Source organism: Spermophilus citellus (genome assembly GCF_964194105.1).
Source record: "Spermophilus citellus genome assembly, contig: SCAFFOLD_310, whole genome shotgun sequence".
NCBI classification, from domain to species: Eukaryota; Metazoa; Chordata; class Mammalia; order Rodentia; family Sciuridae; genus Spermophilus; species Spermophilus citellus.
Genome location: NW_027672889.1, coordinates 196560 through 265417, shown reverse-complemented (window position 1 = coordinate 265417; position 68858 = coordinate 196560). Strand labels below are relative to the sequence as shown.

The following is a 68858-nucleotide window of genomic DNA, read 5'->3' as shown; positions in this document are numbered from 1 at the left end:
AATCACTAAGCCATACCCCCAGCCCTATTTTGTGTTTTGTTTAGAGACAGGGTCTCACTGAGTTGCTGAGCATCTCAGTTTTGCTGAGGCTGGCTTTGAACTTGTGATCCTCTTGCCTCAGCCTCCTGAGCTGCTGGGATTGCAGGTGTGCCCCACTGCACCAGCTGAGGACACTGGTTTTGGGTGTTCTGTGCTTTGCCTTGAACAGGGCTTCTGAGGACAGCCCCGGTGGCTCTGCCTTCCCCCGGTGGCCCAGCCCTGGATCCAGCAGCCCTGCTTCTTCATCTCCCTGCAGCTGTGGGTGGCTCCCCCATTCTGGCTTCCCTCAGCACCTGCCATCGCCCCCCTCCCTCCTTTTATCATCCATGGAATTGATTCTTGCTATTTGTTTTTCAGATGAGAATGGTTTCTATTTTCCTGCCCAGACCCTGATTTGCATAAAAGATACGAACCCTCTTATTTTAATTTGAAGGCTATTGCCAAGTTGTCTGTCAAACGCCCGCGCCCACGGAATCCGGCCAGCAGGAGCGGCTCCCGCCCGCCCCCCTCTCCGGACCTCGCCCTGCCAACCTGATTCGTGAATCCCACAGCCGTTTTCATTTGTCTGATTAAAAAATCAAATTCTCCTCTTTTCACGTGTTTATTGGTTACTTGTTTTTCTCTTCTGCAGACTCTCTATTCCTTTATCCATTTTCTATCAAATTATTTATGTATTTTCATTGTCTTATTTCCCATGAAGTCAGCCCTTTGTTAGGTGTGGGCGCACAGCGGGTCCTGGTCTTCTGGGCTGTTCTTGGTTAGGCAGCAGTTCTCAGTTTTGACACAGGCAATGTTGAGAGGAACCCGACTCTGACGGGATCAGCCACAGAAGCTGCACAACTCCTGTGACGGCACAGCCCTGGCGGCAGGCCCTGGGGTGGCTGGATTTAGGGGCCCACACGGGGACACAGTTTTCGCTCTGCTCTTCTTTATGACGGGGCCATTCCAGGGCTCAGTGGAGAGCACAGGACTCCCAGCGGCTCTATTTCATGAGATTGAATAGAAGTAATAGAATCTTGTCGAGAAGTCGCTTAATTATAAAGCTCTTTTTCTTTCCCACCCAAGGAGCCTGGAGGAAGGAGCTCTGAGAGGAGTCAGTAACTCTCCATGTCAGAGGTCTGAGTTCTTCCTTTCTTCTTTTCTTGCTTAGGAAAAATGACTGCCACACGAGGCACCAACAGTCCCCTAAAGGCAGGAGAGGGGCCTGTCAGGAACGCTGTCACTCACACCAGACGGGTGGACCTTCCAGACCCCCGCCCCTCCCACTCAGGCTCCCCAACAGGTTCTGGAGCCACTCGGTACCACTGGCTGGGACTGGCCCGAGGCTGCGCCATGCCCTGGCTGCCCAGGAGGCTGGGAAAGCAAGGCCTGGCGCTCCCCGCCGCTGCCCCAGGGACTACGGGTGGGGAGCCGTTGGTGGACAGCCCGTAGCACCTGCCCCCCGAGGGGGGGCTCGCTCCTCACTCCTGCTCTAGGGATGGCCTCGCCCTGCCTGGACCAGCTTCTGTCCCCTGCTGTCCTGAACCACCTCTGAGCTTGGGGGACTCCCCAGCTGAGTGACTGGACCAAGTCACATGCTCCACCCTGAGGCCTGAGCCCCACAAAAAGACGGGGAGAGTGAGGGCTTATTCACCCGTGTTCGGTTCCCAGAGGGTGCAGAGATGGTGTCGGGAATCCCTGTCAGGAAGTTAGCGCCAGGGAAGCCACGTGAACATGTCACGATCATTGATGGTGTCACATCGATTTCTGAGGGTGAATTTCTGGCTAGTGCTGGACACACGCTAGCTTTTCTGCCATTCTCTTATTCCTCTTGTCAATGAAGCGTGAAAGGGACTTGTAAATGAGCCATTTGCTTCCTCTCTGCATGGCCCAGGCCTCCCCACCCCCAGCCATGCCTGGAGCCCTGTCTGACCATGTCCCACGCCAGGCTGAGGGCTTGGTGTAGCGCAGGCGTCTTACAGAGCCTGCTTCCTACTCAGAGGTCATTGGCAAGGTCAGTGGTGACCCCTCTGCTTCTGCCCACACTTCCTCCGCTGCTGTCCTCACCGGGAGCCATCTCCTCGTGGTTTCTGCTCCCCACATATCCATTCCCACTTTACCAAGAGTCAGAGAGGCATGAAGCCTCAAGCCTGCTGTGTGCTGGAAGAGACTCGGCTCAGAGGCAGTCCACACGTTCACGGCTTTAAAACGACTTGGCAGTTTGTCTATAGCGTGTCCTGTGGCCTGAAAGGCAGTGAAAACCTGCCCACATCTGTTAGTGATTCATTGATCAGCTGTTGGAGCTTGATGAAACTTTGTGACCCAGGGAGAGACCAGCACAGACCTGACAGTCAAATCAGCGGCTCAGCATCCTGGTCCACTGGCCAGGGATTCCCAGGGTTCCCTATCCTGGGGGAAAGGCAGGGGCTCCAGGGATTGGGGAGGGACTGGGGGGGCTGCAGCCTGAGCATTTCTCTGGTTGTCAGTGACCTTGCCTGGCCCCTTCCTGGGCTAAGTCTAGGGAAGAAAATGAAAACTGACATGGGGGTTCTGGGACAAGGGGACAGCTGCTGGGTGACTATTCTGCCGTTTCCCACAGCTGAAGATCTAGGTGCAAACAAGTGTATGTGCTCATTGTCAGGACGGGCAGAGGACTCCGAATTTCTCTCTTCACAGCAGGATGAATCCTGTGGGTCTTTCAAGACAAGAAGCATGAGACTCACCACCCCAAGGCCAGCCTCAAACTGTGACCGTGCCTAGTTCAACAAGAATATAGGATGGGATGACAATGCTGGCAATTACCTGGAGCTTCTTATTAAATGGGAGTGTGGATTAGATTAGCATTTAAGCTCAGGCATTTCAGAGGTTTCAAATGCAACTTTATTTAGCAGAAAGTTTATTCTTACTCTTCAAAGAGAAAATACAGTTTTGTGGGATACACCTTTGGTTGGAAAAAAAAATTAATCTTGAGCCACACCCACCCTGTCTAGGAGACAAGGAGAGGGACGTTCCTTGCAGCACTGTTTACGTTACAGAAACAGCGGGTAAGATGCGGCTGGAAGACCGGACGACACCGCATCCTGAGGCTTTGCCAGCGAAGGTGGGCTCTGGTGCACGTCGTCCATCTCAGTGGGGACAGCGGGGAGCAGAGCCTCAGCCCTGCTCTGGGACACAGGTCCAGGGCAGCTCTTGCCTCCAGCTCCTATGAGAGCCCGGGCAGGACAAAGGGGCCTGTCATTCAGCAACTGGCTCCTAAGCTTCTGCCCAGAGGTGACATGTGGGAGGTGGGAGAGCCATGGTCCCCATCCACAGGGCATTTGAGAGGCCTCCAGGAGCCACTTCCAGGAGCTTGTGGGTATCCAGTGAGCAGAGCTGGCAGGACAGGCCTTGGGCCTGCGTCCAGAGGCTTCCTCTTGATGCTGCTCACTTTCCACACAGGGAAGGTCAGGAGGAGCCTTGTCCAGGGCCGCCCAGCTGGGGACAGGGCTGAGTAGCAGGCCGAGCTTGTTAGAACCCTGCTCCATTTATTTTTCGGCATCTGCTCCATAGACGGTTGGATGTTCGTGTTAATTGTCCTCATTGCTGTTAATGTCGCCTTCCAATTATGCAGAGTGTTCCGGCAGAGTGGCTCCTCGTCCCCGACCCGGCTGTGGCTGACATCCGTCGCCGGTGTCTCAGCCTCCACTGACAAGGATGGCGACTCCTCACGTCACCTCATTTTCTCCAAAGTGCAAATGACTCCAGACCAGAGGGCACGGGGGCCAGGAGCACCAGGGGCTGCTGAGTGGGCAAAGAGACACCTGTCATGACGCTAATGCTGGGCAGCGTGTAGCTGGTTTCTCCAAAAACCTTCACGATTGGGGGTGCTAAAATTTAAAATAAATCAATAGATAAATAAAAAGCTTCTGTGGGACTGTGGTTTGGGCTTTTTTCAAAATGTGGATACTCTGAGGTCCCAGTCTGCATTTCACTGGGCATTTGGGATGCCAAGGAGTGCTCTGGTGCTAGGTTTCCAAACCGAACCTCATTCATTCATTCAAGGAGTTATTATGTATTCTGTGCCAGGAAGGCTCTGGAGATCAAGCAGAGGATCAAAACTGAAGTATCTGACAGACACATGGAGCTCCTGTTCTGGCCAGGGACAATCAATGCAAGAGACAATGTATCTAGTGTGTACCAGGAGGTGCTAAAATGGAAAGAAATGCCAGGAATGGGGGGCTTGGGGGGCGAGTGGGGTCCTCAGAGGACAGTGGCATGGAGCTGAGACAGTGGGAGACAAGCTGATATCTGGGGGGAAATGCTCTCAGGTGGAGGTGGGGAGCAAGTGCAAAGGCCCTGGGGGCAGGACCTTGTTTGAACTGAGGCAAGAGATCATAGAAGAAAGAAAGAAGAAGACAAGTGTATGGGGGAGGCCAGAGAAGTGGGGAAGTCAGGCCATGTGGGGCCTCGAGGGCCACTGTGAGGACCTGTGTTTTTTCTGAGTGACAGGGGAGGACTGAGGAGGGTTTGAGGCACAGGAGTCACTTGATCTGCTTATACTTAAAAGGACCACTCTGTTTTGTTAAGAACAAACTGGGGAAGGGGTCCAGGAGATGATGACCCCCGGAGACAGAGAGGACAGAGTCTTGACAGCAGCTGGAGTGGAAGAAGCAGGTGAAGCTGGATAGGTTTTTAAGGTATGATGGGTCGGGCGTGGTGTGCATGGGCAACAAGACCACCTGGGCCTCACCACGGTGCCAAGGCTGCTGGTCTGAGCAACTTGAACTTTGAGCTGGGAGCGTCCGGCATGCGTTTATCCAGAAATATACACAAAGAATGAGTTTTGTGTGTGAGGAAGTAAAGGCAGATACTGGCAAGTGCACTGTGCTTAAAAAAAATTAGTATGTGATTTATGTCGTCTCATAAGGCTCCAAATTGACATCTTTCTCTGAGAACATGACAAAGGACATGACATCTCCCTGAACATCATCAGAAGCTTTTCAGCTGCTGGTTCCTGAAAACGAAAAACAAAGAACAACGGCAATATAAAGAATTGGCTGCGATGATTTGTGGAAGAGCACAGAGAGGGGCCAGGAACTGCCTTGCCTAATAGACTTCAGCTTGAATTAGTTATCAGACAGATGAGCGGAATCAGCCCAAAGCGCGGCGGAAAGAACTGCAGGGTCTAGCTGAGCAACGAGGGGCGGGGCAACACCGGGGCGGGGCGATCCAGGGGCGGGGCAACACAGGGGCGGGGCGATCCAGGGGCGGAGCGATCCGGGGGCGGGGCGATCCGGGGGCGGGGCGATCCGGGGGCGGGGCGATCCGGGAGCAGAGCCATGGGGGCGGGGTTAAGTTCTGCCTCTCTGGGCTGTGGGTGTGAACCTCTCTGTTATTGATGCTCTGGGTATGACATCCCGTGTAACTCCAGGAAGGGAAAGGAGGCCTCTACCTGTCAGAGCGCGAGGTATGCCACACTTCCTGGAGTCGCCTTGGTAGCTCAGGAAGGCAAGAGAAATTGTACCTCCCCTCTCCTCCTGCAGCAAGTCCCAGGAAGCCCTGCAGTGTGCTGGCCCAGTGCACGTGCCATGAGTAAGAGCAGGCCACAGCGCTGGGTCCTGGTCTCCGCCAAACCCAGACGCCTGATAGAACCAGTAAAGTCGTGCTGAACTCCAGGGCCCCTCCCACAGCCAGATGGCCTGGCAGGACGGGTCCCTCATGTAGCTTTTTGTCCTTTCAGGTGTGGTTCCCAGGTGGCAGAATCCAGCAGAGCTGATGCCATTCCCTCCTTCTCCCCAGGTGTGACCGGTGATGCCAGATGGGTACCTAATTTGTGGGTCCCTTGATGCCACTTTAACATATGGCTTTCCTGATCACATGTTATATTGGTAGAGAAAGTTCCAAAGTTTGACCATTTCCATGTTGATGAGGTTGTGAGGAAACAGGTGTTCCTGATCATTACCAGCAGGTGACACCCTGCTTCCCCGTTGGAGGACATTTTGGCCATCCCTACAAAATGACAAATGCTTTTGTCTCTGAGTCAGCATCCCCACTCCTGTGAGTTCATCTGCAGATGTTCAGATATGAATACTTGTGACCCAGGTGACCCATCACAACCCTGAGAGAACCAAGGGACAAATGTGCCAGACACCCTTCATAGGAGACTGATTACAAATAAAATCAAATAAAACCCAAGGCTGGGATTGAGGCTCAGTGGTAGAGCGCTCGCCTAGCACGGACGGGACCCGAGTTCGATTCTCAGCACCACATACAAATAAAGGCATTGTATTGTGCTCATTTACAAAAAAGATTCTCTCCTAAAAAAAAAAAAATTGGAATGAGTACGTATTGGAAAACATTGATACAGACGGTGGTTAAGGGATAGTTTATTGTTACGTGTGCAGGATCTAGTTCTACTTTGGAGCAAGTGCATGGCATTACATGCAGGAGGTGGCTCTGGGGTGTGAATGGAGGTGATGTAAGGTAATGTGCATTATATTGCCTTTGCTTGTTACACTGAGAACTAATAAAGTGGTTACCCACACTGGGAGTGGCATGCTGATTGGGGTGAGCCCATTGAATGCATTATTTTATATTTCTTTGATACTAAGCCATCTGAAAGTGTTCGCCAGCAAAAATTTAGGCAGATGGCTCATAAACTCCCCACTCTCTTCAGAGCCCACAGTACTTTTAGGAACACGCATTATTAGGGGTCAGTGGACAGAAGAACTGGAGAAACCCTTGCACTTTCATAAGTCAGGATACAAAGGATATGGTGACCCTGCTAAGCCCCCGCTGATGCCCGTTGCTGACCCCTGGAGCAGCCCTGCAGCGTGGGCCAGACACCCTGGAATCGTGTGGAATAGACCGCTCAGAAAACAATTCCCATCAAACTCCTGTGGATCCCCACAGGGAGGAAAGTTCCTAGCATGAGTCAGTTTGGGAAGTAAAGGTGCCAAACTGGAGCCAGGGCCACTTCCCTGGCACTGGGAGCTCCTTTAAGCTGCATTGGATACGGCAGGAAGGAGGAGATGGGGGCCAGGCCTCTCTGTGTTCCGTCCCCATGTCTTCTGGACCAGAGACGAGGGTTTCCATCTCTAACTCTCTGGGGCTGAGGCTCTAACAGGATAGGGACAGAGAGCAGCAGGACGTGGAACCGCAGTGCTGGGCTGGAGCTCCCAGTCAGTGCGGGGCAGCCAGGAGGGCGAGCCAGCCGCTCCGTCTGGAAACTCACCGTCATTGAGTTTTGCAGAGCAAAGGCAGACTCTGAGAACGTGACCACAATTCAAAGGGACAGAGAGCAGGTGCCCCACCTGTGGCCCCCTGGGTGTCTTGTGCTCTGACTGTGGGCTTAGGTGTTTGTGCCTTTTACAAAAACAACAGGCTTCCTGGTGTTATAGTTAAAGCTTCGTCCCAGGGTTTCATAAACTGACTTCCCAATCACTCACGTATCATCGAATCAAGCCTTTATTGAAGCACACCAGTGGCGGCTGACCAGAACATAAAGCTGTTCCCCTGATCAGCCCCAAACAATTGCAAGGGCCCTCCTTATAAGCCTGAAAACCACAAAAGGGATGTTCGGGGGTCTAGCCAACGCAAGCCAGCCAGGTTACAGAAGCGGGACAGTGCAGTCAAGCGGAGGGAAGCCTAACCAATCACAGTTATCCCAGTCACCCCAGTTACAGAAACAGAGCCCCGTTACCCTAGTTACAGAAACAATACCCCATTAGGTAGTTCCATGTTCTTAAAGGTTTCTATAGCAAAAGGAACAGAACATCTTGCCCCAGTCAGGACTCTTCTACTTGGCATGGTGGTTTTACAGGATGAAGTCATAAAACAAAATGGAGTCACATTTGCTCCTACTGTCACACTGGGAACTGGCCCCAGCACAGCACAGGACCTGCTACCTGGGACACCCTCCGTGTACAGGTGAGCGCAGGTCCTGGTCTGAGTGATGGAACCCAACCCAGAGCCTCAAGCATGCTGGGCAAACACCGCACCCCTGAGCTACCCCCAGCCCCTGCCTTCCGAATTAGGAATAGTGGTCCCTTCTAATCTCCAACTCAGACTTGGATTTACTTTGTGCACCTCCCAGTATGTCACAGACTGCTTTGTGACTAATGGAAGCAGAAGAAATGCCTGGCCAGGATCCCTCGTCCTTTATCTTTTAGTGGCTTTTATTGAAAAAAGGATCTCTTGTCTCACGGGACGCAGAGAGAAGTCAAGACTCAGGACAATCCTGATTTAGCCTGTTAATTAGTCATTGTGACAATTAGAAATAGTGCTCCCATTTGTGTCTGGGGTTCTTTTAGGCTGGTGTCAGGTCCAGCTGGACGCGGTGCTCAAATACGGCTTGGGCAAGTGCTGGTACCAGCACCTCAGGTCCACGGGGATTCTCCCTGGGGCAGCGGCTGGCTCTCCAATCCCACGGAAGACTGGGGATTGATTCTGACCGCATCACCTTCTGTTAGACCCAGGGCTGGTCCAAACTGAGTAGTTGGAAAGAATTGAACCTCCATGACATTTAGATCAGAAGGATTTGGGATGGGGAGCAGGAGGCCCCCCTCTGAACACAGGAACACACAGAGTTTTCCTAGGACAGAAAGAGGCTCTGATGTGACTTGTCATCTGCCGACTCCTGTACACTTCCACCCTCCTACCGAAGCAAATCTCAATTCTCAGGCATCTCAGAGTCCTCCCACCTCTGGACGTCGCGGTCCTTTGAAGCCCTCCAGGGAGGCACATATTTGAAGGTTATCTGAGGGCTGACGTGTATCAATCTCAGGGAGATAATGAAACCTTCAGGGTGCAGCACAGCTGCTGATAGATGTCCCAGTGGGGGGTAGCAAATAAAAACATATTTATTCAAAATTTTGATGATCAGGAAATTACTTCTGGGATGAGCTCTCTAGTTGCCGACTGCAGGGGCGGATGTTAGTGTGGTGGGGGGGAAGGACGCTTTATAGTTGGACATTTTCCATGCAAATATCTGTCATCTCAGTTCTAAAAGGAGCCCACCTGGGAAGTGCCGAGAGAGACACGTTGTCACATTGGGATGTGGCTGGTTATGGCTGGTGGGAAACAGGCAGAAGGTGGCTCGAGGCTTGTGCCTGGGATCTCAGAGCTTGGATGAGAAGGACCTGGGGCCAGGCCCTGGCAGGCCAGCTCTGCGGGCGTCCTGCTCAGCTTGGTGCCTGGTTCTGAAGACGCATGGCACACAGTCGCAGGCCTGGCTCCGCCGTCTGACTGAAGTCTGATCAGTGGTGTCCACAGGAGGACAAGAGCTCTGCGTTTCGGTGACCATGAATGTCTGAACGTAACAGAAGCTCACTCCACTTTGTGAACCTTTGGCTCAGTTGCCCCCTTACATGGGGTGGCCTTGACCTCAGGGGAAGTTTTCTGGCGTCATGGCTCCCACCGGAGGCCAGCGCCCAGTGAGCACCACTGTGGGAGGAAGGCAAGGTGGCAGGGGTCCGACCCACCTCTGCCGCCGTGGGCCCTGATCTTTCACCCATGTTCTGCTTCACCGGGAGGGTTTCTGGGTTCTTCTCCAAGAGGAATGGACCCCTCTTTCCAGCGGGGCCAAGAGCTATGGGGCCACCAGACGTCTCGCCCAGCACCCCCGTGTCACAGGCGAGTGATGTCACAGGAAGGCACTAACCCAGGGACTGAGGGGTTCAGCGCCACGGGGTGCAGCAGAGCTGTCCCTTCTCTGTGCTCTCCGAGGTGGAACCCTGGAGGGAGACAGAGTAGCATCCTTATCTCAGGGCTCCGGATTTGGCTGTGGGACCTCCTTGAGCCCATGGGAAGAGGGGACATGCTTGGTGGCTGCCTGGGCAGAGCATGAGGAGGACGAGCTCCTGGTGCCCCACGAGCCCCAGCTGGAGACCTGTGCAGCCGAACTTGCCAAAGACGTGCAGGTGCCTCAGACCCCGGGGGTCGGGGGACGAGGAGAGTGGACATTTGCTTGTTTTAAGCCACCAGGATTCTGGAGATGTTTGTTGGCTTCATGTCCCTCTCGGAACCAATCCTGGAAACTGGGAGGATGAAAAGGTTTCTGACCTGAGCCCAAAGACCATGTGGGGGCTTGGGTGGTGACAATCCTTTCCAGTGTGGGCCGGGCTGGAGCCCAGGACCGTGGAGAGCGGGATGTAATTTCATTCAAAGTCGCAGGAACGAATACTGAGTGAAGAAACCAGCACCTGCCCACCACGCTGAGCGTGCGCCTTCGTTTTACCACATAAGGACAGTTTAATGCTTGATCTCTATGACTTCATCCCTCTCGCCTCTCTTTAAGGCTTACTGGCTGGGGGAACAGAAGCAGTTGCAGATCTTATGATGTCCGAGGCTGTGGTCAGAGATCAGTTGTCCAGTCTCTGGTGCAGAACATATTTTCTCTTACCTTCTTCCTATTTCTTAAAACACTGAAAATAAAATGTACATCCCACCCCGTGTGACACCAATTATTTAGCTCAAGTAACTCCTAAGTGGCACCCGGCACCTGAGTCCCACAGATTTCTCCTCCTGTCGTTATTTGAAATACAGACCTCGAACCGTGTGCGATGGCCCGTTTTCAGCTTGAAACCTCCGTCGACAGAACCATTAAAGTGCCTGTCCCCGTCAGAGCTCTTAAGTGCTCCTTTCTCTTTCATTCCAGGTGGCTTTGGGGGCTCGGTTCCTGCTGAAGTCAGTCTTGTCGATAGCAAGGCTGTTTTTGTTAGGAGGGTCTGTGACCCAGTCTTCTTTGGAGGGTGAGTTTAAAGGAAGTCATGAGCTTTTCATGTGTCTACAGACAGCACCGCGACAGTGGGCTCACTCGCCAGGACGTGCAAGGTTATGTCACAGCAGCGAATCACCTTGGCCTCACCCAGCGCGGCACTCTGCACGTCCCACGGGGGTCGGGTCGTTAGCAGGCCTCGCTCGCGGACTCCTGCTCTCTGGGGGTCTGGGCCGACAGAGGCTCCGCCGTCTCCCACATCACTCCCATCACAACCATAGTGCAGTCAGGGGATCTTATCCCAGCTCCTAAATGACTCTCCTGGAAGCGAGACTTGGTGCTTCCTCTCAGATCTCCTTGGCCAACCAAGGTCACGTGTCCATACACAATCTCAAGGGTGGGAAAGTGTGACCTGCCATGGGGCTGGCAGGGGAGGGGCACCCAGAGCATGGGAGGGCGCTGCTGATGTCCACCCTACCAAAGGAGCACAGGGACAACAGCTGCAGGGTGCTCCTGCCCTCTCTGACACTTGGGATCGCAACAAATGACTGGGCTTCTCAGGGGGTGGACTGGAGAGCGTTGTTGGAGGCCGGGCACTTTCTGCGCTCAGTGTCTCCATGATCTTATCTCCATCTGCAGGAGGCCTCCGCAGACGCCTTCTGGGCTCCCAGCCAGATGAGTCATGCTCCTCTCCTGCTGCCCCGTCTCCATGGTGCCCTGGTCTGTGCCTCAACCAAACAGTGGGCCCAGCCAGGACCTGAGCCAGGGGTCCGGACTCCCCCAGGGAGAGCCGAGCTCACCCCTGAGCTCTGGATGCAGCCGCCTCAGCAAGAGCCACCCACAGGACCAGGCGGCGGGCACAGTGCCACTTGGAGTCTGATAAGCAGCTTGTGGTGCGGTGCCCAGATCAGCCTGTCATCAGCCTAGAAGAGCCGCCCGGGGACTCTTCATCTCCATGCCCCGGGGCCGGCCTTGGCTGTGGCTGTGTGGGATTATTGCAGCCCCTGCTGGCAGGAGCCCGCCCTGCCCAGGCTCTGCAGAGACCAGAGAGGGAGAGAAAGCAGCCCGAGAGCACCTGCTTCCTCCTGAGGATCTTGAGGTAGCAACCCCAGCCTCGTTTGTTGTCCATCATGAAGGGGAGGAAAAGAAAACGTAAACCAACCTCACTCCCCTCATCTTCTCAACATTCCCTAAAATCACCAATTAGAAAAAAAAAGAAAGAAAAGACACAATTCAGTTAAAAAGTGAGACAAGCTTTGCCTGAAACGTCACATTTTCCTAGGAGTCTGAGGCCAGCAAAGCAAAAGAATTTCTGTTCACAACTATGGTGTGAACAGGGCTATTTTCAGCAGAGAGATGCCTCCTGAAATAGGGAGATGGGGAACACGCAGTCTGTCAATTACTCACAATTCAGTCTAACAGCTCTCCCAAATTAGGCAGGAGCGGGCTGGTGGGCAGCTTCTGAAAGCCCTCCCATTGGTCCCCGCTCCAGGTACCATGTCCTCAGGTGATCCCCTCCCCTTGAGTGAGGGCCACCTGGGGACTTAATTTCTAACAAAGAGAAGTGATGGATGTCACTTCCCAAGTCCAGGCGGAACTCACGGTCTTGCCCCAACCTGCTTGCCAACAGCCCTCAGATCCAGTCTGCAAGGAGCCCCGTCCCGCAGTCGGCCCTCGAGGAAGCTTGAACACAGATCCTCCAGCCCTGGGCGGGCTTTCAGATGAGGCCACCACCCCAGCTGGCACTCTGCAAACCCTGAGAGGCTCAGAGCTGAGGACCCAGCGAAACCCCCTCCTGGTTTCTGACCATGAAACTGTGAGACAACCAATGTGTGTGGCTTTGAGCTCCTGAGACATGAGGAAGCTGGCTGGGCACAAGAGGTCACCCCCACACAGGGTCAGTTCTGCAGTGCAGGGCCCCGACTCAAGACAATGCAATTTGACTGAATTTTCCTGCTGATGAGTTTTTAACAGATTTAAAATCAAAGAAGCCCAGCTTAGGCTGAAAGGCCACTCTCAAAATGTCTGGGAGTAAAGACTTTCTTCAAGGAACTTCATAGAAAACCTGTGTGTTCAACAGCCCCCAACAGAGCTGCACTGGCTGCAGGGGTGAGGGTCCCTCCACCCCCCCCCCCATCCCTCTGCCCCCCAGGGGAAGCTGCTGTCTACCTGGGAGACTCCACGACAACACGGACCTCGCCATTAGAGCAGGCCTGTCTCCTAAGAAGCTGGCCCCCCAGTGAGGGGGTGGCGCTGCCTATGACTCTTGGTAAAGAGGTTCTTCCTGTCCAGCACAGACTCCCGGGGGCCCAGGCAGAGCAGGAGGGTGGCACCTGGTGCTTCCCTGCAGGGCCTTCTCCGTCCTCCCAGCCCCTGTTCTGTCCCCTCCCAGAGCTCTGTTCTACTCCTAGGGGACAGACCTGGTGTCCAGAACCCCCAGCTACCGTGTGGACAGATATGGCTCCATCAGCTGTCCACCTGTGATGCGCTGGGTCACGAGAAGGAACCGGGTGGGGGTGCTGCTGAAAGTCAAGGTCTTTGTCCATCTCTGATGCTGGACTCCAGGCCCGTGCAGGTCAGAGACAGGTGGCCTCATGCCTCAGTGGCTATGTGAGGGAAGACCCAGGGTTCTGTCACCTGAAGTGTGGGTCAGGGACTGGGCAGAGGCGCTGTGACCCAGCTGTGCCTCTGTGGACTCCATGAACCTCTGCGTCCAGTTCAGGCTGTGGTTCCTCTCAGGTCGCAGCAGGAATCGCACTTGACAATCACTCTCCTGGCTCCAGGCAGCTGGAGGACGTCCAGGGCCGTGGGGAGGCGGCCAAGCCGGCAGCTCCTTCCTGAGTCCTGAGCGATGATCAATAGACACATCACAGCGTGGGACTCTCAGGGAGGGCCGTGGCTCCCCGAGCCTACCCGGGCACCGGGTCCCAGAGCGGGGCAGGCATGGGCTGCCACCAGTGGGCTGAGCAAGAGGCCTCACATCTCTGAGGTTTTCTAAGGAAGACACACAGACCTGCTCAGGACAGCATCCTTGCAGGGCAGAGACGGTGGTGCCCTGGGTGAACGGGTCCCTGTGGCTTGGTTGTAAGTATTTTAGGCAGGTAGAAAAGTGTCATGCCACAAACCATCCTCCAGAGTCAGCAAAATCTACAAGTACCGTCAAAGCTTCTTGTGAGACCCTCCATCACCCCATCATCTGCCAGTCTCTGCGGTTGGAACCGCACCCGGGGCTGGGGGAACGTGGCTGTGGGGCTGGCTCCCGGGGTGAGGGCCGGACCCTGCCGTGCGAGGCGGTGCCTGTGAGGACTGCATGGCAGTGTCTGGAGCACCGGTGGCCGACAGGAATTGCTCATGGCTGCCTGGGTGGTCGCGGTGGGGCTGGTGGGGCAGTTTTCAGGAGCTGCGGCTGCTCCGCTCTGTCCCCGAGCAGGCCTGAAGCTGGGTATGGAGCGCGACGCCTACGTCATGATCGCGGAGAAGGGGGAGAAGCTGTACCACCTCATGATGAGCAAGAAGGTGAACCTCATCAAGGACCGGCGCCGGAAGCTGAGCACCGTGCCCAAGTGCTTCCTGGGCAAGTGAGTGCGCCCCGGCCGACTCCCACACCCCTCCCCGCGCCCTCCTGGGCAGAGCCACCCAGGACCCCTGTTCCTGTGGAGCCACCTCAGAGTCACGAGGCTGGGGTCCCAGGCGGGTTTTCAACCCACTGTGAGGTCCTTGTCACGCCATGGCTGGCAGCGCATGCATGCTGTGGAGTGGCTGCCCGCTGCTGGCGCCTGGGGTGGCCGAGCAGAAGGGGAGGAGGGTGGGAGGCGGGTGGAGCTCAGCCCACTCTTCACTTTTTGAAGCTTCTGGTAGAAGTGGGTGTCGACCTGGGCTGGACAGGAACCTGGACATGAGGAGGGAAGTCTCATAGGAACCCTGCATGTGGGAGGAAGGGGCAAGGCGGTGGGTACCGCAGCCGGGGGAAGAGGAGATGGGAAGTGGGAGAAAGTCGGGCCGAGCGAGCCTGGTTTTAGCTGTGCTAAGGTTAAAATGCCTGCAGACAGTCGGTGTCCACTTGAGCCCAGCCTGGAGGGGTGGGGCCCAGGGCCGAGCTTGGGGTCCAGGTCAGCAGCTGGGGTTCTGCTCTCCCTGGGGTGTCTGTGGAGAGGAGAGTTGGGGCCTGGGAGGCAGCGGAGGGGCCTGGCTGCTCTCCACCAGCTCATCTCTAATCCTGGCTGAAAGGACGCCGGCCCCTTTCTGGGAGGGGCTGCTTCCGGCCTCTGGTCAGAGAACCTTCCTACCTCCTGCCCAGCCCAGAGTGTCAGAGGAGCTCCTCCTGCCCCTTGGAACCAGGGCCAGGTTCACAGCCTGCTTTTTAGCCATGGGGCCCAGGAGGCCACAAGCCCCGAGGGAGACCTTCTAAGAAACCTGCCTCCCGCGCAGCGCCCTCTGCACCTGCCCGGCTGAGGCCTCTTTCCCACGGGGCCAGCTCCCGAGCTCTGCATGAGCTGGTCCCCTCCTGTGGACGGAGTCAGTGGCCACAGAGACGGTTTGTCCAGCCCTGCCTCTGCTGCCCGGCACTGACAGAGGCGGGTCACTGCTGCTGTCCCCACTTTAAGGGCGAGGAGAAGGCCCAGCACGTGGGCTGGTGACTTGGCGTGCTCTGCCCATCTCCTGCTCTGCGTGTTTGCTCATTTTTATCTGTGAATCCAAAACGTGTCTGGTTTGGCTTTTCGGTCTTCAAGGGCTGGGCTCAGGTCTCGTTTCCCTCACTCTCTCGCTGCGTGACATTGGACAAGCCTCTTAACCTTGCTGAATTTCAATCTGTGATCCAAGAGAATAAAATGGCCCTCAGGGTTGCTGGAGGAGGCAGGTGACACTTGTGAGGTGGCTATACATAAAAGTGACCTAGGTGCAAAACCTGTGTGTCACTGCGGAGGCCCCCAGGGGGCCCACGCCTTCCGCCACCCTCAGGTTAGTTGAAACCATCAGATTCAACCATCCTTTGCTCCTATTGACCCAACCCCTCCCCTGGGCCAGCTGGGGACAGAACCCTGGGAGTGCCTGCCCTCAGGGAGACACCTGTCTAGAGAGTAGCCAGACGCAGGACGCAGGACGGATGAAGTGAAGGGGTCTTTCTGGACTCTGCCAGGAGTTGCAAGGCAGGGAGGGAGTGGGGCTGGTTCAGGGGGTGCACGGGCCTCTCGGGGTGCTGTTTCAACAAGGTCCAAGTGACCAACACCCGCCAGAAGACCCGGAGCAGCCGAGGGAACAGCAGGTGGGAGTCCTGAGGGTGGAGGGAGGCCAGCAGGGAGGCAGGAGGCCGCAGGTGGCCCCAGGGTGGGAGACCAGGGTTGCCACGGGAACCAGAGGGGCTGGGTCAGCAGCACCTGGGTCAGGGCTCTAATTTTATTCTGGGTGCTGAGAAGGCACTTCGGAGGCGCAGCAGGGCCTGGGGTGAGGATGCACCTCATCACAGAGGCCAGAGGAGGGCGCTCTTGGGGGCTGCCAGAGCTCAGGGGACCACATGGGACAAGGTGTGGTCAGCAGGGCGGTCAGCGAAGGCTTCCTGGAAGGAGAGAGCCTTGGTTCCACAGTCCGTGGTGGTTAGAGGCAGTTGAGTTACTGACATCTGCTGGAGGTGGACCTCCTTACTGACCTGGAGGGGGCGGCCTCCCTGCCCAGGCCTCCCTGCCTGGGCCTCCTGTGTGCCCAGGTGTGGGGATGAGTTGTGAGGAGGAGGAGGATCCATTTGTCAGGCGTGCTGTGGACACCTCCACCATGGTGAGAGCCCAGGCCTAGCAGGCAGCAGGCAAGACAAAGGGCCCCCTGAGGGGACTTGGCTTGGTGGCCTGGCTCCGCTGGGCCTTGGCCTGGTGTGGGCTAAGTGAGTGTTTAGTGGGTCAGGAGGAGGCCGGGGGCTGACTTGCCCTGATCAGCGGACCCCAGCCCTGATCTGCAGCAGCTCTGGCCACTCCAGGGGGGCTTTTCCCGTCCAGGGACAGCAGCCTGCTCTAGGTCACATCTTTCTGGAACCTGGACCTTGCTGCCCTTCGCGCTACACTGTCTGCCCTCCCAACTGGCTTCTCACACACTGAGTCCTGCCCTGTGCTGGCTCACGATGTCCCACGGAGTCCCATGCCTTCCCTGGGGCCACGCTCCTGGGCACTGGCTGCTGGCTGGAGGCGGTGGGCGGGAGAGCGCAGGCCCCACAGGGAGAGCTCGGCTGGTTGTGCAGCTGGGTCCAGGCCGAGGTTCCTTATGACCACAAGGTACCCCCACCAAACCCAGAAGGTTCCTGAGTGAACCCCTTGCCAGGTGGACCCTGCGAGGCCCAGACAGGGATAGAAAGTCGCCCAAATTTGTCCAGAACGCCGTGAACCTTCCTGATCCCCAGAAGGTGGCAAGGTCCAGCTTGGGAGCTCATGGGTCCATGTTGTTGTCCTGTGACTGTCTTCTCCCACCCCCGCAGCCACTTCCTGTCCCTCCTTCCTGGCTCAGGGCTGCTGGCCAGTGCTAGAGGTGGCCCCCAGCCGGACAGCTGGTGGGCAGCTGGACGCTGGGTCCCGGCTTCCAAGAGTGGGCACGCAGACATCTGCTCCCTCCTGCAGCTGCTGGCAGCGGGTCTGGGTGCTGGGCTGTGGGACTCTGAGAGTGAGCGCTCTCCTTCCCCGCGCTGGTCTCCTTCCCGCCTCCAGCAGGGCTTTCTGACTGCCTGGCACACCACTGCCTACACACCGAAGGGCTTCCCCTGCCAAACCCCGGGAGGCTAAAAATAGTTTCCCCGCGGGACAGCAGGCTTCAGTGAGCAGGAGAGCGTGGGGCCCTGGCTGGCTGCCACCTGCTGTCATTGAGCACAAAACAGGTCCCCCTTCCTGCTCTCTCATGAGGGCTAAATTCTGTGCTGAGCCCAGGAAGATCTCCCGGGAGCGGGGCTCTGGCCTGGCTGGCCTCTCCCCACCGGGTGTGCTGGGCTCGAGAGCCGCCCGTCTCCTCTGCCCCCCGACATACTGTCTCCCCGGCCTTCCTGCTGACCCAGAACAGTCTTCCTTGCTTGATGGTTGCTTCCTTTATTTGTTTAGTGGATGATTATTGCATCCTGTTGTGTGTGAGGCCTCTCCCAGGCTGGGACACAGTAGGTAGCACTCGGTTCACAGGGAGATTACGTTCTGGCTGTAGGAGGTGGCTGAGAAAGGGATAAATCTGCAAATGAGATAAATTCAGACAGTGATAAGCGCTACGGAGGAAGAACAGGGCCACTGAGTGGGTTGTGTTGCCAGACAATGCGCCTCCTTCAAGGAGGTGATGTTTGTGCTGAGACCTGAAGGATGAAAAGAAGGCCACGTGAAGAGCTGGGGAAGGGCATTTCCAGGCAGAGGGAACAGGCAGTGCAAAGGCCCTGGGGCAGGAAGAGTCTGGCACCTTTCAGGAAGGGAAGATCCTCTCACCTTCCTTTCCTTTACCGGCCCATCTACTTGCCTGCCAGTCACCTGTCCATCACTTGTCTGTCTGTCCATTCATTGGTCCACCCATCCGTCCACTGCTCCATCCTTTGAGCCTGAGGCAGACCCAGGGCCTGGCCATGTGTCCCTCTGCCATGGGTAATGGGAGATGCGCAGGCCTCCACTGGTGGCCAGGCTGGGCTCCCCAGCCTCGCTTTCCGTGGGAGGTTCTGACTGGCTTCAGGGTCCCATGGCCAGGCCTGGCCCTGCAGCCCCCAGCCCCAGCCCCAGCCCTGTAGCCCCGGCCCCGCAGCTCTGGCCCTCCAGCCCTGGCCCCCAGCCCTGGCCCCCCATCCCGGCCTGCTAGCCCCAGCCCTCCAGCCCCTCAGCACCCCAGGCCCCCAGCCCTCCAGCCCCCCAGCCCTGGCCCTCCAGCTCTCCAGCCCCCCAGCCCCGGCCCCCAGCCCTGTCTCCTGTTCCCACAGTGAGTTTGTGGCCTGGCTCCTGGAGATCGGCGAGATCAGCAAGACGGAGGAAGGGGTCAACCTGGGCCAGGCTCTGCTGGAGAACGGCATCATCCACCACGGTGCGTGGCCGGCCGCGGTGGGCGGGCGTCAGACCAGGCAGACTGCGCGGCCGCGAGCCGGGCCCTCCTGGGCAGCTGACCGCTTCCCCGCCCGCCCTGCTCCCGGATGTCCTCACACGGCTGCTTCCCGGCCTTCCCCCGGGACAGGAGCAGACAGGGACACCTGGGAGAGGTGGTGGCAGGGATGTCCCCCCCACCTTTCAGAGGGGAGGGTCACGGCCCAAGCTTCAGTGTTCCACGAGCGGTTACCAAGCGCCAGGCTGGGCGTGCTGGCCACACGGGGTGGGCAGGCAGTGCAGCCGCCTGTCCCCGGGGAGCTGGCCTTGCCACTTGGGGAGGATAAAACCCAGAAGTAAAGGTCTGTGTCCAGGAGGTGTGGGTGCCCAAGGAGCGAGAGCAGGGCGGGAGGTGACCTGTCGCGGTGGCTCATCTCCAAGTGGGGTCTGGGGGTCTCTGGGAAGGGGGCCCAGGCCAGTACCCAAAGGTGAGGGGTGTTGCGGTTCCCGTTGGGGGCAGCCTGAGCCAGGGTGGCTTGTTCAGCGCAGGCAGGGAGGCAGCAAGGCTGCCTCTGAGCGGGCTGTCGGGGGATGAGGCCCAGGACGTCCTGGCCCACAGGGCGGTGGCTCTCGCATGCGTGAGGGCGAGGCCCTTGCTGAGTCCTGCAGAGAACCTGTGGCTCAGGGCCGCACCTCACGCTTCCTCTGCTGCTGGGCAGAGGTGCTGGGTCCCAGGTGGGAGCAGGAGCCCAGTGGGGGCAGCTGTGGGGCTGGGGGGCTTGGCCTGAGAGCTTGGGGTTCGGAGGTTGGGCCTAGCAGGATTTGCAGGGATCACAGCATCCAGGGTGACTTGGAGGCTGTGTGGCTGAGACCCCTGGGCCCCCCACAGGCTGAGCCAGACAGGTGGTCTGGGCCCCTCCTCCGCAGGTGCCTGTCCTGCCGGAGGTCTCCAGTGGCCCTGCACTGCAGGGGACCTGCGTTCCTCGTCTGCGCACTGGGGAAGTGGGGCCAGCCAGCCCACTGGGCACGGGTGGGGAGCAGGGGGGGGGTGCCCAGCCTCACTGGCCGTCCCTGGTTCCCTCCAGTTTCTGACAAGCACCAGTTCAAGAACGAGCAGGTGATGTACCGTTTCCGCTATGACGATGGCACATACAAGGCCCGGAGCGAGCTGGAGGATATCATGTCCAAGGCAGGTGCTCGCCACCCTCCACCCTGAGCTGACACCTGACCCATGACCCTGACCCAGCAGAGGTCATGCACAGCGGGCCTCTCTCTGTCCAGCGGCCTGTCTTCCCCTCCACTTCCCCTGCCAACCCCACCCCGACCCTGATGTCTTGTTGTGTTGTGTTTCTGGCACTGGGTGTTGAACCCCGGGGCCATAACCATTGACCTCCGAGCCACATCCCAACCCCCTGTGTCTTGAGACAGGGCCTCTCTAAGTTGCTGAGGCCGGCTTTGAACCCAAGCTCTTCGTGCCTCAGCCTCCCAGTCCCCTAGGATCACAGGCGTGCGCCACGGGACAGCCCCTGCTCTGTTCTGAGGGCCATCTCTGCACTCTCCAGCAGCCTCGGGGCCCCGAACCGTGTGGCCTGATCCCATCTCCCCTCTCTCTTCTTTCAGGGTGTGAGGCTGTACTGCCGTCTCCACAGCCTCCACACCCCGGTGATCAAGTAAGTCCCCACTTCACTTCTGCCTCTTCTCAGATGTGTGGCCTGGGGCTGGCACCTTCGCCTCTCTGAGCCTCACTTTCCTTCTCTATCAAGTGGGCTAATAGCGGTACCTACCCTGGAGGTTTGTCACAGGATGGAGTGGGCGGTTGTTGGGAAGCACTGCGGTGAGGGCAGAGGGTGTCAACCCTAGAACCAGGGACTGGCTGAGTTTGAATGTGCCTGCTAGTTGCCAGCTCTGTGACCTCGGGCAGTCACTCGACACCCCCTGTACCTTGACTTTTTTCTCTGGAGTGGGAATGACAGGATGTGCCCCGGGGCCTTTGCACTTGCTCTTCCCGCTGCATGGGATGCTCTTCACCCTTCAGACGTGGTGTCTCCGCCGTGCTCTGTGCTTGTCACTTCATTTGGGGCCCTGCTGTCCAGTAGAGCTGCCTACACTGGTGGAAGTGCCCTGTGTTCGTTGTCCCATATGGGAGCACTAGTCACATGGCATTTTCAAACATGGAGATTGAGGAACGTGATCTTTAATTTGACTTAATGTTATTTTATAAGTTTTATTTTTTTTTTTGGATTGAATTGAAATTAAAAGGGCTGACGCTGGGCAGCGTAGGCCTGCAGCCGGGGCCATCCTGAGTGAGTGGTGGATCCAGCGCTCGCCTCTGCCTCTGCCTCTGTAAAAGGGGCACAGAGTCACTCACAGCTCTGGGGTGCCGTGGGGCTAAATTCATAGGAGGTGCCTTGAGTGGTGCTGGCTCTGTGGGCGCCATTGCCATCGAGCGATCATTCCCTATGTGAAGCTTCAGTGGTGGATGCAGGGTCCCAGGGCCACCAGACTCTTACCCCGGCTGCACGTTCCTCTGCCCCATCCTTAGCTCTTGCCGGCTCTCCTGGGTCCCTGGTACCCGACCCTGGTCCCCAGTCCTGCCTCCCGGCTCCTCTGCTCTGCTGCTGCCCTGGGCCAGCCTGGGGAAGTGGCCCCGGGGCCTTCACTAGTGCACTGCGGCTGCTGGGCTCCCGGTTCTGAAGCTGGAGCAGTTCTTCAGCCAGACCCTTCCTTGGCCTCTCAGGCTGGCCTCGGAAACCGGGGGCTACCTGGAAGGCTGCGGGATGGTCCAGGCTGCCGCTGCCACAGGGCTCACAGGAGAGACCCGGGGACCTCGCTGGCCACCCTGGCCCCAGAGAGGGGCTTCTGTGTCACCATAGCCGGGATCTTTGAACCTAGGACCGCCACACAGAACAGAGGGAAGGACAGGGAAAGGCTGAGTTTTCTCATGTGAGGGTCCCGGGCTCCTGGGCCTGTGCACTGAGGCATCTCAGCCAAATGAGTCCTCTTTGAGGATGTTCCGCGGCCCCCGGCTTCCACCACAAGATGCCAGCAGCACCCACCCTGGCTCCTGATAGCCCACGGGTCCCTCGGAGGGCACAGTGCCCCGGCTGAGGTCCTCGGGCGAGAGTGAGAGAGCCCTAGAGCCTAGTGCCTGTGCCCTGGGGGAGGGGAGGCCTGGGGGGACGTCACACTGTGGCTCAGGTGTGGGGTCGGGGCTGGGCCTCTGCCTGGCCCCTGCCCTGCGCCTCGAGATCTCGGCAAGCCCAGGAGGCCCCACTGCGTCCCCTGCTCATCTGTCACCCCCCCCTCCTCGCAGAGACCGTGACTACCACCTGAAGACCTACAAGTCCGTGCTGCCCGGGAGCAAGCTGGTCGACTGGCTGCTGGCCCAGGTGAGGACCCCTGACCTGGGCGGCCAGCATCTGGCTTTGCCCGAGGAGGGGGGCTTCCTGGAATGTGGAGCCTTGTGTTGTTTTATTTTTTTAAATATGTGCGTGTGTCTGTGTGTGTCTGTGTGTGTGTGTATATATACACACACATTTAGTTGTAGTTGGACATTTATTTTTATGTGGTGCTGAGGACTGAACCCAGGGCTTCGCAAATGCTAGACGACTGCTGTACCGCTGAGCCACAACCCCAGCCCCAATTTGTGTTTTTAATGGTGGCCAGGGCACATAGTGCAAGTTTACCTGCTTAACACCTTTTAAGTGTGCAGCTCCAGTGGCATTAAGTACAGGCCTGATGTCCTGCAGACATCCCCCACCCACAGAGCTGAAGCTCTACCTGTGAAGGGGCAGCCAGCCCTTTGCTGCAGCCCCGCCCCCTCCTGCAGCCCCGCCCCTCCCTTCAACTCCGCCCCACCCTCCAGCCCCGCCCCACCCTCCAGCCCCACCCCACCCTCCAGCCACGTCCTGGGCTCTGTCTCTGGAGTTGACTACTCTAGGGACCACCTGAGAATGAAATCCTAGCATACCAACCTTTTGTGACCACCTCATGTCACTTAGCGCATGTCCTCAAGTTGTAGAATTTCCTGGGTTTTTAGGTCCCATAAATAATATATATACACATCTTATACCACTTGTGCTGTGTATCCAGATACCCAAGACCAGGTAATTGTAAAGAACAGAAAGTGGTTCTCACACTCTGGCACCAAACTGGAGCCTCTTGCCAGGGTCTTCCTTTCAAGAAAGCCCGAGGCCAGCAGAGGCTTAGACATCCCTCCATCAATCTTGCTGACCCTGCAGAGTTGTTTGCTCCATTGAGGTCCAGCGGTCAAGCCCGCCTGCCTGTCCTTCCTTCTTTATGGCTCCTATTAATGGTCACTTAACAGGGTTTCCTCTGGCCAGGCCCTGGCTGGGCTTTGTCCGCTATCCTACCGTGGCCTTCAACCCATTTACAGAGGGGAGGGATGGGGCCCAGAAAGGCCAGGGCCTGGTTCCAGGAGGCACAGCCTCACCACGGCAAAGACAGGATAGGGCTGGGCCCATCTCACCCCGTCCAGAACTCTGCCTGATTCTGGGAATTTTTCAGGGAGCTCACAGAATGTTCATTCATGGTCTGAGAAAAGATGGGACCCTGCAACATGATAATGGATGAAGGTCCAGTTAAACTGCCAGAGCTGGGCCTGGTGGTGCAGACCCATCACACCTGTGACTGAGGAGGCTGAGGCACGGGGATCACAGATTGAGGCCAGTCTTAACAATTCAGTGAAACCATCAGCAACTTAGTCAGACCCTGTCTCAAAATAAAAAAATAAAAAAGGACTGGGCGTGGGGCTCAGTGGAGAGCCCCTGGGTTCAATCCTCAGTACTAAAACCAAGCCAAACCAAACCATGAAACCAGCTGCAGAGCAGAGCTGTAAGCCAGCCTGAGTAATTGTTAAATTTAGTGTTCATAAAAAGTTCCTTCCATTCAAAAACCACAGTTTTGCTGGCTGGATTTTCTCACACTGAGCAAATGACTGATGACTGCTGTGGAGACTCAATTTATATGTTTCTCGGCACCAAGTAACTTCAAAAGTGGGTTTAGAAAAGTGCTTCACAAAAAATCAGGCTAACAGAATGTCCTTAGTGTGAGCTGTGGGTGTGTTTCAGTGTTTGCTGTAACAGTGGGACCGAGAAATCGGGGGGGTTGCAAGACCGTGGCCTTGGGCTCAGACTTGCTGTCTAGAAGCGCAGGGCCTCTAACCCCCCACTGCACTGCCCCCTGGGGACTCTGTGCAGTCAGCCCAGAGGCATGCCAGGCAGACCCGGTTCACATCCTGGCTCTGCTACTTCCTGGCTGCGTCACCTCGGGCGGGCCGCTGGTTACCGTATCTGTGCCTCAGGTTGCCCACCTGTAAAAAACGCAGCCTGGTGGGAGTCACTGCTTGGCGAGTGTAGCTCTTAGTGCAGTCCTCGCCTCCTGCGGAGGACCCGAGGCGGGCCCAAGTTCTGTCAGCGAAGAAGGCTAAAGAAACCACAGGGGGATTTGCGGGCATGGGACAGTGAGACCAAGAGACAGCAGTGGGGACGTCTGCAGAGTTGGCCTCACAGCTGTGTGGCAGGCAGGTGAGCCTCAGGCAGGTGTGCGGCTGCCAGGTGAGCCCACGGGCAGGTGAGCCACAGGCAGGTGAGCCACAGGCAGGTATGCAACAGGCGGGTGAGCCTCAGGCAGGTGTGCAGCAGGCAGGTGTGCGGCAGGCAGGTAAGCCTTGGGCAGGCGAGCCACGGGCAGGTGTGCAGCAGGCGGGTGAGCCTTGGGCAGGTGAGCCACGGACAGGTGTGCAGCAGGCAGTTGAGCCTCGGGCAGCTGTGCCTCGGGCAGGTGATCCTCGGGCAGGTGAGCTGCCACGTGGGTGCCTGCTTTGTAGTTCAGGTGCTTTGGCTGCAGCCCAGACAGCCCTGGCTTTGGGGCTCTGAGCTTCCCGGGCCTCGCTGCTATGGACTCTGTGGCCTCATGTTTCCCAGACTCCACTTGTGCCAGGGGACAGCCTGCTGGTGTCACAGGGAAAAGTAGATGTTTCCCCAAAGGCTGGGGGTGGGGCAGGTCTGAGGAGTGTTTGGAACCAACAAGACAGGATATGACATCAAAGGCCCATCCCCACCTGGAACCTCAGCAGGAGCAACAGAGAACATGTAATAGAGTGGCTCAAGGGGGCTTCCCCTCCCTCTGGACATCTCCTTATTTCTAACTTGTAGGTTATTCTGCTCCTTAGGACAAAATGTCAGTTGAATGCCTACTGAATCAGTTAGAAATGCTTTTGTCTTCTCATAGTAGGAACTGGACTTAATACAGTAAAGACATTTTCTCTTATATAACTAAATGTTCAGAGTTCACGGTCCTAGAACCCAGCAATGCTATTTGCACCCAGAAATGCACCTTTCTGTTTGGTTCTCTTAGCTTCTTGCTAGTTGCCTCACAATCACAAATGGCTGCCACACCTCCAGGTATCTCATTTATAATGAACTATGGCCCAAAGCCAGCAGCAGTTCAGTTTGAAAGTGCTTTTTCAATTTTCACATTAGGGAGAAAACTTCTCACAGTTGTCCCTTGACCCACCGTCTTCTGCTTAGTTCTCATTGGCCAGACGGTCCCCTAAACCGGTTTGTGGGTAAATGGACAGGAATTTCTGAGAGAAGCTGGGATTGCTCAGGATTCCTCCCTTGATGCTCACGAGGGGCTCTGGACTCACTACCCAGGCAGGGAGTCTTTTAGTTCTGAGGGTAAGGGTCAGTTCTGACCTGCTCTCCTCCTAGTTCATTTAACCCTCAGAATGGCCTGGGGAAGGTACAGCCCTGATCCGTTTTACTGATGAGGAACTGAGGCTGGGGTTCCCCAACTTGCCTCTGGGCACCAGTCGTAGGACACTGTAGAGGCTGGGGCTGTGGTGCCTTGCGGTCAGCTGTAAAGATGCCCTGTATTGATGGTGGCCCTGGTCATGTGTGCGTGGACCACTCCAGCGTGCAGACCTTGGCGAGGATGGGCAGAAACACGGGTGAGGCACTGCAGCTCAGAGAGGTCAGCTGACCGCCGCGGTCACAGTGGGCAGCACAGAGCTCACGCTCTCCCCTCTCCCTGCTGCCCAGGCTCCTAGATGCCCAGGGGACAGGGTTGGTGGGCTGGGGCTGGGGCTGGAGTGAGTGGGACCAGGCCACAGAGCCAGGCTCAGAGGGCATGAGTGTGCCGACGTCCATGTGGCTTGGCAGGACCTTGCCTGCCTGCTCTGCCAACTCCCTTCCCAGGCAGATGGCAGGCGCCGACTGCAGCTGGGCTCAGCATGGGCAGCGAGGGCTAGTGCAGGAGAGGCAGAGGCCAGGAGTGAGGGTGACAGCTGAACAGGGACAGAGTCCTGGGCCGCCGACCACCCTGAACCTCAGTTTCCCCAGCCATGACCTGGTGGTGGGGAGAGCCAGCCTGCCATGCCTCAGTTTCCCCTGTCAGGCAGCTCAGGTGTGGTGGTTGCTTCTGGCTTGACCGCCCAGACTGGCACATGCTCGGCACGAGAGGCCTGCGCGGGCCTTCAGACTCATGCAGAGGGCCTTTCCCACTGCCCCACGGCCTTGCATCACCTCTGCTGCCTCCAACCCAGCGGGACCCCTGGAACCCATTTCATCCCCCAGAGCTCTGGGGTGTGGCGGGATGATCCCCCTGTTTCAGGGGCACAGAACCCTGCAGAGCGGCCTCAAGGTCAGCTTCCCGGCCCTCCACTCCCCTCCCCGCTTCCTTCCATGTTTTATGTCCCATCAGGGCTAGGCTTGGGCTTCCATGTGAGGCCATGTGAGTGCACAGGCCAGTGCCAGGGCCCTGCCCACACGGTGCGAATTCTACTGGGAGACAGACCTTAAACAGAACAGGCCTCAGCACCGGTCACCTGCTCTGAGTCCTTCCCCTAACCACCCTACAGTAGCCCCCAGTGTGCTGGGCAGTGAGAGGGACGGATGGTGTTTCTGGGGAGGACTTGTGGGGGAGGGCTTGGGGACTACTTTTGGGATAGTTAGGGGAGGACTCAGAGCAGGTGACCGAGTGCTGAGGCCTGAAAAGCCCAGGGCGGCACCCTAGGTGGAGGAAAGAGCAGGTGCAAAGGCCCCAGAGGAGTGGCGTGCGCAGCAGGGCAGGAGCCCGAGGGTGAGCCGTGAGTGGGCAGGATGGGGCTGAGGAACCCAGTGAGATACATGGCCTCTGAGCCTGGTTAGCTTGTGCCTCTCCCCACAGGGGACAAAATGCCCCCAGTGGTGATTGCCAACCCAGGATGACAGGTTTGCTCTCAGGTGATGAATCCAGGACCTGTCACTCTAACCTGTGTCTGCCCTGCTGTGGTGAGGGACCTCGCTGGTCACCTTCCCCAGGTCCCTCAGAGTGGGGAGCCCAGGCTGCCCAGAAGTCAGGTGGATGCCAAATGCTGCCCCGCCTGCCTGGCTGTTGAGCTGGGCCTGCGCCACCTGGACCCTGGATGTCCCTCCTGCCATCCTGGCAGCTGGGGGTGGCTGCCTGGGCTGCAGCCCCTTGGGGCCCTCCCTCAGCTGGGCCTGAGCTCACTGGCTCTCTAGCACTGTCTGGCTGGGTCAGTAAACCCAAGGCCAGAGCTGCCCCCACCTGCTCAGGGCCTGGCCTGTGCTCAGCAGCAGCCACCTCTGATAGAGCAGCGGTGTCCCTTGAACCTGGGAAAATGCCCTCCTCACCCCAGGCTGCTGGCAGGGAGGGCCGCAGAACCCTCTGCCGCTCCTTGGCCAGTTGTTGGGGAGGGAGGCGGCTGGAGGGCCTCTTGCCAGTGACCCCCTCCCCAGCTCCTTTCTCAGTCCACAGACTTCAGGACTGCAGCCTTGTCCCCAGGGGGACACAGCAAGGCTCCAGGCCCCTGCCCCCGCCTGGCTGCTCCCCTGGCTGCCCTGCTCCTCCTGGTTTCTCCTTCCCACCTCTGGGCCTTTGTCCTGCTGTCCTCTGCCCAAGTCCCTCGCTGCCCTTCCACTCTCTCTCCGCCACTGTATTGAGATTATCTGGGTTGCAGGCAACAGAAATGATGTTGGATAATTTAGCGGGGGTGGTGGTGGCAGGGGACAGGGCTCCCTGGGAGGAGGTGGGGCAGACCTGGGAGCCAGGCGCCAGGGAAGTCTGAGGAGGGGGAGCCCCGGGGACCACCTCAGGGGCCGCTGCTGGGAAGAAGCACACACCTGCCTCCTGTCCTGCCCCCACCCCTCAGGTGTCCCGCACCTGGGCAGGGAGGTTCCTGTGGCCCCGCAGGATGGTGACTCCTTGTCTGGCCCTGGGGTGGGGGTGTGTCCTGAGCACGGTCCTGCTCAGGACGTCTGCCAGGGAGGGTCGGCTGGGACAGAACCCTACAGTGCCCTGCGCACTGGCCTGTCCTCTCCAGGCTTCCGGGGGGAGACGGGTCGCCCAGGTGGCCCTGAGAGGAACCACATCCCCTGGTTCTGATGGTGTCAGTTGGCAAGTTTTTAGTTGCAGGGACAAAGCCTCAAGTGGAAGGGGACTTAGAGGAGCAGCGTGGATGAGGAGGTGTGGGCGGTGGCTCTGGCGGGATGTGGCTCAGAGTTGCCAGCTCACCTAAGGCCACTGTGCCCCTCTGTTCCATGCCAGGGAGACTGCCAGACGCGAGAGGAGGCCGTGGCGCTCGGCGTGGGCCTGTGCAACAACGGCTTCATGCACCACGGTAACCCTTCCCCGGCCTCTGCCCAGCCCTCCCTGCCCGCCTCGCCCATCACTCAGAGCGCGACTCCTGCTGCCCGCCAGCCCCTTGCGCCGTTCCGGGGGCCCATGTCAAGGCGGCCTTCCTGCCTGTGGCTGAGCCCACGTGGCCTTCCAGACTCATGGTTCTGCTCTTCTCCAGCCGGTGCCTGTTGTGTCCCAGGCTCGGTGCTAGATCCTGGGGACAGCAACGAGCAGAACAGGTCCCAGTCGTTTCTGTGTGTGTCCCAATCAGAAAGATCACATCTTCTGGATCGTTCCAGGTGGTGCAAGTGAGGAGGCCTTGGACTCTCACTCTGAGCAAGGCAGGAGTCCCCAGAGGTTCTGAGCAGGAGGGACGTGGTGACTTGGGTTTCTTCTAGACCCTTCTGGCTTCAGTCTGTGGGGCGGGGCAGGGGCCTGGTGGAGGTCCAGGGCAGGGCCACGTGGCTAGGGCCAGGCGGTGGCACAGAGGTGGGAGAGTGTTGGGTCAGGAGACCCTAGGCCTCGGGCCCTCGGCCGGGTCCTCCCCAGCTGCTGCTCTTCTGATGAACTCAGCTTGGAACTTTCTCTTGAAGGGCCAGGTGGCAAGTGCTCTCAGCTCTGCGGGCCACAGGGTCCCTGTCACAGCCACTCTCTGCCCTTGTAACACAGAAGCAGCTACACACAGCACTGAACCAGCTGGGCATGGCCATGTGCCATCAGACTTTATTTAGGGAACCAGGGGCGGCCACCGTGTTCCAGCCCCAAGGCCTGCCTTCTGGCTGGTGGGCGGGGCGGGACCTGCCTCTGGGGGGCTCCCCGCTGGGCCTCAGTTCCCCAGCTTTCCCGGGAGGCCTTGCCATCTGCCATGGTTTATGGGGTCGGGCTGCTTCCTGCTGTTCGTTTCCCCGTGAGGCTAGGTCACCCATCTGCCCTGGCTCAGTGTGCCCAGAAGCTGCCCTTGTGCCCCTGGGGCCTCCCAACAGCTCTGCTCGCCCACCAGCCAGCTGGGCCGGACCACTTGTTTGTGGGTGAGGGTAATTAGGGGTCCACCCCCGCTGCTATTCCAGGAAGGCTGCTGGGAGAGGACATTCCTCAGGGGGGTCCCAGCAGTTTGGACGCTCTGGAGGGTGGGAAATTGCAGGGTGCGGCCCTTTTCTCCTGTCCCTGCCACGACCTCAAAAATAGGCTAAAATAGGAAAAAGAGCCCAAGCCCAGGATTGCGGCCTTGGCCAAGTGCAGGGCAGGCACAGAGTGGGGCTGGCGGGACCTCCTGCAGTGGAGCTGAGCTGTCCCAGAGAAGTACCCCCAGGCTGGACCCCTCTCATGCCAATACAGGCTGTCTGCTCTTTTCCCTGTGGATGAGCTGGACGTGCATGTGGTCAGGGTCAGCAAGGGTCCAAGCAGGGGACCTGACTCCAGGTCTGTGTGGCTCATAGAGCCTGGCCAGCGGCCTCCACAGAGAGGTGTAAGTTGGGCCTCACCTGGGGATTCCCTGCCTTTTCGGGACACGCCAGCAGGACACAGCACTGCGTTCTCCTCCCACTCCCGGAATTTTCTAGCTTCATGTTTACAGTAGAGGCCAAGCCAGCCCGCCCTCCTGGCTCCCCACTCTGGGGGAAGTAGCAATTTGTGTGTCTGTTTTCTCCAAAGAGGTGATATGGTGGCCAGACAGGTAGGGTCCTGGCGAAGTGTCCTGGGGACTAGGAAGAGGAAACACTTCCTTTGTCTTCTGTTCCGCCACCAGATCCCCCGTCTTTAGGGGTGCATCTAGGCAGCTGGTTCTCCTGGCCGCAGGGACCCGCTAACCTTAGGCAGCTGGCTACCTGAACCTCACAGGCCGGATTCCCCTGGCTTATTTCACCCAGCCCTCGCTGACAGGCCCGGGGGGCAGCACAGGGAAAGGAGGGGCCTGCGTGGGGCCCCAGTGCGGCTGCTGACCCTGACCTGGACGGATTTGTCTATCGGCCTGGGCGTTGGTCTTTCCACCTGTGGAAGGGCTGCAACAGCCTTTCCATCTGCCCAAGGGGTAGACGAGCTAAGCACAGCCACAGAGGCCTGGCCCGGAGGTGCCTGGTGACCCTAAGCCATGGCCTCGGGCTGCATCTGGTTTCTTGTGTGCATTTTCCTGGCTCATCCTGGTACAGGGGTCAGCACTTTTTTCTGTAAAGAGTCAGATAGTGGGAATTTAGGCCCTGTGTGCCTTGTGACCTGTCACACCTGTCCAACCTTGGCATTGTGGCTGGAGAGCTGCCAGCTGCAGACAGTGTTGGGGCTCTTTCCAGTAAAACTTTATTTGTAGGAACAGGTAGTGGGCCAGACGTGGGTCCTGGAGCCTCAGTTTGCCGACCCCCTTGGTTTGTGTCCGTACCTGCCTTAGCCCCGAGGTAGTGTGCGTGTGCTTGGCCGACTGTGGCTTTACTGTTCACAAGCAGGTCTTCCACCCCCAGGAGTCCTGGTGTGTGGTGTGAGGTAGGGGTCTGGCTTACTCTTTCCCGAGTCAGAGTCCCATCCGCAGAGGGCTCCGCAGTCCTTTACGCCCGTCACACCCTGAGCAGCCAGGGGGTTTGGGACACACCAAACCTGTGTGGGGCTAGCCCAGCCCTTGGCTGACAGGTGGCAAGTGTGGCTGACGTGTGGCTGTGAGTCTGACCGTGGCTTGTGTGTCTGTGTCTGCAGTGCTGGAGAAGAGCGAGTTCAAGGATGAGTCCCAGTACTTCCGCTTCCACGCTGACGAGGAGATGGAGGGGACCAACAGCAAGAACAGACAGCTTCGCAATGACTTCAAGCTGGTGGAGAACATCCTGGCCAAGCGGCTGCTGGTAGGAGCAGGCTGGGCCCGGGCACCGTCCTTCCCAGGCCTCCTGTGGGATTGGAGGTGGCCGGAGGCCAGGTCACTGCATGGCCCAGGCGCCCTCCTCACACAGGTCCGGGGTGCTGGGCGCCCTCCCTGAGTTCCAGCTCCACTTGTCTTCCCGGCTGCTGCAGCCTGGCGCTGTGCCCGGGGACGGCCTCCCAAAGCCACTTCCCTGCCCCCCAGAGCCTGGGTCTCAGACTGGCGCCTACCTGTGTTCGGTGGCTGTCGATAGCTCTGCAATTCAGGGAGGTCTCACAGCTTTGCAGGAAGTTGACCCGCCTAGCCCCCCAAATCCTGTTTCTCTGTCCACCAGTGAGCACCAGCCCCTCCAGATGCGTGGTCCCAGCGGGTGGTGGACAGGGGCTCAGAGCGGGTCGCTCACCCTGCCCAGGTCAGAGCTGGAGTCGGCCTGGTGTGGAGACACTCAGTGCCTTCTGTGGGTTCCATTTCTCCTTCCTCTCCGGGGCTCCTGTCACACCCAGGGTGGGCTGCAAGTGCTCAGCGTGGCCTAGGGGACTCTGCCTCTCCCCTCCACCTCCGGTGCTGTCCTCGCCCGGCCCCAGCCACCTGAGCCCTTTCCTTCCCCTTCAGTGCCTCAGGGCCGTGGCCCGCTGGCTGCTGCCTGGGGTCCTTCCCCACTCCCATGTCCAGCCCTCAGCTCCAGTGTGGCCCTCAGCCACCCAGGGCAGGCCCCGGCCCTTAGCTGCTGTCCTGTAGTTCAAGGTGCTCACAGCCCTGCACTGCGGTCTGCGGTTGATCCCGGGCTGGCCCTCCCCTGCGGTCAGCTGCAGAGGGGGACTGTCCAGTCCATCTTGCTGGGGAGCATGTCTGCCGTACCCACGGAGCGCTTGGCGTGTCTGACCGGCACGGCTCCCTGGATGTTATTGCATGGCTGCGCCCATTTCCCTGTGTCCCCAGGAGCCCCAGCACCTGCTTCCAGCAGTAGAGGGCTGCTGCTCCTTGAGCTGCTTTTCCACTCCCACAGTCATGGGGCTGGGTGTCTTGGGTCTGCTTTATTCATTAAGTCATTTATTGAGCACCTATGGTATGCCAGTGGATGGGGAGACAGCGTGTAGAGAGGGGACTGTCCCTGGGTTTGCAGGAGGAAGGGGTGACAGATTGAACACACACCAGGCTCTGGCGGGAGCCAGGTGGTGCCCTCACCTCAGTGCCTACTGTGTGCAGGTGGGGCTTGTATTTGGCCTGGTCTGGCTGCTGTGCTGCAGGCCCCTCATCTGCACCCCACCCTGGTGGCCCTGGGGCATGAGGAGACAGCAGGATCCCAGTCCTGTGGGCATCAGGGTGGGGTGCCCTGGGCACCTCCTGCCTGACCGGGTCTGCTTCGGGCCCCCAGATCCTGCCCCAGGAGGAGGACTACGGCTTCGACATCGAGGAGAAGAACAAGGCCGTGGTGGTGAAGTCGGTCCAGAGGGGCTCGCTGGCCGAGGTGAGGCCCAGGGCTGCTCTGGCAGGGGCTTGTGCAGGTGGGAGGGCAGCTCAGCAGGTCTGGGGAGGAGGGCTGGTGCTCTCTCTTGTCCATATGGGGAAACTGGGCCCAGGACCCCTGCAGGTACTAGGGAGCCGGACGCCCTGGCCGCTCGGCGCTGTCCTGGTGCGGCCCACCAGCGCCCCCTGCTGGCGCTGTGTGGAGGCCCAGGACACACTCAAGTTCTGAATCAGTTTTGGAATGAGCTGCGAAGATAAAAAACCTAAATATTGGTGGCTCGAGCAGGAGGAGCTCATTGTCCCCTGGGCTTGGTCTGGAGGAGAAGGAATGGGAGGGGATCTGAGCCCCAGACTCGCAGCTTCTCCTGGGTGGGGAGGTGGGGCTGCAGCTGCCAGGCCAGGCAGCCCAGGCTCCCAAAGCCCTTTGTGAGGGCAGTCACGAGGTGGCCACCCTGTTAGACCCCCTGCTCCACCCAGCCGGGCAGGCCACCTGTGGCCCCTGTAGCTGGGTCCAGACCCAGGCCCTGCGCCCTGCAGGGCTTCCCTGGGGGAGCCGCCTTGGCCCGCTGGGCTGTCCCTGTCCTTGAGGAACACAGGGAGGGCCCTTCACTGTGGATGGCAGTGTTTGCACTCACACGCCTGTCCTCTGCTGCCCCCAAGATGGCCGGCCTGCAGGTGGGCAGGAGGATCTACTCCATCAACGAGGACCTGGTGTTCCTGCGGCCCTTCTCAGAGGTGGAGTCCCTCCTCAACCAGTGCTTCTGCTCCCGCCGCCCCCTGCGCCTCCTGGTGGCCACCAAGGCCAAAGAGTGAGTGACCCCGGGCCTGGTGCCCAGCCTGATGGCATGCTGAGGAGGGACCAGTGTTGGGGCTGGTGGGGTGGGAGCTCTGTGGCCTGGGGGGTGGCCGTCACTGAAGCCACCATGGGACACGCTGCCCCTGCTCTTCAGTAGCCTCGGCTGGGCCGAGGGGCATGGGCCTGGCATGCGGCCCTGTCAGCATGGACGCAGCTCCTGCCCTTCATGGGCCCCTGGTCAAGTGGGGGACAGAGCAGGGGACAGAAGTACACTGGTCGGGGCGTGAGATACGTCCCCAGCTGGGGCAGCGAGTGAGCCATGGAGACGCACAGAGCTGGCCTTAGACTGTGATAAGGTGGGCAGAGAGGTCACCAGGGCTCCTCATGGGGACTTCTGGGGGAGCAGGGCTCCAGGCAGAGGAAGCAGCGGTGCCTGGGCCTGTGGTGGGGCCGTCTCTGGCAGCTGTGAGGCCCAGCACGAGGGGTGCGGACGGGTGGGGGAGGCCAGCGGGACAGGGCGGCCAGGCCTGTGGGGCCCTGCGCCACGGTGAGCCCTATGGAGAGCGGCTGGAGGTTCCGACGGGTGCGGGGGCTACAGGGGGAGAGGGAGGGGCGGCGGGACAGATGAGGTACAGGGGAGAGTTGTCCATGGAAAAGTCATGCTGGGTGTCTACGCCTCTCTTTTATTTGAGGCCAGCGCTCTGTTGCCGGGAGGGGGGCGTTCTGATGTGACAGTTTCAGTAAAAGGCCAGCTCGTTCAGGGAGATCTGAGCACGGTTTGGCCCGTGCAGGTGGCGGAGCTGGCCAAAGGGGAGCCAGCCGTCTGCTTGACTTCCGGAAGCACCTGGGGTTTGGAACAGGCTTAGGGGATGGCTTTATCTGGCACACGAGGGGACGTGCCAGAACAGGAGGGATAAAGGCAGGCCTGGGGACATAGCCTGGGTGGGCGTGTCCAGGACAAAGGACGCCTGCTGCCCACCCTAGCAGGTGTGGCCCCTCTCTGCTGTGGTCGAGAACGGGCCCCAGCGTGTCTGACACTCGGGCTTTCCAACCCCTCTCTAGGGGACTGGTGGGTGTTTTGGGGGGACAACACCAAGGTGTGCTGGGCCACTTCTCACCCTGCCGTCTACTATAATTGAGTCAATGTCCACGGGGGTGCTGGCCTGGCCTCCAGGGCTCCTGGGTGTGGGGGCAGTGCAGGCAGGCCTGTGGAACTTCGGGGCTCTTGGCCACTGAGGATTGGTGGCGTGGACTCTGGGTAACTGGCATGTCCCCTCATGTGGGACTGGGCTGCCTGGTGCTGCTCTTGTTTTGGGCTGAGTTTCCCAGAAGCCTTAGAGGCAGGGGCTCCCCCAGGTGGCCCCAGGTTATGGGGAAGGATGCTGCTTTCCTATGGCCTTACCCTGTCACTGTGCCTGCGGCAGGACCATCAAAGTCCCCGACCACCCAGAGGCCCTGTGCTTCCAGATCCGAGGAGCCGCCCCGCCCTATGTCTTCGCCGTGGGGAGAGGTGAGCAGGAGCCTGGCTGACCAGCAGCAGCTCTGGGCTGGGGCTGTCTGTGTCCCCGGAGTTCAGAGTCGTGGGGACCCGTGCACCCAGCTCTGCCGACCCGGGTGCCATTGGCATTTTTCTCCCTTCCTGAAGCTAAGACTTGGGAACACTAAGCACACGTGGGCGGACCAGCCTGAGAGACACCAGGGAGCCCTGGGGACCACGGCAAGGTGACGGGCGCTGTTCATCCCTGAAGTGGCAGCGCTCTCCAGGCTCGGCCTTGCGGGGCAGGGACTGGCCCTGGAGCCAGACTGGGCGTGTCAGGAGAAGTCAGGGTCCCACAGAGCCATGCCGCAGCCCCAGGGCCACCAGCTGGAGGCCTCTGCTCTCTGCAGCGCCTTGTCCTGGAGAGGAGACGGGCAGGTCTGCAGGACTGGGCCCAGCATTGTATCTCAGGGCTTCCTTCTAAACTCTAAAGGTCACTTTTGAGGTCAGAGTTATACCTCTAATATCTGTTCACTGAGAAAGTGAACAGAGGGCTCCCGAGAAACGGAGAGCATTTTAGAGTGAGCTTCTGATTTATCTTTGAAGCAGTGATCTGTGACTGCGGGTGACTTGCCTCCTTCTCCAGAGGACATCTGGCAGGACTGGAGATGTTTTCAGTGGTCACAACTGGGGAGGATGTGCCATTAGCCTCTAGGGCAGACCGGAATGCAGCTGTCACCCCGTAGTGCCCAGGGTGGCCCTACAGAGCCGAGCTCCCTGGCCCAGGTGGTGGGAGTGCAGGGGAGAAGCCCTGCCCTGGAGCAGCCGCAGCGTGTAGTGATCAGTGTGTCAGCAGCTCTCCGTTACTATAACAAAATACTCAAGACTGTCACCCTACATGGAGGAAAGGTTGGCTGGGCATGGTGGCACATGCCTATAATCCCAGCAACTCAGGAGGCTGGGGCAGGAGGATCCCAAATTTAAGGCTAGCAACTTGGTGAGACCTTGTCTCAAAACAGGCCTGGGGCTACCCCCTTGGCCCGGCTCTTCGTGTTTCCTCCACCTCTGAGAAAGCACCCATCTGGGTCCAGGCCTTTGGGGACATTCCAGGTCTACACCGTAGCAGTGGGTGAACCAGCCAAGCCCAGCAAGGCTGCCATGTTCCCGAGCCCTTGCCCAGAGCCGGGCTCGGTGCTGGATGCCTCCTGTGCCAATTCCCTGGTCTCAGGAACCTTGTGAGTGGCTTGATCCTCGTCCCCTCTTAGCAGTGAGGACCCTGAGCCCAGCAGGTGGAGGAGTCCTGAATGATGGTTCCGTGGACAGCAGGGTGTGCCCTTGTCACCTGCCCACACAGGCAGAATCTCAGTCTTTGTCTGCAAGTCACATTGTCCCCAAGGCCCCAGGGGATGCGGGAGGAAGGTGCACCTGGCAACTGGTAGCGCCAGCTCGAGGCCCGGCTTCTGGCCAGGTGGCCTCGAGGCTGCCGATCCTCCTGAGCCTCTGCTCCCCTGGCCACACGGGCTGACCCTGGTGCAGGACCACGGGTTGTGCAGGGCAATGAGGGAGACGAAGCTCTCGCGTGACCTGAGCCTGGATTCAGACCTAGCTCCTCTGTGTATGGCCTTGGCTAGCTGTCCCCTCTGAGTCTGTCCCCTCTGTGAAGTGGGGTGCCAGGTCCCACTCTGTGCACTCGGGGGCCACTGCTGGCTCCAGGGGGAGGTGTGGCCAGGTGCCTCCGGTGGCCTGCCTTGCCTGCTGCACCCCGCCGCCCTGGCCCTGCCTCAAGCGTTCCTCCCCCAGGCTCCGAGGCCATGGCTGCTGGACTGTGTGCCGGCCAGTGTGTCCTGAAGGTCAACGGCAACAACGTGGCCAGCGAGGGTGCCCAGGAGGTCCTGGAGCACTTCCAGGCGTTCCGGAGTCGTGGAGAGGAGGCGCTGGTGAGCGGCCGGGGCTGGTGCCCCCCCTGGGGAGACGTGCGGGCAGCACAGGGGGCTCTGCCCAGGGCACCAGAGGACTGGCCCCACCCCCCACCTGGGTCCCCAGCTCTGGGATACGGACAGGGGCTCTGGGCAGGGTGGCATCGTCCACCCCCTCTGCTGTCTGTCTGGGTGTCCACGGCCAGACTGTGACTTGGCCTGGGGACTCGGGTGCTGGCACTTTTCAAGGCTCCCTCCCCTGGCAGTGGTGGGGCGGGCGCCATCCAGGCTGAGGGCAGGGCGTTCCCGGGGGCCTTGGGAGCTCCAGGGACATCTGGAGGCTCCTTTAGGGCAGTGTCCCTAACCGGCCCAGAGCTGAGCGGGTGGCCCCTTGGCCCCGTCCCCTCCTCCCTGGCCGTCCCTCTCACAGCGGCTCCTCCCAGGGCCTCTACCACTGGATCTACCACACCCATGAGGACGGCCAGGAGGCGCGAGCCGGCCAGGAGACCCCCGGAGAGGACCTGGGGGCCCTGGAGGACGACCAGCCAGACTCTGGTAGGGGGAGGCAGGGTTGCGACAGGGACAGGGCGGAGTCCTGTTCTGTGCCAGTGTCCTGCCCACCTGTGGGACTGGGTGTGGGGGGCAGGTGGGCAGGCTCTTCCAGGGCGGGGTGGACGGCAGCAGGCAGCAGAGGCAGCCAGCGCCGTGGAACGGGCTCCGGCCGCCCTCGAGTTGAGGCTCCCGTTGCATGCCGGTGCCAGGGCTTGGCTGCGTGGCGCGGCGCCCTCCTCAGTGTCGCCTGCCCCCTGGCTTCCAGCCTGGCCCCTGCTGTCCCTGGGCCCACAGCTGAGTCTGCGCGAGGACGGGCCGGTGGTCAGCCTGACGGTGGACAACGTGAGCCTGGAGCACGGCGTGGTGTACGAGTACGTGAGCACGGCCGGCGTCAAGTGCCACGTGCTGGAGAGGATCGTGGAGCCCCGCGGCTGCTTTGGCCTCGCCGCCAAGGTGCTGGGCAGGGGCCCTCCTGGAGCCCGAGGTCCAGTCCCTGTCCCTGCACCTGGCGGCCATGGGCCGAGGAGGCGACTTGTCCCTTAGCCTGAGTCTGCAGCATGGCCGCAGCGGACCTGACCTGGGGTGCTGGTAGAGCCTGGACCCTCCCGGCTCAGTGGGTGCTCAGCGGCCACTGCTGCTTCTGCAGGTCCTGGAGGCCTTTGCTGCAGAGGACAGCGCCTTTGTGCAGAACTGCGGACGGCTCATGGCCAGGAGCAGCGCCATCGTGACCATGCCCCACTTCGAGTTCCGCAACATCTGTGACACCAAGCTGGAGAGCATCGGCAGGAGGATCGCCTGCTACCAGAAGGTAGCTGCGCCCCAGAGGTCTCCACCGCTGGCTGCCAGGTGTGGGACCTCACCTGGGGTATTTTTTTTGTCAGTGTCAAACTCCAGTCCAACTTTGCTTAAACAGGAAATTTTATGGGTTTCTGTCACTGAAGAGTACAGAGGTGAACTTCAGGCATGGTTGTATCCAGGCTCTCAATCGGATATGACACTATTGCAGGAGTACGGCCACTCTCCGTCCCTTGGTTTTGTTCCCCACGTGGCTTCACACTCGGGCCGTGAGGTGGTGGCCCTCATAGCTCTGGCCTTAGCGCTATCAGAGGGAGCTCTTGCTGGCCCTGTTCTAGTCCCTGTTGGGGGGAAGGCAGCCCTGCCTGAACCTCAGAACTGAGCCAGGAGAGACGGTTCCTTGAGGCCAGCTTAGGTGCAGCAGCTGACGTGGAGAAGTGGGTGCAACTAAGTCCTGAGGCCTCCACGCCCCGGCCTCTGCCTGGCCCAGGAGGGACAGTGTGGGGGCAGTGCTTCCCATTCGGAGGCCCTGCTTCCTAGGGGTGGCCCAGAATCCCCGGTCCCCGCTCACGGTCCGTGCCCCCTCTGTTCTCAGTTTGCAGCTCAGCTGAGGAGCCGGGTCAGCCCCGCCTTCAAGCAGGCAGCCCTAGAGCCCCACCCCCTGTGCAGCCTGGACTTCTGCCCCACCAACTGCCACGTCAACCTCATGGAGGTGTCCTACCCCAAGACCACCCCCTCGGTGGGCAGGTCCTTCAGCATTCGCTTCGGACGCAAGCCCTCCCTCATCGGCTTTGACCCTGAGCAAGGTACCTGCTCGTGTCTGTTAGAGGTGGTGCTTAGACTCACACTCTGGTACCTCAACAGAACCGTGTCTGGGGGCCGACAGTCCAGGCTAGAATGGTGGCTCCGTGTTCATTAGGAGTCCAGGCCCTTCTATCTTTCTGCGTCACCATCTCTAGAAGGGGTCTCTAACTTTCAGGGTGCCTCATGGTGGAGTATGGCTGCTGGTGTGCCAGCCACCATGTCTGCATTTCCAGACAGGAAAAGCCAACCATGGTTAAAGGTGTATTAGCATCAAACTGAAACTGTCTTCTTGAGGTAACTTAGTGGATCAAGATTCTGAAAAGGGCAGTCGGACGCTGTGGTGTGCACCTGAAACTGAGGCAAAGGATCACAGAGTTTGAGTACAGCATTGGAACTTAGTGAGACCCTGTCCCGAAATTAAAAAAAAAAAAATTAAAAAGGCTGAGGTAGAACTCAGTGGTAGAGCATTTGCCTGGCCTGCACGAGGCACTCAGTTCCATCCCTGGTACCGCCAAAAAAAGGAAAAGAAAAAGAAAGTTCTGGCAGGGAAGTTCCCTCTCCCGGAGTTCTGGGAGTGGGTCTGCTTTCGCTGACCTCCCGCCTGCCCTCCTCCCCCGCAGGCCACCTGAACCCCATGTCCTACACCCAGCACTGCATCACCACCATGGCTGCCCCGTCCTGGAAGTGCCTGCCTGCTGTGGACGGGGACCCCAACGGCCAGGCTCTCAACGACAGCCTCGGGCCCCCCAGCGGGGCCCTGGGCCAGGAGGACCGGGGCCTGAGCTTCCTGCTGAAGCAGGAGGACCGTGAGGTGCAGGACGCCTACCTGCAGCTCTTCACCAAGCTGGATGTGGCCCTCAAGGAGATGAAGCAGTACGTCATCCAGATCAACAGGTGAGCCGAGGCGGGGGCCGCGGGGCGGCGGGGGCGGCCTCAGCCTCACTCCACAGCAGGGGAGTGAACTTGTTGAGGCGTGCCGTCCTATACACAATGGGCTGCGCTCATCAAATGCTAGGGGCACTCCTACCCCCAAGGTGACAACCCAGAGTGTCTACAGACATTGCCAGATGCCCCTGGGGGCCATAGTACCCTTCCAGCAGAGCAGTGAGTGCTGCAGCCTCCTCAGGGAGGCCGAGGCACTTGGTGAAAGCCTTGGGATCTTTGTTCTTTTAACATCCCAGGAAGATAGAGAGCTGGGCCTGAGGTCCCCCTTGCTGTGACACAGCAGGGCGCATGCAGCACCCCCTGTGCCAAGGGTGGGCACTGAGTGTCTGCAGGGCAGCAGGGTGGGGCAGAGCAGGGTTGATGGCACCTCTGGGATGGGCAGGCCAGAGGTGGGCCATTCTGCATGACAGTGACCCCTTTCTTCAGCAAACATGTGGGGGAGGAGACAGGACGTAGCAATGAGGACCCTGGAGACCAGTCACCAGAAGCAGCCTCTGGATGGCGCTGGGGCCCTCCTGGATGTGGCCCTCTAGGAGATGAAGTAGTACATCACCTGCCTGGAGGGGACGATTTTGAGAGTGTCAGGAACACTTGAGCAGGGACCAGGTACCAAGGGCTCTAAGGAACTGCTGATTCCGTTCTGCAGAGTGAGAGGCACATGGTCACCTTAAGACAGGGCGTCTTCCTGGAGCCTGTTGGCATTTTGGGTGGGTCATTCTGTGTTGTGGGCCGCCCTGGGCACTGTGGGTGGGTGGCAGCGTCACCAACCTCTATCCCCCAGAGGCCCTAGCACCCCTTGCCCCTGTGGTGACAACCCAGACCATCTCAAGACGGCGTCCAGTATCCCCTGCAAGGCACATTGCCCCTGGGGGAGATCGGAGGCTGAAGAGCCCTGTGCTAGAGTCACAACGGGGATGGACAGGGTGACTTGCTCTCGAGGCTCTCTTAATCCTCAGGGCTGGGAGGGGGGGCTGCAGGGACAGGTGGACCCCCTCGTGCTGCGCCCCTGCTGCAGGCTCCTGAGGTCCTGTCGCGCTCTCTGCCTCATGGGTGGGGACTTCTCTGTGGAGGCCGCGGCTGCAGGCTCAGGAGCCCGAGGCCTGGGCTTTACTCCTGGCCTGTTGGCCGTGTGACCTCAGGCTGCCTCTCTGACCCTCGGTTTCCTCACCTGCAGAGCGGGGCCAGTTGTGACCCTGATCTCCTGAGAGGCGGGATGGTGGCTAGCCTGGGCTTGTGGGTCGCCTGTGAGGCCCAGCACTGTGTCTAACATGTGGCGTGTCAGTCCCCACCTCCCAGCCTTGAGACGCCTGTGACACCATCCTGCTGCGCAGGTCGAGTCTCATGAACAGTTTGCCTCGGGCCTCTCAGACAGGAGGTGGTGGCGTTAGGGTTTGAAGGGGCTGCGGCCTGGGCAGGAACTGCCTTTTGAATGACTTTTCCTTGTGCGCGTGTTTACCTGCCATCTGTCCCGGGTGCTCTTGTCCTTGGTGGCAGAGCCCAGGGGTGTCCGAGGCCCTGCGGCCTGCCGTCTGGAAGCCATGCCCTCTGGGCCATGTGCAGAGCCCCAGCCCGTGCGCAGAGCCAGGCCAGGAGCCGCCAGAAGGCGTGAACCTGCGCTCTCACCCCGGCAGGGCTGCGGGCGGCTGCGCAGTTGTGGTTGCCTTTCCAAGGGGTGACACAAAACCCTGGACAGCTACCTGTGCAGGATCAAAGGTCACAGCTGGTGAAGCTGGGGCCTGGGCCTTTACCTGGAGCCCTTGCCCTGCAGGCTGCTGTCCACCATCACGGAGCCCACCCCTGGCGGGGCCTGTGACCCACCCCTGGCTGAGGAGGCCTCCTCCTCCTCACTGGTCAGCGAGGAGAGCGAGATGGACAGGACCGACCATGGGAGCATCAAGAAAGTGTGCTTCAAAGTGTCCGAGGAAGACCAGGAGGACTCGGGCCACGATACCATGAGCTACCGCGACTCCTATAGGTGGGCATGGTATGGGTGGCCCGGGGCTTGGTGGGACGGCCAGCAAGACAGTGAGCCTCTGACCATATGGAAGTTGGGACCATGGACGTTTTGTGGAATGCGGTGGTCTGGCCCTGAGACCTGCCCAAGGTGCATCCCAGAGAGCCCACCCAGGTCCCCGCCCAGGCTGGCGCTTCCATCTGGCCTGGTAGACGCCACCCTTTCAGCCATACGTGTCCCAGTGCAGAGGAGAGGGCTGATCTGCCCACACGGTGTGCTTCAAACTTGGTTTAAGACCTGTGGTTTCTGCCAGGCATAGGGATGCACTCCTGTAATGCCAGAGCTAGGGAGGCCAAAGCAGGAGGATCCCAAGTTCAAGGCCAGCCTGGCCAACTTAGTGAGGCTCTGTCTCAAAATAAGTAGATGATAGGTAGGTAGGTAGGTAGTTAGAGCTGGGGGTGCACCTTAATGGTAGAGCACCCCGGGGTTCAGTCCCCAGCACTACAAAAATAAACGCTATTTATTTTTACTTGATCTGAGGAATAAGTCTGTTTCTTTCTCTTCTGAGAGGCCGTGAGCTGTCTTGCCACTGGTTAGATTAATTGTAACGACATCAGTGAGGCCTTAATTAGCGGTTAAGTAGATTAGAACTCAGTTTCCTGTGCTAACTCAGCCTGGCTGCTGGTAATTCCTTATCTCAGCCTAATGAGCCCCGGACCCCCTGAGAAGGGCCTTGTCACCTTCAGCTGCAGCCAGAAGGAGTCCTTGGCAGCCAGACCCCTCTGGTGGGCAAAGCCCAGGGCTGCAGGGATGCGGCCAGCGAATGCTCCTCTTGTCCCCACAGGACCTGCCTAGTCCTTGTGCCCAGTTTCCTGGAGTCTGTAACCGGGTCGTTCTCGCTGCGTGTGTGCCTGTCCTCGGAGCTCCGAGGCCAAGGTCCCTCGCGTCTCTGGGTTTTCCTTCTGAAGTTCCTGTTCCTCTGGTTTTTCATTGAATTGTCAAAGAGCGTAGGGTGGAATTTTGGGACAGTTGCTCCTGATTCCTAGAGTTCCTTTTGGTCAGGTGAGTGGTGGGTTGTGCCCAGAGTCAGGGTTGTCCCTAAGAAGAGCCAGGCACTCGGGAGCACTGGGGACCTTGGACAGTGGTGACAGCTGAGTGGAAGCAACTCTCCGCTCTGTTTCTGTGCTGGGCCATGAAGCGCTTCCCCCCGGCGGACCTGAAAGACCCCGGGCTGGTTGTCCCCTGGGCTGGGGCTTGACCGTGCTCTGGAGCGGGTCTGGGTGCGGGGCCAGGGGTGCGAGCGAGGGTGACTCGGCCGTCTCGCCCCAACGCAGCGAGTGCAACAGCAACCGGGACTCGGTCCTGTCCTACACCAGCGTGAGAAGCAACAGCTCGTACCTGGGCAGCGACGAGATGGGGTCCGGTGAGTGGGCCGCCCATCGGGGAGGGTCCTGGCCGGTTGGTTAGCGGGTGTCCTCCTGCTCTGTTCCGTTGTTTGGAGTTCGTTGCTTTGAATCGCATGGAGCCTCCTTCTGTCTGCTGGTTTGGCAGGTACTTAGTCAAGCACCTCTCACGCACCAGGTGCTGGAACTTAGCAAAGCTAAGATCCCCACACAGAGCAGATAGAGACCTCGGTGCGGTCGTGCACCATGGCCTATGGTTGCATGGGATGTGTGGGTGGTGGGTGCTCCAAGGTCCCACAGATCCCTGGAACCAAGGGGGCCCATAGGGATGACCATGCACCAACCCAAAGTCCAGATAGCACAGGAAGGTTTAAAGAAGCCAGTGAACTCGAATCCAAACCCGTCGTGCTCCCAAGTGTACCCACCGATGGTACTTGGATGCCGTCGGCAAGGGCACATGTATGCAGAGGGACATGCGGTGGCTGGCGGGCGGCTGGACGGACAGGTGGATCATCAGAGGAGGTCGTGCTGTGTCTGCAGCGCTTCCTGAAGCCTGACATTGCTGTGTGTTAATTTCAGTCTCATTCTCTCAGACTTAGAAAGTACACTTTGTGCATAAATAGGTCACACGTCCACATGGGCCATTATTAGAAAGACAAGAGACAGGCTGAGGTGGCGGATCCCTCCCACCCTCAGCCACGGCCTCCTGCTGCCCAGGCCGCCCCCCTGCACCCCGTTACTGCTGTGTCCTGCCAGAGGACGTCTCTGCATAAAAACTTGCCCCCATTATGTGGCAGAAGAAAAGAAGGCCCAGGCAGGCGGACTGTGTGGCTGGGCTCTAATGTCTCATGATAGAAGATCAGGCCATTGAAATATGTCCCCAGAGGGGTTCAGTGGAGCTGACTTCACTGGAACAGGGGCTGTGACTCTGTGGGGCTGGGATCCAGGTCTTTGTCCTCAGTGCCCTCATTTGTGGAGTGGGAATGACAACAGCTTGCCATCTGGGGGGTGTTTGTGCTTCTTGCCCATTTTTTAGATGAAGAAACAGAAGCTCAGAGAGGTCCAGGGATTTGCCCAGTGACTCAGCTGGGGCCTGAGTCTGGCAGGCTACATGTCCCCTGTGGGTCTAGGGCTCTATAGCCGTGTGGCCTCCTTGAGAAGAGGTTGGGGAGGAGCGGGGTGGGGCAGCAATGACTGACAGCCACGCTCTGTCTTCTGCCAGGGGACGAGCTGCCCTGTGACATGCGCATCCCATCGGACAAGCAGGACAAGCTCCATGGCTGCCTGTAGCACCTCTTCAACCAGGTCGGCCTCGTCCCAGCCTGGTGTGGCCCTGGGTCCTCGAAGCCCCCTGGCAGCCACGCTCACCGGGGGCTTCTTGTCTCCAGGTGGACGCCATCAACACGCTGCTCAAGGGGCCGGGGATGGGCAGGGCCTTCGAGGAGACCAGGCATTTCCCCATGGAGCACAGTCTCCAAGGTGAGGGGTGCCCGGTGGGAGCAGGCTGGATGCTGGGCACACACCCCTGCTGCGTGGCTCTGGCTGGTCCAGGCTGGCAGACTCCTGCCTGAGGGCCACATCAGCCCACAGCCTGCTTTCACTCAGAATCTGTCTCCACTGTCATCCTTATATTGTAAAGTTTCGTAAAAGCCAAACAACAAGGTCTGTGTGGTAGAAGCTGTAGGAGCTGCAAAGCCTGACCTGGCTCTCTACAGGGACAATTGGTGTCCTGGGGTTGGTCCCTGGGTCCCCTGGGCCTGCCCATTTGTGACACGAGGGACAGCCTGGAGTGCACTTCCTGTCTGTCATACCCACGGAGATCTGCTCCCCTCATCACACTTTCCAGCCTTGTGACTTTGCTGCGGAGTTTATTATTGATGTGACTTTTGTTTTGTTAATGGCATCTCCTGCAGAGTATGGTGGTGCAGGCCTGTGGTCCTAGTGACTCAGGAGGCTGAGGCAGGAGGACCTCAAGCTTGAGATCAGCCTTGGTAATTTAGCAAAACCCTGTCTCAAAGAAAAAAAAAAAGGACTGGGGATGTAGCTCAGTGGTAAAGGGCTGGTGGTTCAATTCCCCAGTACCTAAGTGAATGAACAAATAGGTTTTGAAAAGGTATCTTCCTTTTGGAGATTGAATTTTAAAAGGATCTTATTAAAATGCCCCCATAGGAAGAGCCAGTGTAGTAGGCCATATATTGATGATAAGCCACAGTGATCAACTTAATGGGAAAGCCACAGTGTCATCCCACTGCCGTCAGGTGGGCACTGCTCCCTGCCCGGGGCCTCTGCTGCTCTTCAGGAGAGGGCTGTGTGAGAGAAGAGTTAAGGCCTCACCAGCACCAAACCGAGGCTTTCCTCTGCAATGATTGAGATGAAAAGAATTGGCATTTCTTATGTCCTCCTGCCTTTCATCCCACTAACCCCCCCACCATCTGTCCGTCCCCAGCTGCCAGTCCATCTGTGCAGCTATGCAGCAGGTAAATAGTTCCCTAGAGCCAGCTTGTGCCAGGCCTTGTGCTGGGTGCTGGTGACCCTGAGCCCGATGGGACACTGCTGACCTCGCGGGCTCCCAGCTGTGTGCAGGAGACGGGAATGTGGACAGCCTCTGCCTCCAGGGGAGCATCGGGTCTGCTCAGCTGTCCCTCCCGCTGTGTCAATCCCCTGTCCAGGGGTGAACCTCAAGGAGAAACAGCAGAGAGGGCCCCAAGCCACAAAGACCTCAGAGACCCGGGAAGAGGCCAAGGGAACAGGGGCCTGCGTCTGCCTGGCCTTTGGCCTGTTAGGGCCACATTCAGGTCCCAGTTCTCCCACTACCCAGTGTGACTTTAGGCCAGTGACTTGCCTGGGCTTCCCCCTCTGTTTAGGGAAGGGTTAGAACGAGGTCACAACTCATGTGCCTGCTTAGTTGGTTGTGGCATGAAGACCTGTGCCTGAGAAGAAGGCTTCTGTGGCTACCGGGTCCAGATCTGGGAGCAAAGAGTGCTGTGATTGATTGGTGCTGTCTCCACTGGATTGTCTGTGGCTGTGGATCCTGGCCCCCGACTGGCAGGAAGGGTGCTGAGATGGATCCGTGGTGTCTGCGATGGGAGTGGCATGTGAAGTGGAAGCACACTGACCATGCATTTGTCCTCCAAGGCCTGGATTACATCCTAGAGCCTGCTGCTCCCCGGATCTAGGTTATAAGCTTTGGAATCTGGTGACAGGGCATGGGCTTTTGTGCCACTGTTCTCCAAAGCCACCTCCGTCCCTTCCCGGCCCTCATGCCGCTTTCCTGCCCCAGAGTTCAAACAGAAAGAAGAGTGTATGGTCCGTGGCCAGAGCTTGATCCAGATCAGCATCCAGGAGGACCCCTGGAACCTGCCCAGCTCCATCAAGACCCTGGTGGACAACATCCAGAGATATGTGGAAGGTGTGCGGGCAGGGAGGGTCATGGGGGGCCTGTGGCCTTTGGCTGGGTCTGGAGTGCAGCAGGGTCCTGTTGGGGCCCACCTCTGTGCCCCTTCCCCTGTGTGCTCAGGGAAGGGGAGAGGAGTGGCTGCACGCTGTCAGCTGAGTGGCCTCCCCAGGCCAGCTCTCCTGTCGCCTGCCAGCCCCCCTTAGCCGCCTCCTCCTCTCCCTCCTCCTTCAGATGGGAAGAACCAGCTGCTCCTGGCCTTGCTGAAGTGCACAGGTGAGGGCTTTGCGGGGCAGCCGTGAGTGCATGGGCCCAGGGGTACGCGGCGAGGCCTGCCTGGCTGTAGGCGTCCATGAGGACAGCCTGGGGGGCCTCTTCTGTGGCCAGGGTGATTTTTTCTTGGCCCATCAGGATCTGCACTGGGGAAGGCGACCCTTTGGCCTCCTGCCCCTCTAAGACTTGCACCTTGTGTCCAAGGGACAAGTCTCAGTCCCTGGAGCTGGGAGCCCTGTCTTGGGCCACCTGCTTCCTGGGTGATTATGACGAGGACACAGGATAGAGGGCGGAGGGTGAGGGAGGCTGCTTGTCAGTAGGCTCCAGACCCAGCAGACGGTGGAGGCCGGAGCTGCAGGTGGGGTGGGACACGTTTGTCCACCTTTGTCCCTCCCTTCTTCTCAGAAATTTGTAGTCAAGGGAGGATCCAGGTCAAAATAGGCAGCTGCACGCAGCTGGCCAGATGTTGAGGGTAATTCCTCTCAGCAGCTGAGACCTGCAGCCTCTTTGCCTCAGGTGGGGCGGGGTGGTGGAGGGGCGGGGCAGCAGGAGAACCCGGTTCTCAAAAGCGCCGGTGGAGCTCGGTGGCACAGCCGCACCACTGGCACACAGCCGGCCAGGCCGAGAAGTACTGCATCCCAGAGAGATGGCCAGGGACGGGCCTGGATAGTGGCCAGGAACCCACAGGCCCACCTGCTTGGTCGGGGGAGCAGCAGCTTTTGGGTGAGGTGGCTTGCTCACGGAGGGGGGAGTTCTGTGGACCTGGCTTTTGGCCCCAAGAAAACTTTTGGCCAGTTCGCCCCATGCAGGGTCTGTGGGGGCTCGGGGCCAGGGGTGGTGCAGCCTGCTGCCAGCACCTGCCCAGAGGCCTGTCTGTCCATCACAGACACCGAGCTGCAGCTGCGCAGGGACGCCATCTTCTGCCAGGCCCTGGTGGCCGCCGTGTGCACCTTCTCCGAGCAGCTGCTGGCGGCCCTCAGCTACCGCTACAACAATAACGGCGAGTACGAGGAGAGCAGCCCGGACGCCAGCCGCAAGTGGCTGGAGCAGGTGGCCGCCACCGGGGTCCTGCTGCACTGCCAGTCCCTGCTGGCGCCAGCCGCAGTGGTGAGTGGGCAGAGGAGGACGGGAGGCCCCCCAGCCTGTGTCCCCTGCAGTTGGCTCCCAGGGCCCCGCTGTTCACACAGCAGGTGTTTATTGAGCACCTACCATGTACTGCTGTTAGGAACTGGGGCCTTACGTCCTGGTGGGAGGGAGACACACATAGGTAAAAGACATGGTGCTCAAGCTAGGCGGTTTTGCCCCAGGGGACACTGGCAACATCTGGAGACATTTTTAGTTATAGCAGTTGAAATATCCAGGAGTAGTGTCTCTGGCACTTGGTGTGTGGAGGCCAGAGATGCTCCTCAGTGTCCTACAACAGTCCCAGGACAAATACCTGCAGTGCTGGGTGGCTCTGGTGGCCAAGGCCCAGCCGCTGGCTGGTGGGAAGTGTGGCCTCGGAGCGCCCTCTGCTGGGCAGAAGTCTGCTCTCACCGGACTCAGAAAGGCTGCCTGGGCACCAGCCCTCATGTCTTGGAGCCACATGCTAGTCCCTGTCCGTTTGGTCTCTGACGTCGAGAGGCACCAGACTGCTGGGGTCCACAGCTCACCTTCCAGCCGGGGAGGCAGATGAGAAGACACAACGGAAGGCTGGGGGGAGAGGCAGGGAGTGGAGGCCATGGCGTCCTTGGGGATCTGTGGTCAGAGCTGGCCGTGTTGAAGCGGTGACTTTGAGCCAGTAGACAGGAACAGCCTGGGGCAGAGGGAGCAGCTGTGGCCCCAGGAGCAGGGAGGCGGTGGGAGGTGAGGTGCGTGGGCTGGGTCTGCAGGGCTGGGCCTCGCTCTGGGCAGGAGGCTCGCGGGTTGGAGGCAGGTGAGAGACAGGATGTGGGTTCAAGTTAGACAAAGGTAACAGCACGGGGAGAGGGGGGTTGTTTGGGGGAGGGTTAGGGGGAACTGTGGGGTCCTCCTGGGACATGGACCCCCCTGGAGTGGTGGCTGGGAAGTTGGGGGGCTCTGGAGCGTGTTTTGATGGTGGGTCCCAGGGCTTGGTCATGGCTGTGTATGGGGCAAGGGGAGAGAGAATCGGGTGGGTGGGGCCTGCTGGAGGGGCAGGAGGTGGTGGGTTAGCTTTGGAATGGTTGTTCATGACCGTTGGTGCAGGGAAGGGCCACTCAGCAAGTCAGAGCCAGATGGGTTCTGACCCTGGGGGAGCAGGACAAGCTGTAGGCAGAGCACACGCAGGACCGGTGGGAGGAGCCCGCTGTGTAGCACGTGGCCTAGATTCGGACCCCAGCTTGTCCAGGGAAAGCTTGGGGTGGGCGGCACCCGAGGTCCCTCATGTGTCTTCTTGCAGAAGGAGGAACACACCATGCTGGAGGACATCTGGGTGACCCTGTCGGAGCTGGACAACGTCAGCTTCTCCTTCAAGCAGCTGGATGAGAACTACGTGGCCAGTGAGTGACTCCCCGCCACTGTGGGTGTCAGGACGCTGAGGCGGCAGGAGCGTGTGGGGCCACCTGGCCTCCCGTGCGAGCAGGCCAGCTGCCCGAGCCTCACTCCCCAGCTGGAGTCTGAGATCTGAATTGCAGCACACGTGGAAAAGGGGTTCTTCCACATCAGCCAGCTGCCCCACCACCCGTGAAAGACCCACGAGCGATTCTCATTCAGATCCCACCCTCAGATCCCATTCAGATCGCCCCTCTTTGTGGGGAAGAATTAAGATTCTTAGGGACTAAGGCCGTGATTACCTGAGGTTCCTTGGTCCTGTCTTCCTCCCTCTGCCCTGCCCACCCACTCGCACCACCCACCCCAGACACTTCCGCAGCAGGGAGCACTCGGTACTTGCCAGCCAGAGACAGGCTCTGGGCCACGGTGCTGGGCAGCATGACCACAGCTTCTGCCCTCCCCGTGGTGGTCTCACCCTGGGTCACCTGGGGACATCAGAGATGCCGATCCCAGTCGCTGGCTGCTGTGGGTCAGTTGGGGCCTGGGTAGGGGTCCCGGGGGAGCGCAGGTGACCTCCTGCTGAGGCCGAGAACCCTGTGGGTGCTTCCCGCGCGGCTCTGCTGGGCCCTGGGGACCCCGCCCAGACCTCCACCTCGGGAACTCAGGGGTGGAACAGGGCGCCCATGTGCCACGTGCTCTCCCCAGGACTCCAGAGCTCATGGGCCCTTTCACTTCACTTCATAAAAAGCCCCCTGAGACAGCTTTTTCCCAAGTGCCACCCCCTTGAAATGGCTGTGTGTCTGGGCTGCATGTCTGGGCTCTCGGGGACATCCATCCTCCCCTTCAGGGACCAGCTCTGACCTCCTTGGGGCAGTACTGTCCCTGCTGAGGATGCAGACTGCTGCCCAGGGGCCAGTTTGAGTTGGCTGTGGTGCTGCCTGTCGTGGGCCGAGCTGGGCTCCGGGAGAAGCCCTGGTCCACCAGTGACACCTGCAAGCGCAGCCGGGGTCCCCAGGGCCGCACTCTGCCCCCCTGCCCGCAGCTCTTCCTCATGGGGGTGAATGAGATGCAGGTCCTGTTGGAGGGCAGCTTTTGCCAGGTGGGGCCCTGAGTGACCAGCAAAGGGTGACAGGAGCACCCTAGGGCTCTGAAGACACCCGGCTGGTTCCCCTGCCGGGCAGTCAGTGTCGGGGCCAAGAATAAAGCAGTGGCAACCAGCAGCTGTCGAGGGTGTCCAAGAAGCAGGTCACAGGCGGCTCCGCGGGGTGGGGCTCTCTGAAGCGCCCTGCGGGGTGGGAGTCTGAGGCACTCTCTAGGCTGGGGAACGGGGGTCACAGGATGCGACTCTGGCGTGAGTGGACATGGAAGTCCCAGGGTGCCACCTGAGGCTGGGAAGAAGGGGGTCTGGGGTTATCCCCCTGGAGTGGGCCGACAGGGAGGCACTGGGATGTCACTCTGGCACCTGGGGAAGGGAGATGTGAAGCTCCTGTAGCAGGGGGCAGGGCCCTGCGGTGAGCCTGTCTGGCCTTGTCCTCCGCAGACACCAACGTCTCTTACCACATCGAGGGCGGCCGGCAGGCCCTGAGGGTGGTCTTCTACCTCGACAGCTACCACTTCTCCAAGCTGCCCTCCTGCCTGGAGAGCGGGGCCAGCCTCCGCCTGCACACCGTGCTTTTCACGAAAGGTGAGCTGCGGCTATGGGGGACCGCAGGGGCCGAGCCAAGGCCACCAAGCACTGGGGACCCAGCCCCTCCCTCCCTCCTCTCCCTTCAGCTCTGGAGAACGTGGAGGGGCCGTCTCCTGCGGGCAGCCAGGCAGCAGAGGACCTGCAGCAGGAAGTCAATGCCCAGTCCCTGGAGAAGGTCCAGCAGTACTACCGCAAGCTCAGGTGTGTGCCTGGGGCTGTGCTGGGGCCAGGGTTCAGAGAGCTGCCACAGGGCGTGGACACAGCAGTGCCGGGCAGACCCTCTGCGGGAGGAGTGGGCCAGACGCCCCTTTCTGGGGCACCTGCTCTGTGCGGGGCCTTTGCATGAGAGTCCAATGGCGGTGCGCACAGTAGTTCATGCTAACTCATTTTCCAGATGAGGAAACTGGGACCCAGGGGCATACACAGTGTGCCCAAGGTCACACAGCCAACAGTCTGGCTTCAAAGCAGGTCCTTTCTGCTGAGCAGAGCTGCCTGTCCACTCTGCGTGGGGACCGGAGCTGAGATGGGTGCTGAGATTCAAGGGCCTTGAGAGGGGCGTGGCCCCTGGGCCTCTGTCCTGGTCACACCTGCAGGGAGAAGTGGAGGGAACAGATTTTGCTGGGAGCAAGCACGTGTCCAGGGGAGCAGCTCCCACGTCCTTAGCAGCCTCAACCGTGGCCCTCCGAGTCCTGCCTTGGTGACAAAGGGTGGCTGAGAATTAGGAGATGGCAGGTCCAGTGTCAGGGCCTCCTCCCCTGGGGCCTGGTTGGCCACTTGCTGTCGTCCACCTGCTCCACAAGCGCGTCTTTCACCTGTGGCTTCTACTCCCTTCCACGGCCCAGTGGAGACCGCCTGGTTCCCAAGGCTTAGGTGCCTGTGGGTTGGCCCTTGAGAGGAACCTCTGTGGCCCAGTGAGCGGCGCCCAGGGCCAGGCGGGGACGGGCTCAGGGAGGAGGAGCAGGTCTGGGCGGCAGCAGGGAGGGCGGGGGCCGTTGAGGACAGCACTTGGGGGGCTGTCAGGGAGCCCTGAGAGTGGCCTCCTCCTGGGAGACCACAGCCCTGCAGCTGTAGCTGGGGGTGGCCCCTCTCAGCCTCTCTCTCCCTCAGGGCATTTTACCTGGAGCGGTCTAACCTGCCCACGGACGCCAGCACCACCGCCGTGAAGATAGACCAGGTGCGTCCCCCCTGCAGCTGGGCCGGGTGGGGCTCCCGGGGTCAGGACTCAGCGGGGCCTGAGGGACCACTTGGCCCACCTGGGAGTCCCCAGGTGGTTTCTGCTCACTGGTGGCCTGCTCCTCTCTGCTCTCGTGGTAACTGCGGGTCTCTCTGGGGCTGGCGCCCTTGGAGAGGTGGACCCACGCCGGGTGGGCCTGGGTCCTCTTTTTCCTTCACATTGATGTGGGCACTTAGAAATCAAGAGATCTCCTCAGAACAACGGAGGCTTCCAGCTGTTTTGAGAAGTGGACAGGTGTGAGGCCTCCTTGGGGCTCCTCCCCACAGGCTGGCCTGTGCGGGGCGGGGCTAGCCAGGGCCACCGGCCTGTCGGCCCCTGCTGACAGTGTCTGTGGCCGGCCTTCCCGGCTTGTGCAGGCCTCACCCCGGCGTGGCGTTCTGGCCTTGGGGCTGGAAGCTGCCCTGGGAGATGCTGGGCACCGCGCTGTGGGATGTGTGGCCGGCAGGATCTCGCCATGGCACAGGAAGACCTTTACCTCCACGCGGTGGCTGGGGGTCTGGGACAGCAGGGAGGGCTCCTCCTCAGGAGGGGTCTGGAGGGCACGAGCGAGGCACTGTTTGTGCTCAGAGATGCCCTGGGCCTGAAGAGGCGGGGCCGGGGGTGAGACCTGAAGTACGGGGCGAACACCGAATGCCAACTGCAGGGTAGCGGGGAGCCACAGATTGCTCTTGAGCAGAGGTCATGGAAACCTTGGAGAGGGCGCTGGGGGGACAGGTGCAGGGACCTCTGGATGAGGAGGAGATGGGGAGGCAGGCCAGAGGCCCTCGGCTGTGCCCCGAGCGTCCCCATTGTATCTGTCCCATGCCTTGCAGCTGATCCGCCCCATCAACGCCCTGGACGAGCTCTGCCGCCTCATGAAGTCCTTGGTGCACCCCAAACCTGGGGCCGGCGGGAGCTTCGGTGCCAGCCTCATCCCCGTCTCCTCGGAGCTCTGCTACCGCCTGGGGGCCTGTCAGATGGCCCTGTGTGGCACCGGCATGCAGAGGTAGGCCAGAGACGGCTGGGCCTCGGGGTCAGGGCGGCTGGGCCCGAGGCCTGGTCCTCCACTGCTTGCTGGCCTGGGGCAGGGCCTCGGCGCTCTGGCCGCAGGTTGCTGTGAGATGTGGCAGCAGTGGAGGGTGGCAGGGCTGCGGGTGTCCTGGAGCCGGGCTCGGGAGCAGGAGGCGGGTGCCGGGCTCCTGAGCCTGCCATCCGCGAGGGAACGGTGTCGCACACCTCCTCGGGATGCGCTTGTCTCTTGGCCTTGCTGGACACTTCTGCCTTCTGTCCCCACCCTTGTGTTGGCCCCAGGGAGGAAGACCGCCCCTCTCCAGTGGGCCCTTCCAGGCCCCCTCGTCCCCCCACTCAGGTGCCTCCCACTCACCAGGGCCTCTGTTTGCTGCCCGCCCCCCCCCCCCCAGGCAGGGTCCCGTGAGGTCAGGGGCTGTGTCACTCTCTGCCGTAGCCCACCACCTAGCCCCGTGTCCGGCACTGATAGGCACTGATGGACAGGCGTCCAGTTGTGTCCCATCAAGGGAGGAGGGTGCCCTGCGAGCTGGGCACTGCCAGGTGTCTGCGCCCACGGGCTCATTTCCTCCCGGCTGAGCCGGTGTGGAAGGGCTCATTCAGGGGCTCTCAGCCAGGGGCAGTTCTGCTCCCCAGGGGACATTGGCAGTGTCTGGGACTGGCATCTAGTGGTGGGGCCAGGTGCTCTCCGTGTCCTGCAGTGCGTGGGACAGCCCTCTTTCTGGTCCCCACGTCAATGACACATTCGTCTTGATTCTCAGGAAACTGGGGTGTGCAGAGATGGACTGTCTGTCCCGGGTCCCGGAGTGAAGGGCGCAGGGTGGGGTTCCAGCCGCAGGCCCGGTGCCGAGCCACTTCTGACCTGATAGGGTCTGAGCCACGTGGCTGTGCTGGGGGCCACTGAGCAGAGGCCAGGCCGGAGGAGTCCCCTCGGTCAGCCCTCAGCTCACTGAGAGCCCCCAGGCCCTGCCTGGCAGCAGTGACTTGCCGAGGGGTGGCAGCTGCCAGGAGGAGGAGGGCAGATGGGGGAGGTCAGCCCGGAGAGGACGCAGGGCGGAGGTGGGCCGCGCAGCCACACGGGGTGACGGCACTGGAGGTGGGGCCTGGCGGTGGGAGCCGCTGCCCACGCCCTCTCCCACCCGCAGGAGCACCCTGAGTGTGTCCCTGGAGCAGGCGGCTCTCCTGGCGCGGAGCCACGGGCTGCTGCCCAAGTGCATCATGCAGGCGACGGACCTCATGCGGAAGCAGGTGGGCCTCGGCGATGCTCCGGGCTGGGGCCCAGGGGAGCTGCCTGCTCCCTGTGTGTGGGAGGCCACCTGGGCCTGCGCGCCCTCAGCCCAGACCTAGCCCACCTGGGAGCCCCCCACCCGCAGCCAGGTGCCCCTGCCTGTCCCCACTCCTCCAGGCCCCAGACTGACACTCTTACCTTCCAGAGCCCCAGAGTAGAGATTCTGGCCAAAAACCTCCGAGTCAAGGATCAGATGCCCCAGGGCGCTCCGCGTGAGTGGCCCCTGCCCCGTCTCCTCCAGGGGGCCTTCAGCCTGGCAGACCCCTGGGCTCTGCCAGGGCCCCATCTGGCTTTTGAGGACCCTGCTTTGGGAGAGACGAGTCTGGCTCAGTCTGTAACCTCACGAGGATCTGCTTCTCCTGGAGCCCTGGAAAGGGTCCCTAAAGGTCCCAAGTGAGCGGCGGGTGGCTGCTGGGGGGACCTGGTCAGTCTGCCCTCCCGTCCTCCACCCCACCGTCTCTCGGTGGCACTGAGCCCTGTGCAGCCCCTGGGACCTGGGCTCACTGGGCCAGACCCTGTCCCCCGCCCACCCTGCCCAGTTCCTTCTCCGCGTCTGCCCACGGTGTTCAATAGCTTCCCATCTGGAAACAGCTTGGATATTGCTGAAGTCGTGCAGTGTCCCCGCACGCCCTGGGGCCACTCCCCCAGTGACGCTGTCTTCTGTGGCCCCAGCATGTGGCCGGGCCAGGCCGCTGCCCTTGGTGGTGCTCCAGGGTCCCACACGGCTCGTCACCCTCAGCTCTTTTCCTGATACTCTTTGGGCGGTTCCCCGCCCCAGGTTCCCGGCCCATCTTCCCATGGGGACCCATTTGACCCAAACAGCTATGCTGAGAGCAAGGTCCTGCTGTGGTCCCCAGCTGGCAGGTGGGGGTGCTGAGGCCCAGGGAAGTTAAGCATCTCGTCCAAGGTCACTCAGCTAGGAGATGGCAGAGCCACCGAACCCAGGCCCAGCCCTGTCCCCGGAGCCTCTGGGGCCTGGATTTCCTGTACTGTGGTGGCCTGCTGCCCGTTGCTCCCGCTCTGCGGTCAGGACTCCTCGTGGCCCATCTGACCTCCTGTCCTGTTGGAGAGCCAGCAGCCGCACCCCCCTCAGGTGCAGGCTCGGCTCGGAGCCCTCTCTGCACCCTGCTGCATCTGGGTCCCGGGGTCTGCGGAGGGAGGAGCTCTGGTAGAGACCGGGTCTCGCTAGTGGCCGCAGGTGCAGAAGGGCACCCCACGCCCCACACACCCGTGTCTGAACACACAGGTCTGCTCACAAAGACACGCCTGTGTCTGTAAACACCTGCTGGCCTCTGGGGGACAGATGTGGCCCCGGAGGGGACCGGGCAGCTGGGGAAGGTGTGGCATGTCCACGTGTTCACGCTCTGTCTCTTGATTCCTGCCAAGTGGTGTCCTCAGGGTGTGCATCACCTATAAGGTCAACAAAGTGGCGGGGGAGTGCTGAAGGGCCTCTGGGGCCCCACTCATCCTCTCTCTCCTGCCCCTACCAGCCTCTACCGCCTCTGCCAGCCTCCAGTGGACGGAGATCTCTGAACACCACGGGTCACCGCTCAGCTGCGCCCACGGAGCCGCAGAGTGAGGGGACCCAGAAGGCCATGCCACAGGCAGCAAAGATGTCCCGAGGCTCCTGCCCAGCTGTCCCTGGCCATCTCCCTGCACTGCTGCGAGGACAGGGCCTACTCGGCCATGACTGCCCACCACCCTGGGCCGCACATTCTCCACCCTGGGCACCGGGCTCCAGGGCTTGTGGAGCTCACGGTGCAGCCAGGCTCCAGACTTCATCCCAGTCCTAGGGACAGTGTCAAGGTGCTGGCCTGGGAGGCCTGAGGACAGCTCCCTCGGGATGGCGCCACTGCACTTTGAACCCGGGCTCCCTCCAGGCCACATCCCAGGGCCCGCACCGTCTCCGCCCGAGCTTCCTGCACACCCCTAACCTTACTAACCGGCTCGGTGGACTCAGGGCACCCAGCCTCAGCCAGGAAGGAGAGAGGGACAGGTGCAGCTCCTGCCACCGGAGGACACGCAAGAGCCACACCAGCTAATGACGTCATTCACCGCCATGGGAACTGGAGCCGCCAGCCCTGGGCCGAGACGCACTCGGACTTATTTATATGGCGTGACGTCTCTGGTGTTTTATTTTATTTTTTGTGGTCGTTGCCGTCTTTGAGATTTTTTCTAAGGTTGTATAATTATATATTTGACATTTTAAGTTTCAAAGAAGGGCATATTGTCTAACAGGGACCAATGTGAGGTAGTATTGCAGTTTTACCCAGTTCTACTAAAAAAGAAAAATTAAATTATTGAAAATTTTAAGAACACTAGTGTGTCCTCTGTTTTAGAGTTGGGGTGGCAGGGTGTCCCGGTCTCCACAGGTGCCTGCTGCCCACCCTGCTTCTCCAGCGTTGACTCGGGGTTAGAACTTTCTAGATGGTGGCTGCAAAGGCTTGAGAGGTGGCAGAGCTGCGGAGGGAGGCAGGGAGCCGGGGGCCACCGAGGGGCCTCCTGCACGGGACACTGCGTGGCACCTCGGGTGGACTTTATTTTTTTGATGTTAACTTCTCAGAGCAGGGCATCTGGGACTCTGAAGCCACCTGCCCTTGTGGGCAGAGGGACCCACAGAGGACTGTCCCTGGCGTCGGCATCTGTGGGAAGCACGGGGGGGGGGGTGTCTTGTCACTCTCGCCACCCTGGCTGGCTGGGAGAGTGGGTGTGGGCTGCTTCTGGGCACCCTGGTCCCCGCCGTCCCCAGAGGCCACCCCCTCTTGTCACCGTGCACAGGCCCACCAGAGGTGGCTTTGTTGCCACATCTTGCTGCAGGTTAAAGCCCAGGGCGCGCCTCAGCCCTGTTAAGGGAGCTAAGGGCCCCTGGGGCGGCCACTGCGCACTGGTTTTCTTAAATGTCTGGGCTCCTCTCCTCACAGTCGCGATGGGCTTTTAGTACCATTAAAACCAGTTGATGACACAAAGGAGGCGGCTGCGGCCTGCCTGGTCTGTGGCACGTGGCCTGGGGTGGCTCTGACCTCTGATGGCCACACAGGATGGTTGGGAGCTCTGTGCCGGGTCCTCCACCCGGTGCCTCAGGTTTCTCCTGGTCACAGGGACAGAGTGGCTTCCTTGCCGGGCACGGCGGGGATGGTCTGAGATGCCACGGGGCTTGTGACTCGCTGGTAGCGGTGCATGATGGGTCTTGGGTGGGTTTTCCCTGTGTTTAGGACCGGACCTGGGGTTTCCGTGACGTAGAAGATGGTGACTGCCATCTCCCCGGCAGCTGGCTGCCCCCTGCTGGCGCCTTAGGTGCCAGAGTCTTAGGAAGGTCTGAGGGACAGCACCCAGTCATCCTGCGCCCCAACCTGCAGGGCCACTGGATCCGAGCAGGAGTGGAGCTGAAGCTCAGCGCGGGTGGGGTGGGCTCCCGCCGGGGTCCAGGCTGACCCTCCGGGCCCATTCCCGAGGGCCCCATCCGGCCCCTTCCAGGGTATCCTTGTGTCTTTCAACTGAGGTTCCAAAAGACTCGATGCTGTGACAGCATTTGGGACTTTGGGATCTGGGGTGTTGTGATGGATCGATTCTTTAGAATTATCTGAGCCAGTTTCTGGACCCAGAGAAACTCAGGGACGACTGTCACCCCCAGCTGGAGTCGGGGTCAGCGGGGAGGACTCGGCGCCTTCCTTCGGGCAGACGCTGCCACAGGAAGGACGGGTTTCAGCCTGGACACTGCCTGGGGCCTGCAGAGAAGGGCTGGATGGGCAGCCTGGGGCCGGCTGGGGCTTGGCTGGGTTAGGGGGATGGGCCCCACTTCCCTCTTAGACATGCCCTTCCAGTGCTCAGCAGGACAGAGGGCTTCCAGGGCCAGGGGCCTTCTTACAGGAGACTAGAGGACCCCCGGCGGGCCCTGGCAGGACCTGGAGTAGGAGTGTCCCCGCCTGCTGCCTGGCACCCAGATGTGGTGTGGACCTTTATTTATCAGCTGGTGGATTTCACTCCTGAACCCTGATGTGTTTTCTTGGCAGTAGGTGCCCTGGTCACCTGGTCCACCTTCCTGCCAGGCCACGTGCAGTGGGTGAGGAACAGCTGCTGCCTGTAGCAGGGTCCCAGTGCTTCAGGTCCCCCAGTCCCTGGGGCCTGGCTCCCATTGACAGGACCTCTGGCGCTTCACCTTCGAGGTCCTAGGCTTTGGAGTTGCCTGTCCCTGCCAGCCAGGGCAGGAGCTGGTGGCCAGGAGTCACCGCTCGTCAACAGTGAACCAGGGCAGGTGCAGCCCAGGGAGAGGCCTCTTGGGTCCTGTGCTCCTGCGTCCCTGGCGTCCAGGCCCCCGAGGCCTGAACCTGCAGGCTGCTGTCTGAACTGTCAAGTGCAGGTGATGTGGACAGGGTCCCTCAGGAAGCCAGAGTGGACGGATGTGTTGGCCACTGCATGATTTTATGTAATCATAACTGTTTATGGGGTTGGCAGCCAGGAAGAGCACCCCGGGAGCCAGCCCACCCATCCTGTGTGTGTGGCCAAGCACCAGCCCAGAGCCGGCCACCAGGGATCATGCTGAAGGAGAGGAAGGCCCAGCCGTCAGTGCTGGGAGCAGCCAGAGCGTGTACCGCTGACCATGGCTCTGGCCTGGCCGTGGCCAGGAGGTCCTGTCTGATACCTTTGAGGTCAGAACCCTGGCCTGGCTCCCGGACCCGACAGCCTGCCGTGCTCACTGAGTGGCCATCTCCAGGCGGTCACCGTGCTCAGAGCCTTCCCCCTCCACCTCCCTCTGCAGTGCTGGGTGTCCCATGGGCTAGGCCCTCAGCGGCTTCCCGGAGGCGTGTGGCGCCCAGCCTGTCCAGCAGAGGGTGCCAGGGACCATGTTGTGCCCGGAGTTGAGGTTCCTGAGCTCCCGGCCTGGCACCAGGTTTCAGGCCTGAGGCTGGCTCCTGGGTGCACATTGGGGACAGGGCCAGCCAGCAGGCAGCGCGGGGGCCATTTGGACAACGGGCACTGGCCCTCCTGGAGGCTCAGGTGACCGTCTGCCTCGGCTTCTGTTTGCTTCGCCTTTGCTGTTTCTTTTCTCAGCTTTGCTGTGTCCCTGACCTGCGGGGATCGTGACTTGTGTTCTGTCCCTCTCTCTCTCGGTGATCCTCCTCCTCTCTGTGTCTTCCCCCTGCCGAGTGGATCTGAGACGGGGCGAATGGCCCAGTGACTGAGAAGAGCGGTCCTCCGAAGGCTGTGGCCCGGCACCCACGATTGCCAAGGCGCCCCAAGTCCCTCTCAGGGGACCATGGCTACGTGGAAGCTGTGGCCACCAGGTGGCGCTGTGGGGCAGGCCGTCCTGGCTCCTGGGGACTGTGGTGAGGCAGAGGACTGAGCTGCAGGAGGCCCCTGCACCCTGGTCCCCTGTCCTCGTCCCCTAGACTGTCCGAGGCTGCCGCAGGACAGCAGGGTGTTGGAGGAAGGGCCCCGCAGGCTGTGGGTCCCCCCACCTGTGAAGAGAGGCTGCGATCCAAGAGGAATTCTCCTCTGGCCACCTGGCCCCTCCCCGACTCCTCTGAAGGAGTGGTGGGGACATTTGGGATCACTCCCGTGTGCTGAGTGCTGTGTGTCTGTCCGACTCTGCTGGGCAGGCGCCACCTTATCAGCCTCTTGCCACCCCTCTGAGGGGCCCCCTCTAGGATGAGCAGGAAATGGGTTCAGAGGGTTTAGTGACTTACCTGAGGTCACACAGCCGGCAAGTGGAGCCCCTGTGTGGCTCCGGGTCTGAGGGAGCAGCTTCACATTTGGCAAATCAGAAGCAGGGTGGCCACAGGGTTTCCATGGACCAGGAGCACCCCAGGAAAGAGCCGACTGTGTCCTGGAACCTGCAGGAAGGGGGAGGGGGAAGGGTTGGACAGTCGCTGTCCCAGAGAGAGGGGGGAAGGTGGTCAGCCGGGAAGCAGACGGAGCCTCACTGCCTCGTGTCACAGCACGGCCTCAGGGCCTTCCACGTGCTGTTCCCGTGGCTTGAAACACTCTTCCCCGGGCCTCTGGCTTCACTCCCTCATGTTTTTCAGGTGGGCTTAAAGTCGCCCTGTCCATCCATTCCTGATACCCTCTCCCCTCACCGTGTTTTGTTCTTCATAGCATTTCCTGCTGTCTGATAGAGCATGCGCACGCGCGTGCGCACACACACACACACACACACACACACACACACACACCTGTCTCGTGGTATCGTGTGCCTCCTGAGGTTTCTGTCAGGAAGAGACCATTCACCATGAAGTGACACAGCCAATGGGGGCCCTTACCAGAGCCTGTGCCGTGCAGTTTGGACTTTCAGCCTGTAAAACTGTGAGCTGAATTAACCTCTTTTCTTCAAAAGTATCCTGCCTTGGGTATTTTGTTACGGTAAGGAAAAGCTGACTGATGCCCCCTGTCAGGAGTGTGTCCTCACCCCACGTTCTGGCCATCAAGGTTTTGCAGAAATCTAAACGTGATTCTAGGTCTGGCCCTTCCCTTACCCTCCCTGGCTTCATTCAACAACTATTTATCAAGGGCTCACTATGCACCAGCTTCTGTTCTAGGCCTAAAGCCACACTCTTAAGGCCCCTGGAGTTCATATTCTGCTACAAGAAGACAGATTTTATTTGTATCAACATGTGGAATGGCAGCTGGCATAAATACAGCAAGTTAAATACAGTAGGTGACAGCCCAGGGACAGATGTGTGAGCCACTCTGATTGGTGATCGTGGAAGGCCTTTCTGGGGCAGACCCTAGAATGGGGACCAAAGGAGAAGAGATCCATGGAGAGATCTGGTTCCAGGTAGAAGCACCAGTGCAAAGGCCCTGAGGTTGGAGGTGTGAGGAGGCCACGGCAGCTGGAGCAGTGGAGGGGAGAAGGAGGTGACCTTGGAGGGGCAGGGACCACAGCACGCAGGTGACCTGTGCACTTGGGATTTTATGCCTAGAAACCATTGGTAGGTTCTGAGCAAAGCCAGGCAACTTCCTCCTCTGTGCGACCGAGCAGTTCTGCCCCGCCCCCGGGCCTGCCATGTGGGGGCTTTTAGAAACGTGCAGAAAGCACCCCCCCGGAGCCAAAGTGGCGCTGCGACCCTTTAGTTCTGGGACCTGTCGGGCTTCTTCTGTGGTGTTTTATGAAACGTGTGGCCTTACGATGACACAGGTGAGGTTTCTGTTCTCTGCAGCAGCGCTGGTGACTCCAGAGCAGGGCTTCGGAGAGCTCGAGGGACCAGCAGGTGACCCAGGAGGCCCTGCAGCCTCCAGGACTGGAGTGGGGGGGAGGGGACTTCTGTAGTCCTGGGTCACCACTGCGTGGCACCCACAGGCCACCAGGGAGCTGGGTCTCGTCCCAGAGGAAACCAAACAGCAGTCACACTGCTTGAGCCTGATGTGTTTGGTGACAGCTTCCCCACAGCTCGCTGGGCCTTGTCCCCACGCAGGGACTGCAGAGCCAGGCCAGGAGCTCATGGACCTTGGATCCGGGGCTGCTGGGGCTGCGGTGTCCCCTCCTCACTCCCCGGGCCCGCCCCCTGCTCCTGAACCCCCAGACCTGCCTGGGCGGCAGGTGCAGCCCAGGAGGTGACCCGGGGGACGGGCTGGCTTCAGGGTGGTGCACAGGGACCTGCGGGCAGGGGGCCTGTGTGGCCTCAGGCCCTGCTCTTGCTCTCGAAATGCTGGTAACTTCTGAACGTGGGGCCTGCGTTTTTATTCTACTCTGGGCCCCACACACTCTAGAGGTGGACTCACGTGGGAGAGGCCATCTCAGGACCACGTCCCTGTGCCTGTGGTTGGTGGAGGGTGACCCACTTTTTGATTGACTGTGAGGTATTTTTACACGTCACACATCCACGGAGTGCAGCTTCCCATTCTCGTGGCCGTGCGTGGGTTGAGTTACACGGGTCACGTGTTCATGTGTGATGCTAAGTCTCTGGGGAGTGCTGAGGAGTGGCACGCTGGGTCAATGGTGGCTCCGTCCCAGTTTTCTGAGGAATCGCCACTGCTTTCCAGGGCGGTTGACCAGTTTACAGTCCCAGCAGCCGTGTGTGAGTGTGCCTTTCCCCACATCCTCGCCAGCGCTCATTGGTACTTGTCTTCCTGATGGCTGCCGTTCTGACTGCAGTGAGACGGGGTCTCCGTGGCGCCGTGACCTGCATTTCTCTCATTGCTAGAGGTGCTGAGCATTTTCTCACATGTCTGTTGATCAGTCGTATTTCTTCTTCTGTGAAGTGTCTGTGGCTCCTTTGCCCACTCGTGGATTGGGTCTTTCTCCTTTCTGGTGTGGAGTGTTCTGAGGTCTTTGTGTTCCTGGGCAGTCCTGCTCTACCCGAGGTGCAGCTGGTCAAGATCCTCTCCGGTTCTGGAGGCTCGCTCTCCCCACGTTCTCGATTCTTCCCTTCACTGTGAAGAAGCTTGTGAGTTTGGCGAAATCCCATTTATTCTTTGCTGATTTTCCTTCGTGTGCTTTGGGGGTCTGATTGGGGAAGTTGGTTCCCGAGCCACATGATGGAGACTTAGGGCCACTCTTCCTTCCAGGAGGCCCAGGGTCCTTGTTGACCCCCTTCTCACCAATCAGATGCAGGAGTCCGGCACTAGGGATTCTGGGAAAATCTTCTCTGTCTCATCAGGAGGGATCTTGCTGGGTGCTCCCTCCTCAGGCCTCGTTCCCTCCTTCTGGCCACCTCCCCCTGCTGCCAGCACCATGGTTTGACCGGAATGTTCCAGTCTCCTGGGCCCCCCAGCTCTCACCCTCACCCCCAGGGGCAGCCAGAGACGCTGTGAGGATGGCGGTCAGGCCAGGTCCTGCCTCTGCTCAGAACCCCAGGGACTTCCGCCCCTTCCACTGAAGTTGAAGACTCCGGCCCTCCCCTGCAGGACCCTGCCTCCCACCCACTCACCCTCCCGTGCTCCGGCTGGGTCTGTGCTGGTGGCAGGCGCAGAGCCTCTGGGCCACAAGGGCATGAGAGGAATCCAGCCTCCGCCTCCCAGGGAGCAGGTGGCCCGTGTCCCAGTGCCATGTGGGGACGGGGTGTGGTGTTAACTGAACACCTACTAAGTGCTGGGCACGCTGTTCAAGGCTCTGACCAGTGCTGGGCTCCTGTACCTGCTCAGGGGACGCTGCCATGGTCATTCTGTCCTACAGGTTCTCTGGGACTCCAGGGGACTCTGCCTCATTTGGAGGGGACTGGAAAGTCTGTTGTGACAGGGAGGCCCACCCTGACAGGCTGGGGCCCTGGGGACAAATGGCATCCATTTACTTTACCAGGAGCATTTATCTGCGTTTCCACCTCAAAGCTCCAGGGAGAGGGGTGAGGAGGCTGCTCCCCAATAACCTGATTTCATGGAGGAGCTAATTAGGCGGAATCAGGGGGGTGGACCCCAGAGAGGCCACTGCAGACAGGGGCAGGAGAGGAAGGACAGGGCCTGGGGCAGGCGGGAGGTTCTGGGTGCAGAGCTCTGCCAGGGCCACCCACGGCCTCCAGCAGAAGCAGGCCCTGCAGGACCCAAATCCTGGGGGGTCTGACACCCACAGTCCCCGGGTGGCACCTTCAGGTCTGGGGGTGGCAGAGGCAGGACATGCAGCCCTGGGCCCCTGCACCCCACAGACCTGCCCTGGTCCCCAGCATTGTCACCACAGGGTTCCAGGTGACCTCAGCACCGTGAAGAGTCAGAGGATCCTGGTTCACTGTCCAGCTCTGCCACTGGCTGGCTGCGTGGCCTCGGGTGTGTCCAGGGCTGCTCTGAGCCTCAGCCTCCTCAGCTGGACAATGGGAATCACTGACAGTGCTTGGCCCCAGGGTCACCACGAGGCCCGGGGACGTGACTGTGTTCCAGTGCTTAGTGCCCAGCAAGCGCCCGCTGCTGGTGAAGCATCATTTCCTTCTTTGCTAAATGGAAACACTAGTTACCACGTTGACCTCATCCCCGTGCCCGCCGCCTTAGGATGGACGCTGGGGCACGTCAGTGCTGGCCTTGTCTCTCTGGGGATCTGGGTCAGTTCACGCCCTGCCAGGCAGCCGGGTCACACTGGGGCCACAGCAGTCCCCACACCTAGGGGCTTCTCTCCGTGGGGACTCAAGCTCTGCTCAGTGTGTCCTCACGGAGGACCCAGGGGAGTGGCCACCCCATCATGCGCCACCCTGCCTTGCAGAGAGCACAGAGCTTGGGGAGGGCCCTGGCAGGGTGGCCAGGCGCCCAGGCCCGGGTGACTCACAGCCTCCCTGTGCTCAGCACCCAGGCCTGGAGAGCCACGTGGCCCCGTCTGGCCACCAGGGGACAGGAGGGGGACAGGAGGGGCACTGGCGATGCCTGTCAGGGGAGGGCGGTCGGCATTGGCTGAGCACCACCGGGGCCTCCAGAGCTGCTTGAGTCTTGGGTTTGGTCGTCGCTGCAGGAGCAGAAGCAGCGGGCAGGGGACGCTCCTGCTGGTCAGCGCACTCGTGGCCAGGTGCTGGCCTCCGCTCCGCTCCCCTTTTTCCTGGCTCAGGTCAAACTACAGACCCCTCCGTGGAGCACGGCCGCCCTGTGGCCACTCACTCTGGTCTTCTCCCCTGGACCAGCCTTCGCCATCACAGCCCAGCCGTGGGAGAGAGGCAGGCGGATGGTCTGATGGGCAGGAACCCTGCCTCTGTCCCTGTCAACCATCTTGATGACAGCAGTTGACAAGGGGCAGCCCCCCAGGGATGCGGGGTGTGTCCTCTGTGTGTCGGATGGATTGTGGGGGGTGGGATTCGTGTGTGTGTCCTCGTGTGCACGTGTGTGACTTTCACAAGTCTCCCTGGCCCAGCCCACTCCCTGTTAGAGTCCCCTGTCCCTGCCCCTGTAGGTGCTGGACAGTCATCTGGGGCAGGCTGTCCTGTTTCCCACCCAAGTTCCAGTGTCCTCTGGGCACTCACTGGAGTACCAGCTATTTGACCATCTTAGCCGAGAACTTTAGATGGAAACAAGATTCTTCCAAGATTTCAATGTGTGCTCATGCCCATGTGTGGCGGGCATTTCCCTTGTCCTCTGTGGCTGGCCGCTAGGGACCCTCCTCCCCCTCCAGCGGGTGCCCTCACTGTGCTGCTTCTAGGTCTGCTCATTTGCATATTGAAATATGATTTATTAAATTGCAAATTATTGTCCTTTTATTTCTTTTTTACAATCCACTTGGGGCCTCGTAATGCGATTTTAAGTAGGTGTGGGATATTATGGGTCAGTTATTTATGACTCTCACTTCAGGGCAGGAAAGAGATCATTAAGCACATTCTTCTTGGGAAGGTCACGGGGTCTGATACGGTGGAGAACTATGGCTTGGATCCTTCAGGTTTGGTGTCGGGGACAGGGGCGCCCGGCCTCTGAAACGCCCGGCTGTCTGACTTGGCTGCAGTGGGGCTGTGTGGGGCTCAGGCTGAGAGTGGCTATGGGGTTGGTGCCACCCGTGTCCAGCTCCCACGTTTATCTGTGTGGCCACTGAGCTGCATGGATGTCTGGGGAGGAGCTGCCTCCTCGTGGAGGGTGGAGGCCCCGGGGGCCCGGCGAGGCGCTAACACAGCCCCTTTAAAACTGCAAACAACTCCTGCTCACACTTCTGGTCATGTGGAGAATGGAAACTGAGGAACCACCGCTGGCCAGGCTGGGCGCTGGGGCGACCTGTCCCCTGGTTAAGTCAGCCTGCTCTCTCCCGGCTTCTCCCCACTTTGATCCGTTGCATAAAATTCATTTTTTTTGCATTGTTGTGTTTATTTGTGGCCAAATCCAGCCTGAGACAGTGGTAGGTTTGCACCTGGCCCGAGTCAGGACGGAGGACCCAGCGTGCTTCAGTCCTACTGCTGTCCGTCACTAGGACTGCCTTGGTTTCTGACCGGGAGAGAACTTACCTGTGGGAATGGAAGATCAGTTTATCACTTTGAGAAATGGAAGGAGGGTGCTGTGTGACCAAAGACCAGGCGAGGCGGATGGCTCCAGCAGAGCCTCCGGAGGCAGCCCCACCCCCAGTCCTTGCTCCCACACTTGCTGAGCCGTCTGCTTGAGGTCATCTGCGCCCAGCCGTGCAGGGCCAGGGGCGTCAGACCTGTTTGGCCTGTGAGGTCACTTTTTTTTTTTTTTTTAAGCGAGAGTGAGAGACAGAGAGAGAGAGAGAGAGAGAGAGAGAGAGAGAGAGAGAGAGAGAATTTTTTAATCTTTTATTTTTTAGTTTTCGGCGGGCACAACATCTTTGTTTGTATGTGGTGCTGAGGATCGAACCCAGGCCGCACGCATGCCAGGCGAGCGCGCTACCACTTGAGCCACATCCCCAGCCCTGTGAGGTCACTTTTGATGACCTGGACAGTTGGGGATTCTGCTTAAATTCCCTGAGAGAAAGGGCTACATTTCAATACTGGCTTTATTTAAAATAAAAAAATATATATAGAATTTCAGCCATAGACCATCTTCCTTGGCTACCAAACGGGAGCCACTGGCCGCAGGTTCTGGGGAACAGGCCCAGAGCCCCAGCCGGTGGGGAAGCCTGTGCCCTGGGGCCGAGAGCGCAGACTCAAGCAAACAGAGTGGTGAGATTTGGGGTCACGTGGTCAGCCCAGGACTGGAGGATGTTTTCTAGGTTGGTGTCCCCGCTTGGGCTCAAAGGTGGCGCTCAGCTAGTGTCAAGGGGATGACATGAGGCAAAGCGCACGCTGCCGAGGCTTGGGGGGGGTTGACTCACACGACCCTCCAAACCCACCACGCGCCCCGAAGGCCTGGCGGACACTCGGTTCACCATCACTGATGCCCGAGGGAGCACGTGAGGCCTTGGACAGCTCTGTGGGCATCCCAGTGGGCCAGGGACGATGGTGGAGATGGCCAGGGAGACACCAGGTGGGAGACACCAGTGGGGGTGGGGACAGGTGACAGCAGGCACCGCCTACAGACAAGGCAGCACACTCACCCTGCTCCCCAGGAGGACAGAAGTCGTCACGAGGATGATGGAGCCAGCAGAACCCAAGGTCAGACCTCAGGGGGCCTTTTGCAATGGAGTGGTCATCAAGGTGACCTTAGAAACAAAGTGAGCAGAGTCTGTCCAAAGGCAACTGGATCCACCTATTAGAAAACCTCCAGATCCAGTGGCCAGGGCCACCACAGTGAAGAGCCATAGCCCGTGGCCAGTCTCTCTACCGAGGTCGGGCGACAGACGCAATGTTGACCCACGTTCAAGTCACAGTGGGCCAGTAGGTCTGGGGTCCCACCCACCAGTTTTTTGGCAACAGGAAGAATCTCGGGGTAAAATCCAAGTGGAGTCCCCAGCCAGGAGAGCAGCTTGGAGGGAGTGTGGGACTCCCAGCCTCGGAGACTCGAGGGGTGCAGGAGGGGTGTCTCATCCCCCCTAACTTGGGGTGCAGAGTGACCTTACATATAACCAGGTGGTGACGTCAATTGTGGTCGCTGTCCCAGACGCGCTATTTGTGGTTGAGCACCCCAACCCTACCTGGCGCCTCCCACGCAGCGTCAGACCTGGGGACATGTCGTTTTCCTGGAGTAATTTATGAGGACCAGAGCGCAGCTCTGCCTTCCTGTCCCAGCCACAGCACACAGTCCCTGTCCTGCCTCCAGTCACCCAAGGCTCCCCACAAGGCACCGTGCACTCTCCCTTCCTCTGTCTCGGGGAGCTCTGTGGCCCAGGTGCCTGCAGCCACGGACATTTGCTTTGGGTCCATCCAGATGAGTCTGCCCATGGCCTCTCTGGATGGCTCTAGCCCCCTGAGCTGCTTCAGACGTCCCACTCTCATCCCCTTCCCACGAATGAGCAGAAAGTCTGCGGCTCTAGCCTGCGGGATGCTGCACACACCGAGCCCGCCATTTTAATCCATATGAGCAGCTCTCCCTCATCAGGTCAGTCCTCGGGCACTTACCTCGACACCACAGAGGTTTATTTGCCTAATTGTGATCTCTGTCTCGAGAAGAGCAGGCCACCTGGTCACACTGAGAGCTGGTAACTGCCAGGGTGGCTGGCAGCCAGGGGTCGGCAGGGGGCACAGGAGAGCAGCCGTTAGCTGCCAGGACCTTGGGCTCCAGCTGCAGGAACAGTCCCCTCGTCCTGGTACCGTGGGCTCCAGCTGCTCAGGAGCAGCAAGGAGAGCTGCCACCACTAGAGAGGGAGAGCGGCTGATGCTAAGGGAGCTGCACTTTGCTGATTTAACTTCTGTCCAAATGGACAGAAGAACAGCCAGCTGGCTGTCACATGCTGACCCAGCCTGGGC

General features: G+C 59.9%; 1 pseudogene across 1 annotated transcript; it reads left to right on the top strand.

Annotated features, from left to right (window-relative positions):
- Positions 1-14065: 14065 nt before the first annotated feature.
- LOC308640465 (phosphatidylinositol 3,4,5-trisphosphate-dependent Rac exchanger 1 protein-like) lies at positions 14066-53388 on the top strand (annotated as a pseudogene). The gene is made up of 28 exons (XR_014024363.1): positions 14066-14292; positions 18627-18727; positions 19809-19912; positions 20344-20393; positions 22037-22112; positions 28294-28366; positions 31042-31184; positions 32574-32666; positions 33326-33474; positions 34886-34971; positions 36739-36875; positions 37298-37409; positions 37672-37859; positions 38053-38214; positions 38797-39007; positions 39626-39899; positions 41719-41925; positions 43239-43327; positions 44530-44612; positions 44696-44786; positions 46588-46716; positions 46936-46977; positions 47861-48081; positions 49373-49472; positions 51005-51148; positions 51238-51352; positions 52259-52325; positions 53198-53388. The product of XR_014024363.1 is annotated as a phosphatidylinositol 3,4,5-trisphosphate-dependent Rac exchanger 1 protein-like (transcript).
- The last annotated feature ends 15470 nt before the right edge of the window (positions 53389-68858 follow it).